Source organism: Cebidichthys violaceus, unplaced genomic scaffold (genome assembly GCF_023349555.1).
Source record: "Cebidichthys violaceus isolate CVI_PGR_0920_01 unplaced genomic scaffold, fCebVio1.0.p SCAF_20, whole genome shotgun sequence".
Lineage (NCBI taxonomy): Eukaryota > Metazoa > Chordata > Actinopteri > Perciformes > Stichaeidae > Cebidichthys > Cebidichthys violaceus.
The window spans coordinates 9,572,357-9,634,172 of record NW_027176373.1 but is presented as its reverse complement, the minus strand read 5'-3'; the positions used below and the strand labels follow the sequence as shown (position 1 = coordinate 9,634,172).

Below are 61,816 nucleotides of genomic sequence, written 5' to 3'. Positions count from 1 at the left end.
TTCTGCTGTCTTCAAATCACATGGCTGCCAAATTGGAGGTTGTTACATTAAATCTCTGTGTAATTCTCCGGGAAGAAATTAGGGTAAGGTAAATAGGTAATACAGTTGCTTCTGGCAAAAACAGCTGACAAGCTTGATCCTGAGCAGCAAAGTCCGCCAAATCCCCAAACTTTCATCGGCCAGCAGCTGAAGACTGTTGTACTGGAAAGATTCCAAGTTATGACTGAGTTGAAATGTATGAAAGCGAAGCAGCGAGAGAGCATGATGAGAAGTCAGCAGTATTTCCTTGGATAAATAAAGATATGAAAAAACCCATCCTTGTTCCCTTTAAACCTTCCAACATTTCACAGCAATGAGTGGAATATAAACCCCAGTTTTTGATCAGTTGTTATTGGAAGTAATGGGGAACTGGTGCTGTTACACTCCAGCTAGCTTAGCATAAAGACAGGAAACAGCTAGCCTGGATCTGTTAAAAATCTACCTATTACACTAATTAACACTTTATATCTGACACTGGTTCCAATTGGTTCCGGCCAAGATTTAACTTGGCATATAATCCCCTATAAACCAATGCATTGTGCTTTTTACATGTTATTTACTGAGTTTTAGAGTTGCCAACATTCTTTTTGCTTTCGGCCAGAAACAGGCTAGCTGTTTCCCCCTGTTTCCAGTCTTTATGCTAAGCTAAGCTAACCCGCTGCTAGCTCCAACTATAGAGTGGTATTGATCTTCTAATCCAACTCTCGTCAAGAAAGCAAATAAGTACATGTCCCAAAATGTTTTACTATTTCTTTTATCCTTCTTTCGTACTACAAAACACAGCTGAAATGAAAAAAACAACTGACAAAAGACATGAAACTATGTGTTTTGGGTGCTTCACATGCAGGGAAATTAAGAGAAATTAAATACATTATGCATAGTCTAACTATAGTCTGGAGCTCTGTTCAGCTATGTAAACCTGCTTTGCCTTTCCTAGTCTGGGTTGTAGACATTTTTTTGTATAATCGGCTCATCAGTCTGACTCATAAATCTTAATTGTCTGACACAACCTTTCACCTCTCAGTCCAAACCCTCTCCTTCTCAAATCTGTTACTCCACATTCTAAATTTCCTTGGGGACACACTAACGTTTCCCCTGTCCTCCCCCTCCATCTTTTCTTTTCTGTTCTCCTTTATTTTTCTCTTCTCTCCTCTTAATGTCTGTTGGCATTGCCCGTGTTGCTTCTGGCTGTAACAGTTTTTTTCTCACAAGCCTGTCTTTCATAGCTTTATTTGTCCTAACAATGTGACTTGCATAGCTGTTCCTCTCCATTTTGGTTCCTTTGGAGTGTTACTTGGCCTCTGTGTCTGTGTTTCTGTCTGTCTGACTCTTTCCATATGTGTCTTTCTCATGTTGTCTCCTCCATTGCCTTCCCTTCTCACTCATTCACTTTCACAGTTCTGTTTTTCTCTGCCACACACACATTTTGTCTCTCAGCCAGTGAAAGTTGTTCTGGTACTGTGTTTCAATACAATAGGAAATATTTCCAAGCAGGAAATGTCTGACGTGCTAGGATCATTCTCTTCTCATGCACACATCCACCCACACACCTATAAATGTACACACACTCTATATAAAAATACTTTTTTGTTTGAAAACCCAACACAAAATGAAATCCATCGTAATAAAAACAAGACGTTTTAAGAGGAGGAGTATATTTAATTTAATTTAATCTAGCATGCCGACGCTGCAGGGGTAGCCAGGCTACAGACAGGAATGGCACCATAGAAGAAGGGGTCTGTCAGCATGAAGAGAAGCACCAGAAAGAGCAGCAGCCCCATCAGATACGAGAAAAGTAGAGCAGACCGCTGAGGGTGTTGCAGGGCCGAGCTGATGTCAGGCAGCCCTTGACTGTTACAGAACGAATGGCACAAAACTGGACCCACAACATGACCTTCAGAAAGAGATTACAGATTTACTGTGATGAGGTGTGTACTGTACGTGAGCATGCTAGCAGGTTAATGTGCTGTTCGTCTCTCACCAGTTCTCATGAATATAAAGGAAGTGAAGGCACCGAACACAGTTGTGTACAAGAACTGACTCCCTACAACAGAACAGCACAGAATTATTTCCCCCATGAAATGTGTCAAATTTAAAGTTAAATCATTCATGTACGAAAATCCCCAAATGACACAAATAATGTGACAATATACTAACTTCATTTTAATTAATTTGCTTTGAGGAGAGTTTTGTGAGCCAACTGACCTGACACCAAGAGGATGACACTCATACTGTCTTTCTGGAGGCGCCGTTGTTCTATGATATGGTGGAAGTGGGCTAGAATGACGAGTAAAGTAGCCATGAATTGAGGCAAAAATCTATGTAAAATAAAATTAAAATAAAGCCCTTGCTAACATGTAAATATCAGCCTGAAAATCTGGTTGCCATACCAACACCGAAGAACAGAGGGGCTATGAAGATGGCAGCTGTGGGTCCTGTGCAGGGCACCAGCATGGGCAGCATGGCCCCTCTGAACACCAGGTCCTCCATCACCGATGCCACCAACTGGTTCCTGAGCCACACTGCATCTCCCACACACAACATCCACGATTGAACATCTGGGAAAACAAAGTCTTGAGTTACACATCAAATGCACGCAGGCACACATGTAAAACTCCCCAACCGGGACATAACATACAATTCACTTAGTGCAGACTGCAGTTCCCCTGTGAAGCCGTCGGGGTTGTCCATCGCAGAATGAACCAGATAAAATACCTGATGTTTAAAGTAAAATCAATTGTTTATTACATCCAGTAGAGGTATATGAAAAAAGATTAAAGGAGAGGATATTGAGGCTACAGGGCACATTTTTTTAGACATGTGGTTTAAACATGCACATGGGAATATAATGGAGGTTGTAAAGTCATGCTGTATCGTATTGGGAATGGAAATTTAATCTCTAAAACGTCCAAACTGCTTTAGTGCAGCATAAATAAAACATTCTAAGAGGCAAACGGAATCTACAAGGTAAGAGGTTCTCTGGTTGACTTTACATCTAACAGGTTAAGAAAAATATGGCAGTAAAAGCAATTTTAGAAAAGTGAATGTTGTTTCATGGGAACTCTGGATATTAAGCTTTAAATCTGGTCCTTTTTTTCTCAGACACTGAATTGGATCTAAGACTTCTCGATGTAATCAGCGCTCTTAGCCAAGCCCTGTGATACCTTCCTGAAATCAACTGTGACAAGCAGGTGCTCAAGTTGCATATCGTTGAATTAATGTACATCTAACAGATAAGCTATTCTCTATAAAAGATTGGTAAAGACAGAAAGAAGTTTTCCATTAAGGTTTAATCTGGGTTGAGACTCTCACTCTCACTTTGAGAAAGACCTAAATCCCTTGCAGCTTGACTGACCTCCTCCTGCTAGTGCTGTATTGTTTTGGTATAAATTTAGCACAGATAATAAGCGCACACTAAGTTGTCAGTTTATTAGGTACACCTAGATACAACTAATGCAGTCTAATACAGCAGTCCTGCAATAATTACCTCCGTAAAGGCCATAATGTTTATTTTGTTTAACGTTTTAAAGAGGTGTTTCATTTTGGAGGATTTAGTTTGTGAGTAGATCTGAGCCTAGCCTTATTGTTATAAATGGGCCAAACAAAATAATAATTCAGTATAACACAATAGAGTGAGTGCATATCACCTGCTGTGCTCTGTAATGTTCACTGGACGAAGCCTGTCAAAGATCGAAATGTTGCTCTGCTAAATTTATTCTCATAATCAGTACAGGGGGCACATTTTCTTGTGGGATTTCTGTTTATAGATCAGCAATGCAAAACTCCATATAAGTAAAAGTCTTTAATTTAAAATGTCACACGGTGTACCTCAAAGATGAAGTTTGTGGTGATTCCATTTGCTAGGATTGCAGTAAACTGCTGCCGACTGGAGAATTGAAGAGAAGAGAGATGCAGATAATGGCATGTTTTTGTTCACGTACTCACCTTGACATCAGCCCAGTGCATCCATGCCTTCACCACTGCAGGTGACAGTGCAGAGACCAGCAGCACACTGGCACAGCTACGCTTTATCAAACTGGGATGATCCCTGCCCACAAACACACATAGAAACAGTTTAACAGTCTAGTCTAACAGCACCGTCACAGCTCTGCTGGTGAGTTGTATACCTGGGTAAGCTGCTTCTCCAGACGTACAAGCTGCCAACATACAGGCAGGCAAGCAGAAGGCAGCTCAGCACACACACCCAACACCTTGTATGGGTGTGCTCCACCTGCATCATAGGGCCATGTTCTGGTTCGAGCATGACTGAGGGTTTGCTATCAGAGCTTCAGGAGGTTCCTTCTGAGCTACAGCTAACGCATTGGTTCTGTCATTTAAGATTAGCATATCTCTATACAGTGGAGATCTGTGCTGCAGAGTCAAGCTGATTAGCTGTAATACTCTGGGAGGGGACAGACCACAGGTGTGCGTGTATACACACACACACACACACACACACACACACACACACACACACACACACACACACACACACACACACACACACACACACACACACACACTGTAATGATTCACTTTACAGATAAATGCGACAGTAAAATGAGCGGACACAAGACTTTCTGTAAACTACATCCTATCTAACACCATAGCTTACATGAGCCTATTCAAATGTTTCCACTGGGTAAGTTTAACCTGAGCTGGTAACCTGCCTTCACTTTTTTACTGTTCAAAAACATTGGTAATTTAATTAAAACAAATATTTAGTGTGTGTAACTTGTGCCATAATAACAGGAACGTTTCACTTTATACTGAAATTCAGTGCAAGACAAAAAAGCACAGGCTGTATTTATGGCCAAGGAGTTGTCCCAAATTGTATTATATTTCACAGCTTCATGTTGTGTCCAAAAAAGATCATTCAAAATCGTAATGCAAGCAAGCAAACAATATTTATGTTTCTTGAACGTATTTATCAATATCATTCAACATCATATCTTCAACTCATAAATATGGACAGCATCCGGTATACAGTGTGTGATAGGTATACAGTAGTAATGTGAAGCAGAGAATCACTTTATCAGTGCACCTCAAACAGCATGCATACAGTAGTACAGGACACAGAAGTGAGGAAACGGGTTCATTTCTGTGATTCAAGCAGGCATGAACATCACATCCCTACACGTTATTTAAGGCATTCAGGGTTTGTGCGCACACAACTTGTTGTTGCAATATTGCAACAAGTGGAAATGCTTTTTGGGTTTATAAAAATGTCATGTTGGAGATCATCCTTAAGTTTAAAACGTGTACCCTGTACTCTCAATATTGTGAGTCCAGCTCATGACTTGTCACCTTTTATTTTTATATCTAATATGTTTTGGCATATTACAAAAGGACAAGGCACATTTTGGTTTTAGTCCAGCAGCTTCTGACAACCTCTAGTTGTGTCAAGATGGGTAACCTATTCTTTGTAATAAAAAAAAAGAAAAGGAAAAGCCAGTGTTTAAATACTGAACAAACTCACACATGAATACACACAAAACACATGTACAATAGATGTACAACAACCTGACACATCATTTGAATAAATAAGAATATGTGAACTGAACTCAAAATAATCCTTAAGACAGATGGAAACTTTGACAAAACAACAGTTATTCATTTTCAAGAAAACACTTTCATAGAAGACACAGTTTGTGGCCCGTATCTTGTCTTTCTTCTTACAATGGGTTTTAACAGTTCTTTGGGAAAATAAAGGCACTCAAAAAACAGTGAAATATGGAGCCCCGAAAGTCCTGAAAGATCATATTTTCGCTAATAAAAGCTGTGTGTGTATTTGTGTGTGACCTATCATCTCACTGTAGAACACATTTGTCTTTGTTGTTATATTTTTGCCTCCTCATCTCCAGACCGCGCTCTAGACGCTCATCCTCCTCCATTGCCCTGCAAACATAAACACACATATCAATACGGCACATAAGACATTAACTCTTAGCCATCTATACCAAAGCTCAATTAATTGCTTGTAAATATGGAATAAAAATAATTCAAATCATTGAACTAACTACATTTTATGTTTTGCAGGTCAGTATCACAAGCATTAACCTTCAATTTTTTTTTACTCTTCAATGCTTTCTCTTTCTTTTGCTGTCTCCCTGTGACTTGTTTTGTCTTTTTCCACGCAACCATACAGCCACACCCACTCACCCTCTCTCCTTGGCGTCAATGTCTCTGATGATCTCGTCCCGCTGGTTGACTAAAGACACCAGCTCTTGGAGGAGCAGCTGCTCCCTCTGCTGCTGTGTGGACGACTTCTGCCAGTCTGCAGGATAAACGGCAGAACTTTACGTAACGGTTCCAATGATCATGTGCAGTTCACCCTTTTCTGTTTTTTTCTTGTATTAAACGAGGGTTTACCTCCTCATTCACCTTTACTGAATAAAAAAGTGCTGTTGAGCAAGAGGCTTAACATCCAGCTGTTTTACTGCTGCTGGTGGCGAACAGCAGATAGGATGGCTAATTGGTTCCCAGTGGTGGAATGTAATGAAATACATTTATTTTAGTTATCAGCATGCCAGTCATCTGTACATCCCTTTGAATTACTACTTTTACTTAAGTTAATAATCTGAATACTTCCTCCACCTCTGTTGGTTACTAACCTTCTATAGCCATCATCACCCGAAGTTCCCTGTTCAGGAGCTCAAACCTCCTCTCCAGATCTTGCTCCTCTTGTCTGTAGACACAGTTGATAATCAGCAAAGGTAAAGTATTGTGTATACCGTATGTGTGCGTACATGTGTGTGTATTGTTTGTGCGTAGAGAGGTCTTACAGTAGCTCCAGATTGTCCTGTCTGCGTATCAAAGCGTTCTTCTTGTTCACCAGAGTGAACCACTCCTGGATCAGTCTTTCTTCTTCATTACGGTCGCTTCCTGTATGAACAGAAAAACAAAAGGCAGTTTAGTTTGTATATGAGAAAACCTACTCCGTTCACTGACGCTCCCTGAGTCCTTCCAGTTTATTACTTATTGATTATATATATATTTTTCATGTGTGTGTGTGTGTGTGTGTGTGTGTGACTCACCTGTTTCCATGAGGCTTCGCAGTCGTCTCTCCACCACAGCGGCTCTGCTGTCAATGTGCTTCTGCTCCGACTCCAACGCTGCCAGCTCACTCAGCACATACTGACTGGTGTCCTGCAGACACTGACCACAAGCCACATCGCACACACACATACATACATGCAAACACGCACACAATCACACATGAACATACACAAGAGAGGAAAAAGGGGAAAGGAGAGCGAAGGAAAGAGGGAGTTGCGGGAAAGAGGAAAACAAGTAGAAGAAGATGGTCAAAAGATTAGAGAGCGGCCAAAAGGATGGAATTGATGTGAACAAATTTGTACAAAGTAAAAACAAATATGATTTGTTCTTTCTGGCAGCCATCAGTCACGTTAATGATGTTCATTTGATTTGATGTGAGAAGGAGAGTCAAAGATAATAGAAAAGGGTAAGTAGAGAAGAGAAAGGGTTAACTGAGGAATAACTGACCATGGTTTCCTCTTCTTGTTTGGGAGGCTGGGTCTCAGCTGTGCTCTGCAACTCTGCACACAGGGACACACACAGGACAAATCAAAAGTGTAAAAAAAAAAGAAGAGAAATAAATCTGAATGGGAAGTTGAATAAATATTCAAGTCTTTGAAAGGCTTGGGCTTTAGGTACTCACCTGTATTATTAGTGATTCCTGTCTTTGTGTCTTCATCCTGAACAAGAAAAACATGAAACTGTCACATACAGTAACTATTACAAGGCTGACACATACAGTAAATGAAGAAAATAGAATTTAAAGTGTTTTTTTAAATCCTGTTTTAGAAAATGACATTACAGTTTAAACATGAAAGTCAGTTCCAGTTAAAAGAAAAAGACAGAAAGTGTCACCTGAGTCAGTCCAGATTTGACTGCTTTGATACCCGACCTTGGTGGTGGGACTGGGGTTATTGACTCGTCCACTAAAAACAGATATAAACAACTATTAGAAGTTGGATTCTTGAACCTAATAATTCAACCCAATTTCCTGAGTAAGCTTTAAACAATTTCCTCTTTTGTTTTTTTTCCTGACATTTGTCTTTGTCAAATCGTTCAACTGAAACCATCATGACTCCAGCAAAAAATACCTTTCAATATGGACGGGACTCTTAAGTGAGTTCGACTGCACGATTTGTTATGATGAACCCACTAAAAAAGGTCCATGAAAATAAATGAATGTATCATGGTAAAAGTAATAGTGACAGTATAAGAGAGTACACATGTTTAAAGGTGGCAGAGGCTACCTTTAATCAGTCGTTTGGTCCTCGGTGGTGGGACGACCAACGTGCTGCCCCTTCCTTCGTCCAAGCTCACTCCTTCGTTCAGTCTGGCCATGCAGAAAGCAGCGGCATCGACGTTAGTGGGACCGGGACCAGAGAGGGCGAGGCCGTAGCTGGACTGGCTGCTGTTGTGCTCTATCTGCAGCACGCTCAGCTCCTGGTTGGTGAAGTGTGAGCGGATCTGGCTGAGGTAGGTCATGACTATGAGCCTGTCGGGGACAGACAGAAGAACCATGTCGGACGGCTCCAACAGGCGAGAGATGCCCAGCGCCTCGAAACCATCAAACGCCTGAAGTTTTCAGAAGACAAACACAGAAACAAAAGAGAAATATCTGTTAATAAGTAAACTATCAACACATCTGATGGCACTTACGAGATCAACATGAGCCTTTACCTTCTTGTTGTTCAGCTTGATGTCATGAGAGACCAACTGGTCAAAATCTCTAATGGGACAAAACATGGGAAGAATATAATAATAATTTAAGAACATACAGGTTAACATTTAAATTCATGTAGGGCTGACACTAACAATTACTTTCATTATTGATTAATCTGCTTGTTATTTTCTTGATAAATCAATGTATTGTTTGGTCTATAAAATGCCAGAAAATAGTGAAAAATGCCCATTACAATTTCCCAGAACACATGACAAATATAATAATTTTGTCCAAACAACACCGCCAAACCAAAAGACGAAAAAATGAAGCAGATATTCACAGTTGCAAATTTAATTGACAATCGATTGTTTCAGCTCTAAAATATAAAAAAAAAATGCAAATCCAAGATAAAACTAGAAAGAGGCATGAAGATGAAAAGCAGGTTATGTTTCTTGCAAGTCGTACATTTTGTCTGGATGGAAATGATGTAGGATGGAACAGAAGGCCAGACCATTTCTCCAGGAAGTGCTGAAGTTGGTGACCTTTACCCCCTGGTACCCGTTGGTGATGTCCTGACACCACTGGAGCAACGACTGGCTGGAGTTCACCAAGCCCTGCAGGAGGAGGACGAGAGTGGAAGAAGTTCAGTTTTGGTTGTGTGTGATTTAAAAAGCATGTCAAGGTTTATGTGCACATCAGTATTGTGCATATTTACCTCAGCTGCATCGTCCTTCCCGTCAGCCTCCTCTCTGACCATTGGAGAAGGCTTAAGGTCAAAGGTTTCTTCCTCTGGTAACGTAGGAAGCCAAGATGTGGTCATCTCACAGTGATGGGGAGAAGTGACGTGTGCATCAGTGCGCTGATCACTGGTGTGTCTGCTGGAGGTGTCTCCAAGCTGTGATGGCGGTTTCTTCTCTCCACCATCAGGAAGGTCAGCACATTGGCCTTTTAGCCTACGAGGAGACAGGACATAAACAACAGAGAAAGACGGGTCATGAACGTAAAGACACTTTGTTTTTGGAACAAAGGAGATCATTCAAACAGCGATGAGTGAGAGACATGCAAGCTTGCTGACACGGCAGATGGCAGCACAGCCTTGATGTTACAAGACATGACAGGGAACATACAGCACAACTTTCTGCATAGTTCCCTCGACATAGGTCTATGCTGTTCGGCCAATTTCAATCACCTCAGAACAAAGCAGATTCACCAAATACTTGTCTATGTTGTGTATTTTTCCATGCTTTGGGTATTCGGTTGAAAAACATATCATACACAGCAGTTCTTCAAACTACGCATGCGGCCCGGTGGCAACACACACATGTTGCCAGAGCTGTTTTAAGTCTTTTGAGAGTCCAAAAGAAACACATTTGCTTGCTAAGCTGTGTGGCTAGTGTTTCTAGAAGCATGGCTTTATGGATGCCGGTCTGATGATCTGTCCACCACCACAGTCCAGACTGACATGATGAAAATTAAAAATATATCCATGGCCAAGAGGATGAATCCGCATTACTTTGGATTGGAGAGTCTCTGACTTTACCTCTAGTGCCTCCATAAGGTTGACATTTCGTGGTATTGAGTGAAATATCTAAACAACCACTGGATGGATTTTCGTTTGGGACACACCTCAAGCCCGTACCAACACTTTGGTTAATGACCAAATAAACATTCCCATCAGCCTCAGCTGTACTTAGTAAGACACTATATATTAGAATGTTAGTATCGTCATTTAGCATGCTGATGTAAGCTTAATGCACTGCCTCAGCCTCACAAAACCGCTAAAGATTTTTCATAGTATGGTTTTCATAGGTAGTGGAAAAGAAGGCTGTATTTTTATTAATGGCAATTAATAATACAAATATTATTATTTGTATTACAAATATATATTACAAGATTTGACTTCAAGTCAAATTTAACTTTAGTGAGTGTCACGCTCATTTTTGTGACTTAATTCCGACTAGAGTCTGCATTTCTGCATTTCACATACCCAAACATACACAAGGCTTCGGTGTCATGTCATTCTCTGGAGCAGCAAGACTGACTTACACATCCTCCTCTCCTTCTTGATTTTGCTCCAGCTCATTGGCCGGTGGCTCTTCTGCCTCAGTTAGTGATATTTCCTGCAGGGTGTCACAGCAATCCTGACTGTGATCAACAAGCTCTGTGGTGTCACAGTCAATATCACAGGGGTCGGGGATGAGGAGCTTCATACTGCGAGGGCCAGAGACAGGTAATGAGTCACCTGTCATCAGATTGATTTTAGCCAACAACAGCCTCTCCTCCTCTTGAAGCTGTTGGTCTTTGGTTTGTTGGTTGAGATCAGGGGTGTGTGTTTGTGTGCGGGGGCTGTTGATTTGTGGACTGTCACTCTTTGTGGCGTGTGTGTCCTTGTTTTCTTTATCATCCCTCATTTCAAGATTCTTGTGTGCCTCTGTAGCTGTTTTGGCCATTTTTGTGTCATTGTCGATCTTACTGACGTTTGTTCCTGTGTGCATCTTGTTGTGTGACTGCATGCTGGCAGTGTTTGTGCTCAGAGGAAGTGGCCAAGGCACCACAGACGATTGGAGAAGTTCTCCCTCCTCGATGGCTGCTACCTCCAGGCTGTGGCCAGTGTTTGTGACATCATCATCCCTCTGTCCTTTCATTGGCTGTTTTTGTGCTCCACTATATTGGGGAGCAGATTTGGCTCTAGTTTTCTGACTGTTTCCTTCCTCTTGATTAGATCTCAAAAGAGGTTTGAGATGAGGATGGTCTGCCAGACTGGTTAGAGATTGTACAGGTTTATTCGGGTGACTGGCAGCAGAGCTGTGGTAAAAGGTTTGTCCACTGGAAGAGAGTAAGGGGGGCATCTGGGTAACAGCAAGGGATTGGTGGCCTGAGCTGAAGACAGAAAAGAAGATTTCAGAGCTGAACCTGAAGGCTGAGGTACTTTTGAAAACACTGACCAGCAACAGATCCTTCGCATGCTCCATTCCCCTCGGCAACATACAACCATTTATCTTAAGCAGCCAGAGATCCATATTGTTAATCTCACAGAGGTCGGAGGAAATTCAAGTAAAAAAGGCACAGTTGGTTGTTGCAATACTTAAAACCAATGAACAGTAAATTGAGGGTAGACCAAGGTGTTGTTAAAGAAGGACTCTCCAGCAAAATCTCCCGACTGTCCCAAGATTTCCAATGGTCTTTATATCCCCATTTTTTGGAAAAGATTTTCCCCCAGACTTCCACAAGCGAGATTATACCAAACTGAACAACGAAAGCAAAACACCAATTTAAAACATGCTCCAGCTTCCACTGTATTGCAATATCCAATGACCAAACCAATCCACTTATCCATGCTACTTGACGTGCTACAGCAGCAATGAGTACAAATGAGACAATTTGCGAGGAACCTGGCAGTATTCATTGATGACAGCTGTGTAGACAGCAACATTCGTGGACAGGAACATACAGTAGATGCAGATACATCCATTATACAGCTTCCCCTTTTTCATGCACGCTGCACTACTGCTGCATCTTTGACCAAATCCTTCTTTCTCAAGTACAAATGACTCCAGGACTGACTATGAGTTCATCTACACTGGAAAAACTAGTAAAGTTTGGTAAATTGGCACCATTAAAAGCATGCCAAATTAGCTATTGGCAGTTCCTGTTTGCAGTTTATCCATGGATAGGCGGACAGCTATCTCTGGATTACTTGGATACTGAAGAAAACTTAAAAATGTGATGATTCTCAGGCAAGGTCTGGAGTTTAAAGGAGTGAGTTTTTCTATTTCTAAGGAGATTTATTTAGATGATGTCTTCGGAAAGTGTTAGTTACACTGAATATAAAAATATGTGTATCATGACGGTGTGTTCAGATTGAGTCATGACTCTGAGACGGAGTGAGATATTGCAAACAAGTTGTGCACTAAGGGTATTAAAGTACCTTAACTGTGTTAATAAGCAGGCTTCCCGTTGTTGCTATATTACCAGAAACCATCCTTCTTTCACATGACGCAGTATCTTTGCCATCCGCCCTGCCCCCATGCAATCTCTATCTCTCAGTTTGAAAACCTCTGCTTTAAGTCCTAACTAGGACAAGATGTGGAGAGGAAATTCCAGTTACCTTCACAAACAACATGGTCATTATGTTGGGTTTTTTTTTTTAGGGGGGGGGGGGGGGGGGGGGCATACAGTACATGACTCACATCAACATGCCAACACACAACTTTCTTGAAAAAGACCTGCAGGAAAAGGCCAAACCCCCGAGTAAATGAAGGATAGAAGTGCTTAGTTTTTATTATTTCCCTGCAGATATAGCGAGTGACAGCCTTGATTATTAAAGGAGGCATACACCACAAATGTACAGGCAGAGTTCTCTGATCCACAAGACGCAACAAGCAGATCTCTTTAACATTGAGAACTCTATCCTGGTTACTCATTGCTCTCTCCCTGCAGCTATCTGTCTCTCTCACCCACCCTTACTCACCCTGCTTCCCTTTCCATGTACAGCTCAGCCAGCCAGATGGAGCCAAGTTCTTCCCGTCCTCTCTCATACTCCACCTCCTCATCCTCCTCCTCTCTCAACCACACTGGGATGGCGCCAGATTTCAGGTTGGATTTGCCCTTTTTAACTGATCTCAGAACAGTATTATCCAGGGCTTTCTTAACAGCAGTTACAGTGTCCTCGGGTTTAACTGATTGGGAGTCAACTTTGCTTGTTGGTCTGGGTACAGGGACAGAATCAGCAGGTCCGGTTGAAACCAGTTGGACAGTATTTGTTGTCACTAATTTGAGATCAGACTTGTTTTCTGGTTGCGCTTCATCAACCTGTAACCTCTCATCATACGCAAGATCATCCAACTCCAGTTCCCTCAGAGGAGGCCAGTTTTTTGACTGGTTGTTCATGACTTCCTGCAGTGATGTAGACCCAGAATTGATCTGTTTCTGTTGTGGTTTCTCTCCTTTGCTATCCTCTTCCCTTCGCCTCACACCATCCTCCTCTTCCCTTCTCTTATTTTCCCTTTCCATCTCTCTCTTCCTCTTCTTATTTTCATCCTCAATGTGCTGCTTCCTTTCCCTCTCTTCCCTTTGATTGTTCTCTAGCGCTTCCTTCTCTTTTTCCAGCCTCTTTCTCTCCTCCTCCCTTCCCCTCTCCATCTCTTCTCTCTCCTTTTCCAACCTCTCTGCCTCTTCTCTCTCCTCCCTCTTCATATTTTCTACCCTCTCCTTCTCTCTTCTCTCGCTCTCCTGCTCTCTCTCCTTCTCCTGCTCACTAGCTGCCAGTCTCAGACTTGCCACCAGACTTAGCCCATGTGAAAGTTTCTGAGTCAATCCAGTCTGTTTACTAATGGTCTGGTTTTCTGTTGTGTCAGAGAAGAGTGTGGGTGAAGAAATGTCCACGCCAACGGGAATCAGTGGGTCGTCATCTGGCTCAGCGGACTGCAGAATCTGTGCATCTCCTTCATGTAAAGGTGGCTGATCTTCATTACTTATAAGGATGCATGGTTGGCCTGCAGAGTGGTGGGCATGACTTGCATCAGCAGGTCCAGCAGTCTGCAGGATGGAGGTCACTGTCTCATAGCTAAAGGGGGAGGGACAGGAAATCTCTGAGACAGTTCTCACCCTAAAATGACCTCAGCAGGCTCTGAACAGTTGGACAGAAAGCCAGTCAGCATGCTTGATTAAGTAGTTCCGTTTTCTCAGACTTTGTTTTGGTGCTTGTCCAAAACATACAGAGGAAACATGTATTGTTGGTTGCACTGAGAACCACCCCACACTTTATTTCTACTTAGTGCACAACACCAAAGCCCTCAGGCATGATTAAGAAAACGTGACCAGAAGACATGAAAACGCTTTCTAGTGCCATGCAGCTCAGAGAAAGATAACACAACTAGCCCACATATATGCACAAGACAAATTCTCTACTACACACTGAAAAGATGAGCACATTGTGTTCAACAGCTCACTGAATGGATTATAACCAAGAAATAAAACAATGGTAGCTCAACCACTTGGACCAACAGCATGGTGTATCGTTGTAAGTGGTACTTTGAGTACAGTTTTTCTCAGAGGAGCAGAGTTATTAAACTGTTTCTGGTTTTCCACAGCATTAAGCACTCATATACACTAAATGTGTTATGGTAAATGTAGCCATCCCATACCAGCATTACTCCCATAGAGATAAATGAAAATGTAATAAAATGTCTCTTTAAATTGATTAATAAAATGTATGATAAATAGGCTAAATTGTGTAAACCTACTGCTATACTTGCTGGCCATTATTAGAAAAGGCGTGCTTTTAACTTTAAAACACTTTTTATAACCTCTGATATAATGATTATTTGTTAAAAACTTAATTATAGTTTTGAAGTCTTAACTCTTAATTACTATACTACCTCAGTCAATTATGTAAAATATTATCCCTATTGTGTTTGAAGTTATAATGCTATGTTTTTACTACACCTGTTTTGAGAAACATATAGAAAGATATTTTATTGCATTTGACAAGTTATTGAATTATCCAAAAGTTGTCTAATTATTAGCAGTTATTGGCAATATGTTCTGACTGTATTTAAGCTTGGTCTACAACATTTCTTTAGCATAATGCCTCACTCTTAAACAATTAATTTAACTAAATCAGATAGGCAATAGGCAGGCAGAGAGACTCACCCTTTATACAACACCCTAACTACTGCTGACATGAAGCCAGTAGGCGGCTCCAACTGCTGCTCTGTAACACACACGTCTGCCTCTGTGTGTGCACATTTCTGGGCACTAACACACACACACGCACACAAAATGTAGTCTTGTGAAAAGCTCTTATCATATAATGTCCATTTAAACAGCCAGTCTAACAGCATCATAGACAGTGGATGAGATGAAGAGAACAGCATCAGATGAGGCTAATTGCAACAAAACACTGGTTAGGCTGCAGCACCATAGATGAATATTAGTCAGTACATATACAGGTGTGTATGTGTGTGTGTGTGTGTTTGTGGTGGTTTGCAAGCAAAAGCAGACATATGCAATGCTGCAAAGGAACCGTCACTGACTCACCCCCCTGTTACACCACCCTCCTCATTCTTCTCATCCTTTTCTTCGGGGCTCTCACTACTTTCCATCCGTCTTTCCGCTCCTGTCTCCGGTGTGGTCTCCTCTACCGTCGCCCACAGCTGCTTTTCTGCCTCGCACACTGGCTCCTTATTGTTGGTGAAACTCTCCTGACCACCAGTCAAGACCTCGGCTGGTTTCTCCTCATCTGCTCCCTCCTGTTGTGGTTTTCCTGATGGCTGGAGAACTTTTTCCGACCGCAGTCCTGGTTCTGGTTTTGCGGGAAGCAGCGGCTCTAGTGCCAAAGCTGTTCCTTCGACGGTCGGTTTTGGGGAAACTTTGGGTAAGGTTTCTGGTTCAATGCTGGGTCCCTCTGGCTCTTTGGGCTCCTCTTTAACTGGTGGTGTGCCGGGTTCAGCAGGAGATGGGAATATGTGATGTGTTTCTGAGTCATTTACTGTTATTGGTTGGGGCTCCTGTCTGACAGGGGTGTCCACCTCAGCAGCATCTTCTCTTTGTGAGCTGGAAGAAAGGGATAAAAGCACATGGAGTTTTAGTTTTACATTTTTTACCTACTACATCATTGAGAAGCCAGAACAGCAAAGCAGACAGACATGCAGATACACAGAAAGAAAGACAAAGCAGACAGACAGACATCCCCTCATCCATTCTTACCCTCTGCACAAAGGTTTTGCACCCTCCATTGCAGAGATTTTTTCAGATGTATCTTTCCCACTTCTCCCTTCTAGCGCTTTCCATAGAGGAACCTCTTCATCAGACAGCCTCTGTGGAGGTGGCACCAGGGTCAAGACCTCTAATGTGAATGGTTTATCCTGAACATTGGGGCCTGAACAGGTGCTATGTGGAGAATATGTGGCCAATATTTTCTTTTCTGGGATAACAATGTTTGCCAATGAACCTTCCTTTAACAGAGAGGGTTGCCCAAGACTGGAATAAGGAGAGAGAAAGAGGGAAAAATATAAGGGGGGCATGTTGAAGAATTTCAAAAAGAGTTCAGCAGAAATAGGAAAGGGAGAGGAGGAAAGCCACACAACAACGACAACACACAAAAATAAAATTAGGGGTGGGTTATGCCACAAAATTTGATACCAAGTAATACCACGGCCATGACCACTGATAAATACTTTATAATTATTAGAAGCAGCTGGAAAATGTGTCATTATTAATGAGGTAAATGCATCAATGGTTACTTCTGAATACATTTGCATGTTAAAATGCAACACAGATTTCAATGGTAAACAATGCATTTTTATTGTGTGAATTTTCTTAAACTATCACGAGCACACAAAACAGCAGTGGAGAAGCAAAGAGTGCTCGTAAGCACGATCTAGTAGTATTGATATTTACGACAAGGCATCAATACTTTGGGGATTGATCTGCCCTCCTCTACAACATAGATAATCAAAAAAATCTTACAAGAGCAGAGAATCAAAAAAGAATCATCACAGAAGAACAGAGAAATTAGGATTCAGCCCAACTTGATACCACTTTAGGACAAAGTTACAGAACAAAGTCTGATGTTTGAATCAGTAGAAAGTGAATTTAAAGTGACTTTTGGTAAATTGATTGTATTTGCTGATTAAGAAAGCAGATGCAAAAATAATCACATCAACGCCTACAGTGAAATAATTACTTTTTATTTCAGTGGTGTAACTCACCGCTCATTGGTGGCAGAGCTTGGTTTATCAACTGTTTGAAGGGTCATCTTTCTGTTTTGTGATTGGCTGAGAATTTGTGAAGGCAGCTGCTCGGATGTCACACTGGTTTTGTCCGGGGGAGGGAAGTGGGAAGCAGGAAGTGGAGTTTGTGTTACATCTTTAAGAGTCGCAGGCGAGTGTGTGAAAGTGTGAGGAGGGGCGTCGGTATGTTTGTTTAGCTGAGGAACTGGCAAAGAAGAAGGAGAAACTAAAGTTTTCATCTTTTGCTTATCCTCATCTGACTTGTTGGCCTCCAGACTGCAGATCGGAGCAGCTCGATCCTCCTTGCTCCTCTTGTTTTCCTCCTCTTTCTTTCGTCTTTCCATCTCTTCCTTCTCTTGCAGAAGCTTCTTCTTCTGTTCATCCTCTTTCTTTTTGTTGTCCTCTTCCTGCTTCATTTTTCGTTCTGCTTTCTCTTTCTCCTCTAAATGTCTCTTCTCCTCCTCGTCCCTCTTTTTCTTTTCCTCCTCCTCTTTTTTCTTCTTCTCTGCCTCCTGCCTTATTTGCTCCTCTTGCAGTTGTCTCTCCTTTTCTTTCTGCTCCTTCAAGAGTGTCTCTTTCCTCCTCTTCTCCTCCTCCTCTTCACGCCTTTTCTCCTCTGCTTTTTTCCTCCTCTCCATCCTTTCCTTCTCCTTCTTTATGAGTCTCTCCTTCTCTTTCTCCTCTCTCCATCTTTCCTCCTCCCGCTCCTTTTCCTCTTTGAGTACTCTTTCCTTTTCTTCCCTCTTTCTCCTCTCCTCTGCTTCTTTGACCCTCTTCTTCTCCTCCTCCTCCCTCCTCTTCCTCTCCACTTCTTCCTCCCTTTTCTTTCTCTCTTCCTCATTCCTTCTCTGCTCCTCCTCTCTCTTCATCTTCTCCTTCTCTGCCGCATTTTTCTTTCTCTCTGCCTCCTCCCTCTTTCTTCTCTCTTCCTCCTCTTTAATTTTCTGTTGCTTCATCTCTTTTTCCTCCTTCAAGCATTTATCCTCCATCTTCTTCTGCTCTTCCACTTCAAGGAGCCTCTTTTTCTCTTCCTCCCTCCTTCTCCTTTTCTCCTCAAACAATCTCACCTCCTCCATCCCTTTTTGCTCCTCATCTTTCATTTTCCTCAAGAATCTGTCTCTCTCAAGTCTCCTCTCTTCCTCCCTCCTAAATTTTTCCTTTTCCTCCTCCACCAGCAGTCTCCTCTGTTGCTCTCTTTTCCTTCTCTCCTCTTCATTCCGCTTCCTCTTCTCCTCCTCTTCTCTCAGCTTCTCCTGTTTTTCTATTCTCTCCTTCAGAAGTTTCTCCTCCTCACTTTTCTTCCTCTCCTTCTCTTTCTTGACCTTCTCCTCCTCCTGTAAGAGCCTCTTCTTCTCCTCCTCCTCTAACAGTCTCTTCTTCTCTTCCTCATATTTTCTGCTCTCTTCCTGCTTCTGGAGCATTACTCTTTGCTCTTCCTCTTTCCTCCTCCTTTCCTCCTCTTGTTGTTTCTCCCACTGCTTCTCCTGCTCTGCCTTGATCTTCACCTCCTTCTTCATTGCTGCTCCCTCTAACTGCTCCGTCAGTGATGGCTTTTCTCCAACCACCTTTTCATTGTTTTTCTGCAGACTGCAGAACAGATAAACAATATTACTTAATCCTCAATCTGTGTGTGTGTGTGTGTGTGTGTGTGTGTGTGTATGTGTTTATTATCAGCACCATCAGTTCACATTTTGCAAACTTATTTTTTAATGCTCTGGACCTTGATTTTATCTGCGAATATAAATACTCACCCCGGAGGACACCTTTTGATAGTATCTCGCTTAGAGTCATCCTCCTCCAGAAACAAGCCCCCTGATTGTTGTCGCTGTGACTCAAACGACTCAAAGATGATGTCGTCAAAGTCAGGCTCTGGCTCAGGCTTTGCCAGTGGCGGCTTTTCGGCCTTAAAGACGCTAATAACACCCATCTCATTAGTTGGTGTTTTCAAATCAGTTTCCCCCACAGCATTAGGCTGTTTAGGAGTGATAAATGCTGCCACAACATTGGTGGAGGGCTGCTGAGGGGTGGAGCTCTCACAGCAGGAGAAGGGCCATGGAGGGGGCGGGGCTATTATCAGCTCTGAACGTGACTGGGCCGGACTGGGGACAGAAATATTGGAGGTCAGGCTCGAGAGATGAGTGGGTGAGACTTCACAAGGCTGACCGTGCAGGAGGTGATTATGGGTGGTAACAAGCAGGCCACAGAGCAGACTACAGACCTGATCATTACTCCACTGCTGTGTACAGGAAGGTCAGTGCAACAGGAGGCAGGGTACAAAACACTCAACTGTTAGCACATGTTAGCATCAAGCAACCATGAGGCCTTGAGCAATAGTTTCACAAATCTCTTGATCAACACACAAGGTAAAACTGTTATTCAACCACACACGCAAGCTGAAGCAGGTTTGCCTCAGTTAGCACTGAGGTGGGTTAGCTTGGGATCATTTAGACCAAAATGAGTTTGCCATGATGCTGATCGATACATATGATTGGATTGGAGGAATAACTCCCATTCCCAACTCCCATTTCCCAAAAATGTTTATCCCAATGATGCACTCTGAAGTTGCTACAAAGATCGATAAGCCATATCGGCAACAGTATGGAGACTGCTGAATTAGCTGTACATCTGTGCACCTAAGAGGAATAGTTTGACATTATGGGAAAGCTTATTTCCTTTTAATGCTGTGAGTTAGAAGATCCATGTTAGAAGATTGATACCTCATGTCTGTGTGGTAAATATGAAGCTACCTTCTTATATGGTTAGCTTATTTTTGCATTACGAGTGGGAAACTGCTAGTCTTGCTCTGTCCAATAGGTAACACAATTTGCCTACCAGCATCTGTGAAGCTCACCAATTAACATGTTAAATTTTGTTCCTATAATTCGTACAAAAAGTGTAAAAATTACGTCACAGGGTTATTTACGTGATTATTTGCGTGATTATTTTTTTGTACAGATGAAACAAACAAGATATGATATGCTAATTAGTGAACTTTAAAGGTACAGGTAGGTGGATTTTGTTACCTTTGGATGGAGACAGGATTACTGCTTTCCCCATTTCCAGTGTTTATGTTATGCAATGCCAACTTTCTCCTAGTTGTAGCTTCGTATTTGAAAGACAGGCATGAGAACGTTATTGATATTCTCATCAAAAAAGCTAATAAGAGTATTCGCCAAAGAAGTATTCTTTGAAGCATCCATGCAATTTCAAGCAGGTAGCCCATCTCAAAGTGTACCGATGTGCTCTGTACGCTTGCTTTCGTGAGTCTGTGTGTCTATGTTTCTCCCAAGCTGTGCTGGAGCGGCTACAGTCGTCAAGGCGCCTTTTCAGCTCTGTGGTCTGCTGACACATTCTCTCCACACACAGCTTGTGGCCAAACACAGGATCCAAAACAAGCAATCTAAATTGAATTACTCATATGATATCATCCCATGACCTCACCTGATACTTGCTGGTTCATCTTTGATGGCCACCTTTGAATCCTGGGCTGGTGTTTTTGGCTGGTTGGATACTCCGATGTTGGCCACTGCTTGGTTATTTTGAGGAGAACCCTTGTTCCGGCTCAGAGGGCTCTGAGTTGTTTCCTCATCTACTTGAGCGAGGGGGAAGGTTGAACCTTGAAAGAGCAAAAGTGATTTATGAAATCTGCTTCCAAATGAGACATTTTCACACGTGACACAGCATGAGGTAATTGTCTTGGCTGTAATAAAGACTGACAGGAGATTATTTGATGAGCTGGCTGATATACCTGACTGACAGGAGCTGATTGGAGCGGAAGGAGCAGGAGACACAGCGAGCTGAGGGTGAGGAGAGGAGAATAAAACTGAGGTGGAAAGAGACGAGGAGCGAGGGGGTGAGGAGAATGGAAGGGAGGCAGTAAGGGCCGGAGCGGCCGGGTCACAGAGGGCATCAAGGTCCGGACTACTCAGCAGGGGGACAGGAGTGATGTCACTACCAGATGTCAACCACGTCCCCTTAGCACCTGAGGGAAGCAGAGAGGAAGGAGAGGGAAGAGGAGGCGGAGAGGGAAACAAAGGAGACTAGATGAAGCAGGTTTATAAAGAGTGAAATGATGGGGGAAGAAGTCAGAGGAGAATAAAACACGACATTGACATCGGTTACCTGACTCTAAGATACTGGGGTGAGTTTTGGGAAGTGGAGTGGACTCAAGAGGAGGTGCATCAGCGGAAAAGGGAGATGGAGATGAGGGGCGGGCGATTGGTTTGACAACCTGAGGTCTGAAAATGTGAGCACGGCCTAGTTGAGAGGACAGACAATGAAAGATATTAAAAGCAAAACATAGGAGGACAGAAGAGAAGAAACGTTTTTTAAGATTTGAAAAGAATATTAGTAGTGGAGTATCTTTTTATTCTAGACAGTCACAGCAGAGACAGACCAGAGACTGAAGTAAGATCATCAGGAGTTTGATCCTCCGGGGGGCGCCGTTGATGTGAAATAGGAACTGAGGAGAGGAGAGGGACAAAGAGGAGTGATGAACGAAAGAGGAATAAAGACAAACCAATGTATAGCTAGCAAGAGGCAAAGACTGAAAGAGGAACAGCACAGCTAATTTCATATTATGCATTTTACTAATTGTATTCCACCATCACAGAAGTGATCTCTATCTCAAAGGAACAAACACAGGTTTGCTGAAGTCTCGACAATGATTAGTGGTTTTAAAAAAAATGCTATAAATACACAATATAATTAAGTTTTAGAGTTTTATATATATTTTGAATAGTGAATTATTGCTAGACTAAGCTACTACAAGTTATATTTAGATATGCCATTACATGACAGTGTAAGTGATAGTATCCCGGGGATTTTTAATGTGCATTTGTAAAGAATTTTAGGAATAATAAGGTGCTAGTAAAATGTAGAGGAGTCTGTAAGCATGGATTGAAACGGACCAAACTTTTGGACAAGATTCACCTCCTTGATGGTGTGATTCAAATCTTCAAAAAAAACTTCATTTTATGTTTTCCCTGCATCCTGAACTTCTGAGTACACTGGTTTATATTCATATAAAGTTGGATTTAATTAACACGAGTCAAAACTGAGGCAAAATATATAGAAACAACTAACACAAAAACAAGTAGATACCAAATTAGCACATCTAAAACGGCCACAAAACTTTCCTTTGTTCTTGCCTGAGGTACTGCAGCCATGTCAAAACGGTCAGATGTTTAACTCTGATATCATGACAAATTGATCTTCCTCACACATACTGTAGCATACTTTTGACTTGTAAAGTAACATGAGCATGACTCTAAATCATGTGGAAGACAAGGTCAGACCAGACCAGCACACATAAGGAATCAATTATTGGAAAGCATGCAGCATGCCTGTCTGCCAGCCAGCCACATTGATACCTTTTCCTGAGCATGCCTGGAAGATTCTGGGCAGAGAGGGAGGCTGAGAGAGGGTCCGGGTGAGTGGAGGGTGAGCGGATGGAGGCTCAGAGGACAGGTCGGGCTTACAGGGAGAGGAGGATTTAGGTGGGAGAGAATGGGAGACAGTAGAGGTGGTCTGATGGGTCATAGTAGTGGATGCAGTGAAAGAAGACATTTGGGGAGCCGTAGAGGAAGAAGTTATGATGGTCTTGGGTGATGACAATGCAGGGGAGGGAAGTTTGGGAGTTAATAAGGTAATGCCAGCTTCGGAGGTGCTGGGCGGCTTAAAAGGCAGTTTAGAGGGGGTATTTGAAGAAGAATTTAGGGGAACAGACAGCACTGCTAAAGAAGGCTTCACTGACACAGATCCAGAGCATTTGGGAGATGGAGGATGAGTGGAAGAGGAAATGTTTTGGGTTGAAGGTGTGATTATGGTTGCTTTGGGGGATGGAGGATTTGCAGGAGACACATCAGAGAGAGGCAGGACAGAGGAGGCACTTTGGATTGAGGGAGTAGCCGCTGTGAGCTGTGAGCTTGGAGGATTAGGTAGTGGGTCAGAAGAAGCAAGAGCCTCAAGGAAAAGAGGGTTTGATGAGTTTTTATGCTTGGATCTGGGTGAGGGCTGAGGGGAGGGGCCAGGGGAAGGTTGGATCTCTGACTGAACAGGGGTGGTGGTGAAGGGGTGTCGGCTGCGACGGGGCGATGGGCGAGGAGCAATAGGTAGAGGAGGGCGGGAGTGGACGGCAGGACTGGGAGGGCCGCCATCACGCCTACATGCTGGATGAGTAGATGGAAGGATGGATGGATGGATGGATCAAGGAAAGTAGATTTTTGCAGAAAGAGAAATGATGAAAACGACAGGAAGGAAAAGGTTATGAATTGAGAATGAAAATGAAATGAACTGGGAGTCAATGACAGTTGAGAATTTGACTAAAGGTGACCACATCAGTGGTGGAAACTAACTTAGTACATTTACTTCAATGCAGTTTTGAGGTACTTTACTAAAGTATTTCCATTTCCTACTTCTTTATACTTTTACTCCACCACATTTCAGAGGGAAATATTGTACTTTTTACTTCACTTAATTTATCTGACAGTTATAGTTATTGGTTACATAACCAATAACTATAACATATTGTGCAAATTATCTTATTTCATTTTCCTTTCTCATAACACATGGAAGATAGTTCAATCTCTTTTAATGCAAATTAACTAATTTCACAATATTCTAAACTCAATTTTAATCATTCTAGTGCAGCAACCGGCTTTGTAAAATAATAATTAGTATTATTGTTTTATTAAAAAATTTATTTTACATTTAGAAATATCTTTATAAGAGTGGCGTTTTTTTGCAGATTAAACTGCCCACATTTTATATTAAGAATTCAAAATCACCTCGACCAATGACAACAAAAATGCTGCTCGCATATTCATACATAAGTGATAATTATCATATCGTATATTTAACAAGGGGCCTGAAAGGGGCCACTCTGCATAATGAGTATTTTTGGTACTTTAATTTTATTTGGTAATTAATACTGCTGTACTATTACTGAAGTAAGGTTTCAAATGAATGCAGCAGTTTTACTTTTACTAGTATGTTTTCACTGATGCATTACCACTTTTACTTAAGTACATGATGTACATACTTTTTCCACCACTGGTGCCTATTCGGAAAACAACGTACGCTTTAAAGCCATGAAACTAGATTGGTGGTTTGACAGTAATGCCTCTCTGGACACATTCACCTTTAAATGCCATGTTGCATGAAGCTTTTCACGCCTCCAAACAAACTTCCAAAACATCTGTGGCATTGGTCATCACATGATTCTCAATAATGTCTGGATGAGAAATATGTGGTATGCAGAGCAAATGGCATGAGTGTGTGAATTACTGTTATATAAACTGAGCCTCTCAATAACAGACAGGTGGAGAGAGAGAGTTCACACCTCCTCCTCCTCTCTGGCTACAGAAACAAACAGCAGGAGCAGGTGAAAAAAATGGCAAGAGGAAGCTACCTGAGGCTGGATAAGTGGGTCCAGTGGAGTCTCGCTTGTCAGGTGGAGGGGGAGCAGGGCGATTTGGGCGAGTTAAAGTGTGTGGAACAACAGCAGCTACCAGAAAAGAGTAGAGCAAAAGAAGTGACAGGAGGATAAAGAAGGTAGAGGAGGAGGAAATGTCAGAAGAAAATGCTCACAGCGAGAAGAAGCAGTGTTTGTGTAAGTCTGCCCACCTGTAGCAGTGACAGACTTCTTGTCCTCCTCTTCATCGCTCTCATTGAAGTCGTCCATGTTGCCGATATCTGTGGGTTTGACGCTCATCAGGCTGGCCAGACTCTGCATGTCTTCATCACTGAGGAACAAGAACATGAGAGCAAACATGCATCACATAGTCATTACTTAGTGAGGAAGAAAATCCCTTTGATAAATAAACCAGTCGGTACATTAAATGTGGTTGAGGCTTCATTTCTCAACCTCCAAAGTGGAATTGTATTACTCACAACAAGTACTCTATACATTAACACATATAAAAACTCTTCTTGTTTTAAGTATTCTGTGTCAATTTTTAAGTATGTATTGTTGAAGCTCTACTCTCTGAGATAAAACTACTACTCACGTGGCTTTCCCCTCACGAACAAAGACGCATGACAGCGACAGCTTGAGCGTGGCCTCCACCACTTTGACAGACAGCGGCTTCAGCTTCAGTGTCAGGTCAGTCTGGGTCGGCGTCTGACTGGCAAACCGCTTCAGGTTGATGTCTGCTGATGCCAGCACCTTACGATGTCCCTTGTTCTCCTTTACATGGCCAACAAAAACAGCCATGATCCATAAAGGATTTTGAATCATATCAATTTAAAGAATCATAAGTGGAGTAGTTAAGAGATACTTACACCCTCAATTACAAAGGTCCACTCTTTGTCCTCAAATTCATCCGCATTGACCTCCTGAAGAGGTGAGAACAACAATAAAATTTGCAGTCGAACATCCTGCCCGACCACTACACTGTTTCACACACATGTTCTTGTAAATGTTGCCATTTAATGAATACATAAATATATTTTTCTGGTTGTATAATAGATTCTATATGCAACAGGTGTAAATGTGACACATATTATTATTATTATTATATAACTGTGAATTTTTCTCTATTTTTACTATCTTTATCGAATATCTAACTTAAATGTTAACCGTATACATTCACGTACACTATATTCTTCTACATACATTCCTATTTCTGTTTAAACTGTATACCTGTGTGTATACATATATATATATATATATATATATATATATATATATATATATATATATATATATATATATATATATACATATATATATATATATATATGTACATAGAGTCGGTGTATATTATTATTATTATGTTACTTCCAATATTCATCTATGCAATTCAAATGAAGTATTTTGCCTTATATATACATACATACTGTAAGTAATAAGACAGTATTACATTACATTACAGTCATTTAGCAGAAGCTTTTATCCAAAGCAATCCAATATACAGCATAGTACATTGTAACTTGTTTTTTAGATTCTTGTTAAGTTTTTGTTTTTATTATTTTAGCTTTTTTTGTTGTTTTGTGATTGATATGTGACTTGGCTTCTGTAGCACTGCAATTTGCTTTTGGGATTAAAAAAGTACTCTGAACTCTACCGGACCCCTCGTGCTCTTTATGGAAGCATCTGCATTGGTTATATTTCGTCACTCTCCCGTTTTCCCTCGAATTTCTCCCGTTTGTATGTGTGTAGAGTAAACAGTGTACTCTGTTGTTTTGGTACCTTGAAGAGTGTAACAGAGATGTCGATGTTCTCTGGGACAGGCCACACCACCATGCCCCTGTAGGGGTTTTTGATTCCAGGCTGCCAACTGTGGAGCTGCACAACAAACAACATTGGTGAGACTGTCAGACATGGAAGAAGTACTCTGAACTGTTACATTAGTAAAAATAGCAATACTTAGTGTATAAATACTCTGTAACAAGTACAGGGCCTGCATTCAAAATGTAATTTGAGTAAAAGTATGGGCATCAAATAATTTAAAGTACTACAAGTAACACTACTCATTATGCAAAACAACTTCTGTCTAATTTCAGAATAATATATATTTTATAATTGATGAATCAACGTGTACATCCGTTTAATGTTGCACCTGGTAAAGGTGGAGTTCATTTTAAACTTTACATACTACCAGGTAGTTTAATTTATATATATGTTTTAATACTCTGAATCTGCAAAGTAAGTGGTAACTAAATCTTTAAAATAAAAGCAGTGCAGTTAAACGTACATTTCCTTCTGAATGTAGTGGAATAGAAATATAAAGTATCAAATTGTACTGAAGTACAGTACTTGAGTAAATGTACTTAGTTACTTTCCACCTCTGGAGACTGTGTGCACGCTTCTGTGTGTGTATGTTTGTGGTGGTTTAGTGGTTTCACCTTGGAGCACATGCGTCTGTTCCTCCTGGTCCAAACCACCCTCAGCTTGTCTGGTTGCCTACAGAAACAAAAAAAAACACATCAACACACAGAAATGACGTCTTGCCTCATGTTGTTACTTGATATTATTGAGGACATAATCTGCTCTTCTCCAAAAAGGACACAGCTTTTTAAAAAAGTCAAAACAACAATTTGATCAAAATTAGTAACTTTACAAAAACCCTCAGTGAAAGGATGTTCGAACTTCATTAAATCATGTCTCCAAACAAAGTGGATATTATACATAAAAGAGAACACAAGTTGTAATAGAAAGTCTTGTGAATCACTGGAGGATAAAAAAGTCAAATACAAGGCACTGATATGAGTATGCAGATGGCTGTGATCTCATTGGTAAAATTTTGAATGTGTGTACAGCATATGTGTGTATTTCATACAGCTGTTTATCTGTAATTAGGCTACACAATGTATAATGTGTGTGTGTGTGTGTGTGCCTGTCATTGTGTATATGCGTGTTGGTAACACTTTCCATTGTATTTTCTCAGTCCACTGTGGCACAGGAAGTTAAACTGGAGTCATGTGATCTGAGTCTGAGTATGTGAATGTGAGGCGTGCATCTTGACAGGAAGTAGGAAGAGAACACACACACACACACACACACACACACACACACACACACACACACACACACACACACACACACACACCAAATATTACCAGTACATAATAATAATTCCTAATACCTTTCAAATCTCAGAGCCAACTTTAAATATGTTATCTTTACAACTCTGTTTCAACACCTACACATGCTCTTTAGAATGTTAGTTCATAGAATGGATGACTATTGTCTCATGTTACAGTGTATCAATGCTCAAGTATAAAGAGGGCATGTGTGTGTGTAAATGTGTTTATGTGGTACAGTATGTGTGTTGGGGGACAGGAGTGGCATTAGAAATAGCCTGACCAGCACAGTGGGGATAATGGAGGAGAGAAAGAAGGAACAGCACCAACAGGAGACTAGAAAATATGATCCGAAACACAAAGACACAAAAACATCTTCTGAACCAGTGAGCTTAGTAGTTATGGGTTTTACACGGGCGAACATGAGGGAGTAATGCCGTTGTGTAACATGTAACTACTGTAATTGTAGTTGGTGTTTTGTCATTCAGCAGACAATGGTTTAGTCCTCAGCTGACTAGAGCAGGGACACACATTACCCACATCCATGTAGAAATGTTTTGTTTTAAACAGCATGTGGTGTTTGTGATTGTGTTTGCGATATCACTGTAAAAACATAACATATACACATTTACAGACAGTAAAATAAATCAACTTACTCACTAAGCCCATCTCATGTTTTAGTCACATAAAGCACTCCTTGTGTTACTGTAAAAATAGCCTGTTGCTCAGTCTTTAATTATATCTATGCCACTAGACTGTCTCTGTCAACATCATGACTGTTGTCATGTATAAACTTCCAGGCCTGCTTATCTTTGGCCCCTCTGTTTTTGATTCCTCTATCCAACAGAGCTTGTAATGGTGAATATCTTGTCCTTCCAGTCATGGTATCGCGTAATTGTTCTTTCCGCTTAGAGGCAGTAGAAACAGGTTGTGAAGACAACATTGCAAATATTATAGAAATTAAAGTTGATGTGGCGCACTACTTGCATATTTACTGGGCACACAGAATACTCCACACAGAATATTCTGAACGCACCGCATGTAACATTAGGTCAAGCTAAACGAAGACTAATTTGATTGACCTGTGTACACATCCGACAGTTACAGAGCAACACTATAATACATTTAAAGTCGTTTGTGGAAACCTGATGAATGTAGTTCAATATTCCCTCTTTCAGCTCTGTTTTTGGTCTCTAAAAACTCCTGAGGAAAACATCTGGCTCTATAGGTGTGCAATGCTCCCTATGGTCACTATCCACGTTTACACTATGACAGCTGTAAGAGTGAACCATAACAGTAAAGTTGTGGAAAGCTAAACAATGAAACTCACTGATGTGTAAAGCTCTGTTTAAAACCAAATTACTTTGTTTAATTCAAACTGTTTGAGGGAACCGACAGCCTTAAACCATTTAAGTTTATTAACTCAAACAATTTACCTTTTTATTTCCGTTTTATTGAAGCGTTTTATTCCCACAAAAAAAAAAGGTTTAAATTCTAGTTGTGAAAACTTCAAACTCTGTTGTGGCTACTCTGTTAATTTGAGGAAACTTTTAAGTTGCATTAACACAACATTAACACAAGCGTCTGACACAACTTAAACAATATATTTAGTTGTATGCCGAACACTCATGACTGATTACATAACATTTACATTTTAAAACTTTTCAATGTTCACAGCTCTCAAAAGAGCGAAACATGTACTCCGTTATTCCAGTGCTGAGTGCACACAGCCATGACGAAAAGTCACGTCCTCTCTGACAACGAGGTGAACGGGCAGGTTCACTGTTGACATATGTGTTACTGCACTAATTAAGATGTTAACAATACTTTTTTTTTTTTTACATCTAACATCAAATCATTACACTTTGGGGGATCATTAAGAATTATTTGTTTAAACTTTAAAAAAATGAGTCTCAACAGTCTCAAGTTAATACTGGTGCCTCTATTTGACCTAGTAAACGAGACTGTCAGTGAAAAGATTGGCTCTTTCTACCAGCCCACTGCTGACCGACCCAGATCCGGCTTTGCTGCCGCGTTTGACCTGCAGTCCCAAGGCGAAGCAGTGAAAACACATACTGCTGAGACCCAGGCTGTATTGATGGGACCACTGGAGGGAACGGAGGCACAGGAGAACCAGAACCAAGACTGCATGGATCAGACTGTATGACTGTATGCAGTAAAATGAGAGGTTTTCTGGAGGGATTCTGATGCTCTGAAACACTAATGCTTTCAGCCACAGGAACCGCCAAAATGTACATTAAATGTAACAAGTGCGTCTAGGGGCGACAGTTTCTAAGAAAACCAATGGTTTCAAATTATAGCACTGAATTAGAACAACCCTGCCAAACACACACACACAAACATGTGACTTGTGAGACACTTTCAATCCCCCTTGTGACCAAGGATTCATTTCCCGCCTCTGATGTTTGAGGTGATCTTTAAGTATCAGTAACTCTGACCACTATATTTAATCACAAGAACTTCGGGTTGATTTCCTTTAAAAAAATAACCTTATGCCGAATAGGACTTTGGATTACTCTCCAGTCTTCCACCTGTCTTCTCTTCTCCTTCTCTCTGTTGTTTCTGACACTGGCAAAGGCTTATCAACTCTGATTTCATCATGTGTGGGAGTTGTCACTCTTTCTAAATCACTCTATCCCTTCCCGTCTGTTTGCACACACACAACAGCTCTCTGCCGCTGATCAAACTCTGACACTTTATTGACAAGAGCCTTCAATCATTTCAGGATTTAAAAAAACAAAACTGTTTGTTATCGTGCTGACAACAAGCCGCTTACACAATTAGTGTATACTTCAGAGAAATTTGGACAGATAAGAAGGTGGCTCCAGAAAAAGGTGGTGATATTATTCCCAGTTTTTGCTTTTCAACGTGACCCTAGCACCCTTTACTGACGATTGTTGACAGTATGATGTAAGTATGTTTTCTGTCCGATGCTGTGTCAGTGTATGTCAGAGTAGAATAATGCCTCATGCTGCATCACCTGGCCACCTCCCAAATGTTTAGTACAACAGGAAATTGCACAAGAGGGGGAAGCCCTACAGAGCTTAAGCGCTACACAGTCATTGGATTGCAGCTTTGAAATGAAATGTGAGTGAGACTATTGATTTTGCTTAATTACAATGGTACATGATTGAATGTTGATGTTGAATGTAAAACTAAATCTTGCTTACAATGTATCACAGACACTTGGCCTTTGTTGCCTGAACTTGTATACATTTTCAAAATAAATAGGGGATGACAGGGATATTAAAACATTAGCAAGTAACAAACAGACTATGCTATTCATTGTCATATTGGTTACATGATAGATAATGTCTCTGCACAAATATTTATCATATAATTAGTATTTAAAGGACAACGATCCTTTAGAATGAACTGTGTCCTGATAACTGTCTAAAGATTAACACAAACCTTGTCAATAGGCGCGGTCGGGAATCGAACCCACTATCACCGTGGAACCGCTTATCACATGGAGACTACATGGACAGAGGGACGCCCTCATCCGCGTCAATGTAGCGGAAACCCTCACAACATGAGCATTGTCATAATAGAGTCTTATTATAGCTAATAACATACTAAACCTGTCAGGGGAGTTATGTAGATGTCAAACAGGAAGAAACGTTCACATGTGTCATGGCAGAAAAACTCTTAAAGTAATTGTAAAGATCCAAACTCACCATTTCTTTGTGCACTCCAACACGAGTTCCTGGTAAGAGGCGACAAACTGAAACTTTGAAGCTTTTTTACCAACGCGCTGCAGTCTTTTCCATACCGAAGTCATAACTTCCTCTGGTAAGATATACAACTTAACAAACAGGAAAAAGAAAGAAAGACTCGCGCTCCTCCGCGCAACAATAATCCAAATTCCTTAAAAGGACCTCTTCTTCTTCTTCTTCTTCTTCTGCTGCTGCTGCTGCTGCTGCTGATGATGATAATGGGCTTCACACAAGCTGCGACTTGCGCTCATTGGCAATAAGTGGAGTCACGCTCAGAAATGTCGCGGTGTAGTGAACAGAAAGAAGCCGGACAGAACTGGCAATTAAGCCAGAAGCAAAGAGGAACCGATTCCGCCCTGCTCGCTGTCATTCAAACAGCCGGTAAAACGCCTGATGTGAAGCTAACGTTTCAACCTAACAACTGCAGCAGCTCTCATTGACAACTCTCTCTCTCTCTCTTTCTTGGCAATAATCCACTCGGAGCCACGCTTAGTCAAGCCCTCCTCCTTCACTGACAGCAGCCTGTAACAGACAGACAGGCAGAGGGAGAGAGCGACAGACAGGATATGCAAAGACTGTGTGGTGATGCAGCATTATGCAAAAAGGGTTTTTATCTTTGCTGCTTTACTGTATGTGTGAAAGCCCCGAGGAGACAGTCTGCAGTCATACCTGTAGACTTTGATCCTGACTGTCTGTGTCACTGGAACAGGCTTATCTGACTATTTCACATAATCAGCTCTGCACACTCAGATCTCCTGCAGGTGTATAACCCTGAAAGCTGTCATGCAACTCACTTAACTTAACTTAAGCATAAAATGCATAAAGCCCATTGCTTTTCTAAAAAAATAATAATTGAGCTCATACTCAAGGCACTTCCTGAGTTTCTGTTGGTCATTCAGTGCTTTCAAGAAACGTGTGTTTCATCCAGTTAAATACAGAGGAATAATTTCCATGTAGAGGGCCAGTCAGTGTGTGTGTGTGTGTGTGTGTGTGTGTGTGTGTGTGTGTGTGTTCAAGCTAGGTCAGAGCACAGGGATTTTCCTCAGTGAGAGCAGGAGTGTATTTTTAGGTGGGGGGGAACAGGGATGGATGGATGGACAGAGGCAGCTGGGGTGGAGGACAGCAGCAGCAGCGGGAACAACTCTCTCATGACTCAGAGTTGCTCTAATGTTACACCGTGGGTCGATTATTCAGAGGGAGCATTATTGCTCTCAGTACCAACAACTTGTACGACTTCCTGTTTTCAACATACCTCCTAGTAAACAGACCCAACCACCGTGCTTCCACATATTTTCCGCTTTTCATGTAACATAGATCTTCGTATTGTAATGCCGTAACACATTAAAGTCCTTTCCAGCACTCCCGACTGACAGCCACTATACACTGACCTCCAGCCTGGTGTCTATTTATTCAAATGATCACTCACTATAGTGCACGAACAGCACTTGCAGTAACTATGTGGAATGATAATGACAGCAATTGCTAATAGATGGACAACAAAAAAAGACAAAGAGAGGCAAAGAAAGAAAGGGGGAAAAATTGAAGAGAGACAAACAGGTGAGAAGACACGCTTTGTGACGAAGAGACAGACCCACAGTTAAACGTCAGAGAGACAGACAGGCAGATAGTTTCTAACAATAACCACAACATATGTTGATTATAAATAGAGAACAGCATGAGGCTGTCTACTCCAAACGTCACTCCCCCTTCATTCCTGCTCTCCACACAGCAAATGGTTTTCCGCACTCTGCTGCATTCAACATGACCGTCAGAGGAGGGAGGCCTGCAGGAGGGAAGGACTAGTGACAGTGTGTCCCCCTGTTGGTCATATTTTGCAATATCATCCTCTGATTACCTTTAATTCAAATACAGAAATGCTGTGCATGCCTGTGATGTACACTGTAGTTTTATTTTATGATTTAGAAAACAAAACAAGTCATTTACTGGCACATTTTCTGAAGCATTAGCAAGACTATGTAACTGTTTCCACCAGTGCCACTTTACTTCATAAAACAAAGTTGAATAGGCTTTGTACAGTTCTAACAGTTTGAGCTTAAAAACATGCTGCTTTCATTTGAACACTACCTACAGATAATACTGAAAAAAGCTGATTATTTATGAGAATTTAATTACAGTTAATTACTTCATCCAAGTAGAATCTCCCCAGAATTATCCTTTAGTTTAATAATTTCCTAAAATTAGCCTTGTTTTTATTAAGGCTTGTTATGAGTTTGGACCGATGAAGTCCAAGCAAAATGTATTTCAATAAACACACATAACTGTATTTAACCAAGAGAGGTGTCCAGATAAAAATCAGCACATACAATGTAAAACTTCAATATTTTTTAACATTTCATAGGCAGCCAACATACTTTTGAAGAAGTAATGTGCAAGTAATGTTTTTTGTAGCTCTTTTGTAGACAGGAAATGTCAGGGTCAGGAGACTTATAAATGTCTAATTTTATAAAATGACGAGCTAGACATTATTTTCAAAATGATTCCTCACATTTGGGTCAGAAAAATGTGTATACTGTCTCAAATGCTCATAGAATTGAAGAGAATGCAGATAATTGATTGACGACACTTCTGTACTTCAGTCAAGATACTAAATGGCAGAAAATACTGTGTGATGGGAAACATTGTCCCGCTTGTTTTACAAAACAGGGTCTTAAAAAAGTCTGAAATGATCAGGAAACCACAAACAGGCATGTATCCAAAGTGGAATCAGACCTACAGCAATTCTTATAAATATTTCACACATGCTTAATTTCACTGACAAGCCAGCAGCATGTAGTAGCATGAATAGTATGCAATGAAGAGCAAAAGGCGGATAACATTGAGTCTCACTTGTCTATCTTGATTATTTTCTCTTTTAGTTGGTCTTAATTTCTGCTGAGATATACAATCGATGGGACATTTAACACCCACGTAATATTAGAATAAACAGCCAGTCAACATCCAGAGCTATGGATTTGCTGTCATTTGATTGGCCCACGGCCAGAAAAACAAACCGGACAGAAGATTTATGGTATACAAACTAGTGTAAGTGTTGCCCAAAGGTACATGAACTTTAATAAAACAACACAGTGCATGGTGCATGTGCGTGTGTGTGGATCTACATCAGGGAATATGAAAGGAGTCTTTGATCCACTGGTCCCTGGAGTTGCTGCTGGGTGGAGGCAGAGGCAAGGACGAGGAAGACAGAGGCTGCGAGGGGATTCCTGTCTCCTCTTCATCTTCATCCTCCTCTTCAGAGGATCCATTATCAGCACTGAGCGAGGCTCCGGACAGAAGCGAGTAGCCCTTGTATTCCTGGATGGCCTCGTGGAGAGACCACAGCTGGCAGAGCAGAGACATGTCGAGCTGACGCAGGCCGACCTGTTACACAAAAAAACACAAAATATGTTCTGGACACCAAATATTATTCACATATGTGGAACTTTCATTTTCACTGTTTACCACATAAATAGTATGGAAAAAGAATCCTCTTCTTTATCCCCATTACTTTTTATTGTCTTAAATTATTGGGAAAAGCCAGCGAGTGAAGCTTGAGTGAAGATGATTTTCTCAATTTTATTTATAATCATAAGTGCAGATTTGTGTGAAGCAAAACAGGCCATTTGCGCAGGTTTTCTTTGCATATAACGTTGAATGTGTGCGCTATTCACACACACAAAGACAGGATACTCGCACCACCTTACCATCTCTTTCCGTAGCAGAGCCAAAGCGGCGTCCAGTCCCCCCGTTTTGCCGTGACCGCGCGGCGCGTCTCCGCCGCCCCGGCTGATGTCGGCCTGGATGCGCGCTCTCTTGCTGTGCACCTTCTCGATGTCCCGCCACGACCCGCCGCTGGAGTTCAGGATCCCGCTCAGGCCTTTGGGCAGCGGCGGCAGCCCGTCTACGGAGAAGACGCCGCTCACCGGACAGTCCGCCGCGCTGCACCGACTCCCGTTCATCGCCACACCGCACAGCTGACTCTGCAGGAGACTCACAGCTTCTGCATTCAGGAGAGACCCCGCACACAGTCGCTGTCTTACCGTCACCCAAAGGTGCTGTCTTCCCCTCTCCAATGTGTCGGAAAACAGGTTCTGTAAGGCAAATCAAGTCAAATGCACCGCTGTCTTCTGCGGTAGAGGCACTGAATTAGAAGTTAATGTCACGGTTCCAGTTCCTGGCTTTGTTTTGTTTCCTCTCTCCTTTGTGTGGGGAGAGTTCACCGACAGACAACCCCCCCCCCGGCTCCTCCCGGCAGCGCCACGCCCCGCTACAGTGTGTTTTTTTGGGGGAAAGGGAGACTGTCTGTCGGTGTATTGTTTTGATTGAACAAATACACTCATTCTGTCCAACACGTCAGTCCTAAACAACACCATGATTGGTAAATGAAATAAATGTGTCAATGACTTCATTTCCAGTGCGATTGTGGCAACTTGTGTTGAAACAAAGACGCATGCCGTTAAATGTGGCTGCAGATAACACTGTAATTCACGGGACACATTGTAAACGGAAATTAAATGTACATGTTTATTGGTACTTGAAATACTACTTGTTTAAATACAGCGTTTTTTCAATTCAACTTTGCGGCAGTTTTTGCGTTTTTGGCGCCCTCATGTGGACAGAAGCAAACTGCAGAATTAGAACTCTTGAACAACACTGAAGCTGGCTTTTTTTAATCTAATATGAAGTGCTGTCTATTGATGTACAGTGCAGTTTATTTTGCTCGAGATGGTTTTAATGAATGAAGAATTATGACTTTGACTCCAGAATGTCGCCCATTTCATCTGAGCATCACATTACCATCACCACCATCATGTATCAAATATATTTACAATAAAAACCTCAGAACTGCCCGCACACATTCACAATCTTTGCGTCACCAGCGACTCAGAGACAAGGGTATCCATCTGAATCCAGACTGAACAGTAAATAGAAAAATGCATCTCGTATCAGAGGACTGGTGTTTTCAACAACACTCACAGACTTTACATTTTAATTGATGACTTTCAGTGTAGTTGTATGTCAGCATAGACACTGTTGTGTGCGCAGACACAATTATACAGACATTTGGGCACTAGAGTTTTAGCTTTTGTTTGAATTTGCAAACCAACCTTTTTATATACGACTGAACAACTCAGAAAACCGATATCATCATTTACCCTGATATCAATTTGGTGGCCTTTTTAGGGTTAATCAAAGCCAGTCAACTGTAGAATTACATTTGCAGTCTTTTACTGTAGATGATAGATTAAGTCTTATTTTAAAATGTTTTAATGGCCAGACGGTTTTTAAATTCATATCAATGACGAATGAGCATTTAGACATGTTCAGTTCTTGTCATTACATCATAACTTACATATTGACAAAAACAGTCAAATGTTCAAACAGGTGTACTTAAACATTTAAGGAAACAATGTAACACTATATTTCTGCCAGCCATATAGGGTATGCTAAGTCATGAGCAACTTGTGAACATTTTAATCTTATTTCAAGTGCATTTGCTGACCAATTTTAAATTCAGTTCTATGCAGGGAGTCAGTCAAAGGGAGATGCCGCGAAGCAGCTAACCAGAGTCAGTATTCCAGAACAGAGGCAAGAAGAAACAGCGCTCCAGGGTTTCAACCTTTCCCGTGGTTGTTACTGGCTGAGCTCCTTGAGGCTGCGCAGCGAATTGGCACAGCTGGTGATCAGGCTGCAGAGCTGGATACTCGATTCCAGGGAGGCCGAACTCTGTAGCTGGTTAGTGGCCCACCGAAGTTTGACTAGAACAGCCTCCTCAGCTTCTTGCAACATGGGTGAGAGGGCAGGGGTGGGTGGACTTACTGGGGGGCGAGGAGGTGCCAGGGCAGGGGTGGGTGCAGGAGTTGAAGGAGAAGGGACAGCAGGCGGAGGCAGGAGAGCTCTTCCCCCTGCTGCAGCCCCCTCACAGTGCTCTGGTCTGGGCAGAGGAACGGACACACTTGCCTGACTGCTGCTGGGGCCTCCATTGAGTTCTGGGGCCTGGGACGGTGCAGCGGACTGGGCTGCGAGCTGTCTCTCTCTCACCTGGGACAACGCTGCCTGTGCATTCAGAGCTGAGGGGAGCAGAGAAAAGGGAGATGGGAAGAGGCACAACTAGTATTTACAAACAGGCCCAAAGCAAGAAGAGCAGCCATGACTGAAAGGAGACAGCAGGTTTATCTAATACTCATGTGCATTAAATACGAGTGTGTGTGTGTGTGTGTGTGTGTGTGTGTGTGTGTGTACCAGGATTGTCCTTGTCAACATCAGAGTCCAGCTCCTGACATGAGACACAGTAGTTTTTGTGCTGTTTGTCCTGGAGAAGAATTGTCTGGAGACACAAACCAAACATATTTCAACACTCGCAATAGAACGACTCCATCTTTTCTACATTATTGAGGCTACCAAAATCCCCTGCGTAAAAGTCCACTTGACTCACCCCACACACATCACAGCACTCTCCCAGCATCCTGTATCCTTTGAGCAGGTAGTCTCCCATCAGCTTGCTGATTTTGTCTTGTCGCTCCCTGCGAGCTTGGATCACCTTCATCTCTGCCTCTGTTGGAGGCTCCCACTCGAAGTCCTTGTCATCTGTGGTCAGTGACAAAGTGTTGATTTTATTGAACTGTACTCACAAAATGCAGAGCTTTTTGCTGTAATAACACCCTTTGCACTTCTGTAGTGTGTATATGTTGTCTGTCTGTTAGCCCTTTATCAAATGTATTAGCTTGACTTCACTAGACTTTTGCACTCATTAGAACATTTAGATGTTTCCTTGTGTTGTTATAAAACGTGATTAGCATTGCCGCAGTGCTCTGCTGGAAAATGATGATAAGCTAGCTAGCAAACCAGCCCGGCTAACGTCGGCTAACGTAATCTGACGAACACTTTTAGTAAAAATAAAACTCTACACGGTAATCAACGACTACACGCGCGAAAAAATACGTATTTGTCAATAGCACGGGTAAACGAGATATATGTCAAAGTTCGCTTGCTTAAAAGATCATAACTTCACAAACCTCCATTCAGAGCCATGTTGCTTCAGTGCTGCACGTTCTACGTGATGACGTCAGAGTCGATGAGTTTCTTCTTCTTCTTCTTTTTTGAGGTTTGGGACAGTTAGCCTCCTTAACGTCACACTACCGCCACCTCCTGGAGTCTCCTACAGTGGACATTTAAAAAACAAACAAACTGGCCTCTAATTGCCTCTACTTAAATTAATCTCTTTACTAAATATTTATAATGTCTGAGCCGAAGTGACTCTAAATTCAATCCCAGCTTTTATTACTATTATGACAAATACATGTATGATTAAAAAAACACATGAATATAAATATCGCAAATTAACTACGTATGGTATATATATATGAAATATATTTGTTTTGGTTTTCAGGGAGTTGGACCACATTGTTTCCTTTCCAAATGTATTTTTTTATTTCAAAATATTACCTTTAAACTCATGGCTCATATAGCTGACAATGAAGTCTGGGTTCATTAATGAAACATCATTTCTGACCACATTTGTCTCATTATGGATGTTTTTGATTATGAGTAATTTATAGAGGACCATTTTTTAATACGTCTTATTTCTGTACTTAAAAAAAACATCTGATATGGCAGAAGATTTATACACTACAATATATTGGTTATGAAATAGTAGTTTTACAGTACTGTATTTTTTAACTTTATGAATTTAAAATTGCACAATGAAAGCAGAAATTGTAGTTATTCTATTAAAATATTATAAAAGCCCTTATAGGACTAATGTCATTTGATAAATATTTGATTACATACGGACACACTGAGGAAATTGAATATCATATTTCTACTGCTATATAAATAGTGCACCTTAATTCTAAGGCTTGTGATTTGTATTGTGCGGCAACTCAGGGGACGTGGCAGCGAGATCCACAATAAAACAGGAGACTCAAAGGCAGTTGGTATGAAACAAATAGCGTCCTTTAATAAAGAGGTTGAGGTAAAAGGGATGGGGTCAAACTTAATTAAAGATTGAGGGCTTTCAGGTAATGATGCATGCACTTGCCATAAATCATGACCCTCCAAGCAAGAAACAGAATAAGATAATAATAGAAGTATACAGTAGGCTAATATTCCTTGCCCAGGGAGCGCACCAAGTCCCTACTACCAATAGCCTTTACACAAATACAAAGAATAATAAAAGAGCTTAATTTTATAATATGCCATATCTATATGAAGGGTAAGCACCAACAAATATACTGTGACAATTTACAGTCTGTAATGTGAAAAACTATATGTAGTGTATAGATGATTGTGTGTGTGTCTGTGAGAGAATTACTGTACCCAATAATTTATGTATAAGATCCTCAAATTGCCTATGCTTCCTATTTTGTGTCCCCATACCAACTTAAGTGTAACATATGATAACAAATTGCATCATAATTACAAAATGCTACACTGCATTTTGTGGGTCAAGTGAATGAGCACAGGGTTGACGCTGACATCCCACTGAATAAAACAAACACCAGTTGAGTGCAGCAATATGTTATAATCTGAAATCAGCAGAGACAGAAACATAAACAAAACTTGTACCACAACAATTCAGTTTTTACAATCATTTTATTGTATTATGGGTAATTTAACCTCACATTAAAATCAAAATCTGATACATTTTTATGGAAAGAGAAAAGTGCCATTCAAAATAACAGGTGACCACTGTAGTCCAAAGCACAGTGGCTTGTTCAGGCTTCAAACTGAGTTCCCATTTTAATCCACTCGTACTCTGAAGTAATTGAAAATAATTTTAATTTTGTATGTGTGGTTCTACACAAGTCTTTGGTCTCTAAATGTTGGATACTATTTTACAGAATACATTTTTTACAGCTAATTGACAATAATTAAACAACAAAAACAAGAACAACAGAATCTGTGAGGGGACTGTTACATCTGTACGTTTGGTGTGTCAAAAAGGACATTCTCTCCAGTTGCTTGATTATTGTTGTATGGATTTATTTCACCAGTCACATCTTTCTTCTTCTTTGTTTTGCTTCACTTCCCCTCGCTGTCTTCCTGTCTTTCTGCGGGTTTCTTCTCAACCTCCAGGGTAACATCCTCTCTGGGAAGAAGAAAACACAAAGGGAAGTTCAAAACACATATACTATATGGACACACACAATCAATACCTGAGATTGTTTCAATATTATAACACTTCCCATCACATACAACGCTACGCATTGCCATTACCATATGGATGATCACTGAACTGCATTTATTGTTGCCTACCATAATAGGAAAATTACTTTTTAAAGAACATAAAATAATCCTCAATAATTCACTTTGAATGCCGTGGGAGTCTATAATAGTTACTTTTTATCGTGATAGTTTGACAGATGATAAGCGATCATAAAGACTGATCCTAATGTACAAACACACATGTGCACACACAGAAAACAAAGCAGAGACAAATACTGTATATCTTGTGTACATATCCACTTAAACTGAACTCTACTGTAGATGAACCTCACCTTGACTATGGGGGAGATTTCTTTCAAAACACTGTAATAGAAAAAAACATGAAAAGAACCATTTAATACAATAATTCCTGAAAACAATTTCAAAATGTCACCTAAATTGTTCTCCTTGCTTAACAACTTGTACAATAAATCTCAACAGTACGATAGGTGATATCACCAAAAAATATGATTGAAACGGGATCTGGTACTTACGCTGATGTTCAACCTTTACTCTGCTCAGTTTGGAAGGCAGGTTGATGTGAGAGAAAGAAAATTGTAGGATGAGAAGATGAAAAAAGAAAAGTCAGTTGATGCACTGGTATCAGCAAGATAATGTTAGTCTGTGTGAGTTATTAAAAAAAATACCTTCAGGTTTGGGGTGCATGAGCTGCAATGGCAGCTCCACTGTGACATCACTGCAGAGAAAACCAACCAATCAGAACAATACAGGTGATTCATGATCCCTGGCTGCTCATGGGCTTTGATATGACTGTCAATAAACCTTACTCACCTGGAAGTGAGGCCACCCAGCAGGCTACATGAAGACAAGAGAGAGTTTGTTTTAGTTCATTTCATTCTTTTCTTTTCTTCAAAAGTTTCTATGCACCAAAAAATATTTAAACAGGATTAGACACTCACCCTCCTCCGGCCACCATAAGGTTAATTTTAATCTTATAGGAAACCAGGATCCCCAACACATCTTTTTCAACACCCTGCCGCAGCCTACGAAGAATTACAACAAGGATTTGTGGGATTAGAAGGTTTAATTCAATTAAGTGTCTTTTTAAAAACTATTATAAGACAGGGCACGAAGTGACATGCCAGAAAAGTTCCATGAAGTACATGTAAGTCCTGCTGTCGTCCTGTCTGCTCCATTTGTGCACTTACATAGTGGTGGAGGCCAGGTTGGTGTCCTCATCCTTCAGTCGTCCATCCAGTGCCAGCCCCCTTTTCTCCTTGTTATCAGCCAGAATGGGGGTGATGCTCAGAGTGTTCTCGTAGGTGCTGTTGGACTCCACGGTCTCTCTGCGGAGGATTAAACACAAACAAACCCATACATAAACACACCAAACTGCACGCTGGTGTTTTGCTTCTGCTACTTGATGTTTGCTGTGGTTCTCAGTTTTGTGTCCACCTACCCAAACTCTTGGTTATAAACAGACTTGCTGTATTTGTCTGCAGAGTAGAGGACAATGTCTGTGGTTTGTTCCACTGAAGGAGGAAGAAGGCAATGGATTATTATGTTGTGCTCTCAGTAACAGTCCTATTAAATCTGTATAAGGAGCGTTTCTGTCAGCAGAGGTACTCACCGGTGACACTGAATTTCTTAACTGTTTTGTTAGTCTCGTTGTTGATTTTGATTTTGATTGGGATTGGTTCACCATGGAAGTAGAGCTGTGGTCAAAACCGGGAAACAACCAGTTAATGGTGGGGAATAGTGGTAGAGTTGGGAAAACATAGTCCGCATTCAAACTCACTCTGAAAGCATTAACAAACATCTAGAAGAGCCGAAACACAACACTTTAAAACAATTAAGTTTTGCTACTGTACATCTTTCTCCAATGAAGCTTCGAGGTGAACAGGTTTGTCGGACATCATGAAGCCCTTGCAGATATCAGCCTTGGGCCCGGCGCCCACCTGAGAGGGGGCGTACTGGATTTTACGAATGATAAGGCGAGCAGTGTCCCTGTGGAGAAGAATAAGACAGAGGAGAGAAAATGTTAATCAGGCAGAATAGTACGGCTAAAATTTGGAAAATTAATGAATATAAAGAGATGGTGACAGAATAAAAGCATACTCACTTCTTGTCAATCGTCTCATCGACGTTGCACTTGTCATTGGCAAGGTACGCTTTGACCTCAAAGTCGACACCACAAGCCTGCAAAGCAAATATGAAACGTTAGCAACCATAACAGCAGGCATGGCTACTTACACACTGGACAACTACGTATGGAGAGGTGGACGGTGTTTACAGATTAGCATGAGGTTTACCTTTCCCTTGTCATCTGGTCCAGGCTGCAGAGAGACGGAGCATGGCAGGTTGTTGGGAATCTAGAGAGACAAAGAAGAAGAGTTACTTTGAATATACAAAGAATTGAGAATATTTTCAGAGATCGCAAATTAATAGAACTCAGTTATGGGAGTTCAGACACATTCATCAACCTTTTCTGGCCATGAAATTTTGTGTCCATGAATCATTTAGTAAAATAAACATTTGATTTCAACCTGAACACAAAAGGCAGAATGTGTGGTCCAACAGGCTGCAATCACACTTGTATCTGGACTCGATGTCATACCTCAAACGTGAAAGGGTATGTGTTGTCTCCAAGTTTCTTAATCAGGGTGTTATGCATTTCGGACAGAGAGGGCTTGTGGTTCTCTGGGTAGATCTGGACATGCGTGATCCAGATATCCTTCCTGAAGCACAGGCCCATCACATCCAGATCGTCACTACCATACCGGAAGGCACATGCCAGCTGCACAAACACTGTCGACACATAATTCATTGTTTCATTACCATCACTTGCATCTCCATGAGTCGATTTGGTAAGTGATTGATCTTTAAGGACTTTGAAATGTTACTGATGAGGTTACCTTTCCTGCTTCCAAATTCTGCTGTGTCCAGCTTTACGACACCATCTGTAAATGTAAGTGCAGACGATATTATATTTATTAGCCTCTCTATGCAGCTGTGCGCGCACACGCACATGCGCACACACGCACACACACACACACACACACACACACACACACACACACACACACACACACGTGCATTGAAGGAGGAACGTACCAAGTTGGTCCACTTTGTCCATGTGGTCCACATAGTCTCTCTTCCCCAGGCACAGGGTCAGCTGTCAGACCGAAGGAAAGGAAACAGTTGAGTGTTTCATTTTCCATTCATGAAAAATATTTCAAAACCACGACATAATTAAAAACGAGAGAAGAACTCAAGAACAAACTTAACAACTGTAACTTACCCCTCCACTTTTGCTGGTCTTCTTGAAAACCCTATGAAAAAAATTAAGAGAAACACCACTTTAATGTATTGTTCGTCTGCCATTAGGATTGTTGTTATTATTATTTGACTATTTCTTATTCATGAAGAGTTGAATGTAGTTGCAGAACTATAGACTTGTAATAGAATAGTCAACATAGTAAGAAGCTTGGGGTTGTAACTGAGTTACTGTCTGGCTTGATCAGATAATGTATTGATTAGTTTGAGACTGTGAAGGTAATGTATGTTCCTCTGAAAGCAGCAGAAGGGCCAGTAATCCCTTATTCCCTTTTATCCAGTTAGGAACAGCTAAGTGTGGAGCAGCTTTACCTCATCGCGCCCGGATTGAGAGGTTGGCCCAGGTGAGGGAGCTACAAATGGTGTGGCAGGGTTCCTAAATAGCTGATTACCTGTGACCAAATTTGAACCGACGCATCAACCGACTAAGCTTTTACGAACCTTAGATAAATACGTTAAAACTATTTGACAATTCTATAGGTTGTCTGACCCAGGTGTTAATGTCAGTGTTTCAGTTCCTTTTAGCAAAAGGAAACCCTCTCTCAAAAAATAATTACTTTTAAGTATTGTTTTTTGGAATTTACAATGTGAATATCTAGTACAACATTATGAGGATTTTTTGTTTCTTTAAGCAGGTAAAGTTGAAGTAAGAGAACTACCTTTGGGGAACGGAAAGCAAATAACAAAAAGAAAACAATACTTACTTTGCCATCTCTGCAAGTGTTCTGTTCGAAGGAAAGAAAAATAAATTATTAGTTATTAGGAGGTCATAGTATGAGTAAGAGGTCAGATGATAATGTCATTAAGATATTGATCCTTCATCAACTGTCTGTACTGACTGGATTAATGTTTTGTTTTCGAGGGTACATAAGGTTAATCCTTTGCGATAAGATTACACAATCCGTGTAAGGGCTACACGGCACGCGATCATGTCACAAAGTGTTCCCCTCAAAAGAACCAGCGGTGCCAAAGCTGTTGCTTGTTTGGACTATTCAAGGACAGTTAAAAGGTTAAAACCCCTTCAGTAATTTGCTGTAGAATTCCTGGACTTATTTGGACACTAACTTTAGCTCTCTATAGCCTTGTAATAAGGATTATTACAGAAAGGTCAAGAGAGCTGTAAGCATTTGATTAATTGTTGCTCATTAATGATAAAGGTTTGCTAACTTCTCAAATTCCTTTCTGGCATCATCTACTGTATTGAGACTGTTTGGTCTTATTCCCTTGCAAGTTTTACTTAATATTATGAAAAAATTGGAACTTAGTAAGTAAAAACTTAATTGGTTATTTTCCAGCACATTTACTTGTCCTGCCTCAACGCAAAGCTTAAAAGACTTTTAAAACAGTGCAGGAAAAACACAGATTGCTGCTTTACGTACATTCATTGTATGGAGACTGAAGAGACTGTACGGAGTAATTTCCAATCCAAACCAACTATGTGGATTCAGGAACAAGGGCTGCGTGTGCATTTCAGCAACACGGAGAGGTACAGCAAAGGTGCATCCCTCAAGTCTAACTGTTATGAAATATCCAGAAAATGCTCACCTGTGATCTCTGTAGCCAGTACTAATGAACTAAATCATTACTTTGTTAAAACTATCAAACACTATAGTATTTAACATTTTATACCAGTTATATTAGTTTAGTACTCTTAAAACTTAACCTTTATTTCAATGGTCATATACATGCAGGTACATGCAATTTGACTTCTGCATTTAACCCATCTTAAGCATTTAGGAGCAGTGGGCTGCTGCTAAGTGCCCGGGTAGTAACTTGTGGTTCAGTGTTTCGCTCAAAGACACTTCCACATGCAGACAGTAAGAAGCAGGATCGCTTGCTGATCTTCTGATTACTTGACGGCCTCTGTAACACTGAGCTACAGCTGCCTTACATCTGGTGGTTGACTAGAGATAATCTAAGCGACTTGATCTCACCCCTGAGCTGAGGATCTGTCTCTCGTATCGGTATTTCACACAGGGAAATTTTATGATCAACATTTTTATATCACTACGACTGACATCAGAAGGTACTTGTGGCTCAGCCTCAGGGTTGCAATGCTGTGCTGTGCAGTGCAGAAGAATTCTGGGAAATCAGCACATTAACCCGCAAACTAACCATCAACCATTAAGGCTGCATTAATACTCCATTTGCCATACTTTGAAGCCTTAGAGCAGCCTGCTATGTTGATACAAGCATTTAGAAAAACTACATATCTTTCTCATTTACATTTATTTATTGTAGAAACGCTTCCCAACTCCCATTTAGGAAACCGTACGCTGTAAAATGGCCTGTGAAAGACTGCACAGTGGGATTCAATTAGGATGAGTAAAACCAAATCTAAGTCTTAAACAAAAGGGTTTAATAAAACTCAGATTTTCAGCTTTCAGTAAGTTTCTTGTGCAACCCCACGTTATCTTTCAAGAATGAGTCCATGTAATTTTTTCTTATCACTGTATTCTATTCAAAGATGAAAATCATGCTCCAAATTAACAGGCAACAGCTGTACGTCAACATTAGTATCACCGCTATATTCATCCATCAATCCATTGAGTTGAAGTCTTACCTCTTCTCAGTTGTCTGGGAGCTTGGTGAAGTGTGTCAGGGTAAGTGGATAGTGCGGTCTGCAACAGTTGATCTGCCTTTTTATACGTGCAGCCTCTCACTGAGCATCATTTGGGCTTAACTTGTCCATTATTGCTGTCGATGCCTGCTGCATAATCCAGTTAAGCAATCAGCGGATAGCTTTTTTTGGACTACAAAGGGTTTGATAATACCAGCCAGCTAAATCACAGGGACAAACATACAACGACATAGTCGCCACATGGCTGCGGTAGTAGTTAGGCTGATAATCCCATTTGCACCTCCACAAACAAAGCAATCGGGGCTCCTTTAATTTGGAAAAAAATCGGGGTCATGAAGTTTAAGGCCTGTTCGAATCAGGGTTAACTTATCTCAGGGATTCTGAATGTGTCAGGACATGAGGTTTGCTGCTAGATATGTATGTTGGTTGACTTGTATTTGAAAGAAACTGCACTTACTGCTTTTTGCTTATTATATTTTTTCAGTGCTGCTTATGAAAGCTCACAGACACAAAGGTTAAGAAAGCTTACAACACAATTCTCCATCCAATAGATGAGAATAGGATGTGTATTTGACCAAAAAAGACAATAGTAAACAAAAGCATTTGATCTTCAGTTCGCAATACATTTTTCTCACGGAACCAACAAATCAGATAGAAAATTTAAAATGAATTGTTTTACATTGTAAAACAAAGAGTAAACAGTACAAATAAAAGGTGTATAATATTTGTAGGTCTTTGTGGAGCAGTGTGGAGATTATCAGTATTCCAGTCTGATCTCAGCAGATTAAGGGCTCCTAGTCTTTTTATGGTGTGGTTGATGGAAGCATCGACGGCAATGCAACAGTAAGCCGTGTTATTCAACAGTGTCTCATGAACGTGTCGGAGATTATCCAGAATCACCAGAAAGATTCCCCCTTAAACTTTGTAGCTCCGCGAATTCTTCGACGGATCCATTATAGCAAGCTGATGTTCAAAGTTCAAAGTTTATTTTACATCCCACTCAAGATATCAAAGTTTTCTGTTTTCCAACTGATACATTAATACTGTCATAGCAAAGGTGTCTCGTAAAGGGCTGAAACAAGCACATACAAAATACCGTATTCAACTTTGACGATGTGAAAAATGAGGGCCAGTTTAAGAGGCTTGTTGACAATATAATTGTTCTGATTGATGAATACTTTTATAACACCGACTCATACTGACTGATTGATATGTGCGGGAATCCCTGATTGAATCCTTGTTTTGGTTGCAGTTTTGGTAAAATTACTCTAAATTATGATTCTAAGCACAGCACCAGCAATGTATCCTTTCTTTACTGTGTTATTCAATATGCGACAAGAATGAATGACGGGTAAACACATCTTTACTACCATCATTTGGAGGCTTGTGAGCTCAACGAGGACCACTAAACGATATTTAAAAAAAGATTGTTTAATTAAAATGTTGCATTTATTATTAAGATACGAGTGATGTGGGACAATGGGACAAAAGTTCTTAGTTGGAATCCAGCCAGCAGAGCGACCTCCTGGACGCCCACAAGACAAGAGTCACTGTGTTGTAATGAACTCAGGTGTGAGTTTGCGCAAATCAAAATATAGAAGTTGAGCAGAATAAGTGTTAGGTGGCTTTATATATATATATATGGCTATTTTTTGCCTGAGGCAACATCGTGCATCACCACACATATTCGTGATCTGGCCCAGTTAAAACAAAACATGTATAGCAGGCTCAGGTATTATTAGAACAGGTCACATGTCTCTATACTTATCATTGTTTTGTCTGTAGTGCAATTAGTTTCCTGGAAATAGCGTGGCTTCTCTCGCTCTCACCAAGCCAAACACATTGTGACAGTGTGATTCCCTCTGGGCAGGCTCTCCCCGATGAACACATGACAACAATCACACACAAATTAAAAGAGACAAAGATTGCAAATATTTTGGACTTTTGAATCACTGACATCAAGCATTGATTGTGCTTGAAAATATTGTTGTGGTATCTACATCTTATTCAAAGCATTTGTTACAGATATACAGAATGAAATCAAAATAGTGGAAATATTCAAAACTTGCTGTATTAGTTTGGATTGACTGAAACTGATATTAGGGGAGAGAAGATGACCGAGACAAAGAAGTGAATTGAAGGAGTATAACTAATTTGTGCCTAATGCAGGCAGAAACAGGCAGAGAGTTAGAGTGGGAGACTCTACTTACTTAAAGTCTACTTAATGCAACTTACTTCATTCTTACTTTATAAGAGACAATTCCTGCATAGTAGGCCATTAACACGATGATAAAGTCCCACATTGGTTCAGTAACGGTTATTTCAGGTTTATTAGACAGGTTTTGTGTTTATGCAGACCCAATTAAACCCAGAGTTACTTGTGTTTTTCGTGTACTAGTGTGTCATATTAATTGTTATATAGAGAAAAAATATTTTAATGTATCAATTTTAACCAAAACAAAGCATTATCAATGCAAAATGACACCCTTTTTTAACAGAATTTGATGACAATAGATAAGGAGTAGAGACACATATGCTACAGAGTGAAATAAACCTCATGTTAGCACATGGTTAGATAAGCCCAAGATGGCATTGCTCCCATGAGAGGTTTTATTTAGGACCAGCTGAGTGAACGCACATTAGGAGGCTGAGCTTTTTTTAAGACCAAACACTAATATGTGGATTGTCTCATGAGGTGCGTCAGCCAAAGGGCACAACCAGCAAAAACTATTATTTAGGACAGAAAGAGATGAAAAGATGCACACCGATAAGATGAGGTATATTACATGAAGCTATAGTATAATATGAGATAATGTACAGGCGAAATGAGCCCATGCAATCAGCTGATGAACAGAAACAACAAGTCTTCAGCCACTCTGGCGGCTCTGTGAAGCTATACTTGAGCTAAATGGTTCGAACATACTCACTGCTGGATAGGAATGCACTGGCCTTTACTTAATGGATGTGAGCATAGGATGATCAGCAGTCAGCAGGTCCACTCATGCACAGCAGTTCATTTTCAAAGGATAATTTCTTATTAGTTCATTTGTTGCCTCTGTCTCTGTGTGTGGTTTGAGATCTGCAAAGGGAAAGCAGACTCATTATTTATAAACAAAAACATATTGTGTGATAATAAGGTAAATCAAGCAGAAGTAAAGCACTCACAGGACTCTCACATTGTGTGTGATGTCAAAGAATGGAGAACCAATGCAGGAAGACAGCATGTATAGCCTCTTATTAAGTGGATGTGATTGAACCTGAGGGGGTTGGTTTATTTTATTCTCCCTGCCTCAGGTTTGGTCATGTGACTTCTTTCTGAGGACTTTTAACCCTCTCAATGACAATGCTAAAATGTTGATGCTATAGGAAGGTAAATATCTTACCATATCCACCATCTTTTAACACGTTAGCACACAAACATTTCTAATCAGCACTAAACACAAAGTACAGGTGAGGCTGATGGTTATATCATTAGTTTAGCAGGTATTTGGTCATAAACCAAGTGGTAGAAGAAGAGTCAGGGAATCATCAAAATCTAAATCTATTTAACAGTTCAGTCTGTGCACTTTTATGCATTAATTTTAAATAAGCTAGAAAACAGTTTCAGCCCTTGTCAAATGTTTTTGAGTAATTTCATTATTGCAATTGCATTTGTTGCAAATTGTACACCGCTTAATTACAATGCCAATAAAGGTGGGTGCTGTATTATTGACTTATCTTGTCTTGGTCTTGTAGAGGGACCCTTAATCATTTCAGCATGTTCATATTCCCAAAGTTGTTCTTAAAGGCCCTAAACACTTATTTTCTCAGTCTGCATCAGAATCTGACGTTGTTGTTGTCCAGCATATCTTATCAAACCCACAGAGTCCTGATCAAGCAGATTTGTTAAGTTTTTGACTGTTACATTCTTAATAAATAAACTCTAAATGATGATTTTGAAGTTGATCTTAATGTGATTGTTGCTTATATAATAATGTTTATTTAACGTTATACATGGTTTGGAACAACGTTTTCAGGGGCTTTGGCCTTGGAGTTATTCTGGTGTTTTACACTCTGCTGGGTCTGTATTTGATGGGAAGCTGGAGGTGACAGGTTATATACTTAGTGCACAGATAGTGGGAGGAGGACGGGGGCTTGTCAATGGGGGAGCGACTGTAAATCTTTGCTCCGAGGCCCCCTAACTGCACCATGATTGCCGTTTATGTCAAAAGGTGATCCAGAGGTGGTTTACAATCTAATGAGTTACGAGCGCCATCTAGCGGATCCAGTGAAATGAACCAATAGCTACTATCTCTCTTTCTCTTCTGGTCCGGCCAGTGCTTCATAGCGAGTGTCTCTCTGTTTAACAATTACAAATAACAGGCAAAAAGTCATCTTCACGTTGGGAAACGGTAAGACAACTTATCCTAGTAGTGTGAGGCAGGGCAGTTAAATACTCCTTAAATATCAATATTACGAAATCATAATGAAAATCAAATTAAATCATCGTTTATAGGCCTGTTGAAGTGTCGCTAATAACAATATGGACATTTGTGCAGCTGTGGAGCGACAAACTTATTTTGGCTTTGACGTCAGGTAGGTGAAACACATCCCACCTCTCCTGGTCCAGAGGAGAATTGCGTCTGCTGAGGTGCGCACTCAGCGCGCTGCTCGGCCCGCCCGGACACTGCAGTGTGGGTTACCTTGCCATCGCTGAGGCTGCTCGCTCCCGACACCACGTCCCGCTGCAGACTTCCCGGGCCCGGGGAGATCAGGGGAACAGGGAAGCGCCGGAAGCCATGGCCGAGTCCAACCCGCTGCGGGGGTTCCCCCGTCTGCGCCGAGCCGCGGTAAGCTCCGCTCGGGAGGTGGGGAGGCTTCAAACGGGGCGGCGAGGACACTGCAGCAGAGAGAGAAGAGCAGGGAGATAGACGAGCTGCTCTTAAGACAGTTCAGTACTGCGACACAGAGGTTGGGGATGTGCTCTTAGTACAGCGCAAACTGCATCAGATATTTAAAATGCTTCTCGGCGAAGAGACCGGTCAGATTCAGATGACAGTTAAATGTTAAGAGGCTGTGTGCAGGACAGGGCAATGACAAACGTGTTCTGAGTGTGTGTGTGTGTGTGTGTGTGTGTGTGTGTGTGTGTGAGTGTCTGATACAGGACAGCATGTGTCTCTATCAGCTTTGGCACTGCAGTCTGTAGCCTACAGTTACTGTGGAGTGTTTTCAAGTTATGCACCCTTATGTAACATATTTGCGAAATATGTGTGAAATACTTGATGCCCACAATCTGAATGCAGTTGTGGAATGCATTCATCCAATAACATCTAGCATGGCTGCCTCAGGAGTAGGTTCATATTGATCACTTGGATGACTTTGGCACAAAAGGCTACTGTCTAATGGTAGGCCGAAGTGAGTTGGAGAGAAAGCTGTGTGTATTTGTTGTAAGAAGTTTCCAGTAAGTGTGATTATTCCAACACACATTAAGGCAGATACAGTGCACTTTCCCTGCCAGGTCTATACAGTTGACTATAGAATGGAAGAGTCTTGTATGAAGGGTAAAAGTCCTCCTTGTGATTAATAATTCCTCAGGCTATTGGATCTGTGCTAACTGTGGAAAGTAAATGTGAGGTGGACAGCAGGTATTTTGGGGGAGAGGAGCGGAGAGGAGAGGAGCGGAGAGGAGAGGAGAGGAGAGGAGAGGAGAGGAGAGGAGAGGAGATGGGGCGGAAAGACGGCAAGCAGGTGAGAAAAAAGTCATCACAATTGGTACACTTGATTGCTGCTCTGCTCAGTGGTCATCAAGCTTGTGGAACTTTCAACTGGACACAACTGGAAGTAATAAGACAACTGCCCCTCTTTTGGTCCTTGTGCCACTGTGCTCAATACAAAGATATATATGTCTATATAAAGAGAATAATAATAACAATAATAATACAATGTTTGTATAGAGACGGAAAAGGGAGGGCATGCAAGGCACTTTATAATGAAGAAGAGTGATGAAGAAGCAGAGTCAGTCGGAGGAGGAGCTGACTGTCAGAGAGCTGCTCCCTGATTGACACAGAGAGATGCTGATGCTGTGTTGAGCTTTGCTCGACAGCACGACTGTCAACACTCCTGACTGACTGTCCGACTCCTCTCATCCTGTGCTCCTCTGCCCAAATCCGGGGATGTGGTGGAGGATAAAGCCACAGAAGTCCATTTTGCACATTGCTTGGTTGATATGAAGACATTTCCCCTAAATATATTCATTGTATACAACATTGGTCCTCTGTCCTCAATCTTCTAAAAGCGATTGTGAATTGTCACTTAATGCATTTTTAATTACCACTACCTTTCATTCTTTGTCCTCTTTTCTAGTCCACTATTAACCTACATCTAATCATCTAATAATACGTAGCTGAATACCATAATACACTTCCCTTTTCAGACCTCATTTCCAGGAAATCTGCATTTGGTGTTGGTGCTCCGCCCCACTGGCTTGTTTAGCTCTGCCCCGAGTCCGTCTTCAAGCACCGACCTGGGCTTCCGCTTCAGCCAGGATGACTTCCTGTTAAAGATGCCGGTGAGAAAGGGTTAAAACTGAGAATTGAGGGATGGGATAAAATTATTTATTTTTTTCATGTAAACATATTTATTTGATTTATCCGACGCAGCACAATCCTGTCTCTGCTCGACTCCACGCTACACACACTCTTCCTGTCCATTTTGAGAAACAGTAGATGCTCTTCTCTTATTTCCTCTAACTACATGCTGCCAAACGCACAAGTTGAAACATGATGTTGTCTTACTGGATGCCTTGTGGTTCTGTGCTTTTAGGTTGTGATGCTGCGTTCAGTCGGTGACCTGCTGCGATACATCGACGAAAACCACCTGACAACAGACTTCACTGCAAAAGTGGAGTACTGCCAAAGTGACTGGATCGTCCTCCGCACGGTATACCCTTCTGATACCAGTCAATTCACCAGAGCGCATGCTGCTGTTGAATATAAACAAGTTCAAGATAAATTAAAGCCATGTTTGCATAAGTTGCAAACTTCCCTAATGGGGTTTGCAACAAAAAATACATAAATCAGATGAGCCCTTACTTCTGTTTTTGTATTTGTGCTTGTATAATTTGGCGAAAACTACTCAATTTGAAAAACCCATTTTAATTAGAAATGTGTGTGTGTGTGTGTGTGTGTGTGTGTGTGTGTGTGTGTGTGTGTGTGTGTGTCTGCAGGCCATTGAGACCTTTGCGGTGACTGTGAAGGAGATCGCCCAGCTGCTGCAGGGCTTTGGATCAGAGCTATCTGAGACCGAACTTCCGGATGAAGCCAATGCCGTCGAGTTCCTGCTGCACTCCCACACACACCGATACAGACAGATGAAGGTTTCCCCTGGCTCTTCTCTTTTACCTCTCTCACTCTGTATCTGTCTGGCGTTTTTAAATTTTTTTTATTTCATTTGTCTTGTCTTTTCTTGTTGTTTGCCATGTTATTTTCAGGATGATATCCGGAGCGTGACGAAAGAAGGTAGGCTGCTGCTGTCGAACCTGGAGACTGTCAAAGCCTCTAAGAGAGATGTAGAGGAGGAGCGGGACCTAAAATCAGACATGGACACAGTTCAAAGGTACAGACATCTTCTTTAGAGAAAGGGCTTTTGCACAAGACAAGTTTAAAAAAAAGTAGAGATAGTAGTGAGAGAAGGAGGAATAGATGAGAGGATTTAGAAGACACACCCTTGCTTGACACTAACATCCTATTAAACCAGACAGCTTGTGTGAACGTCTGTGTGTTTCAGACTCCTGGCTCAGCTCAGAGACATGGAGGAGGCGTTTGATGGCTTCTTTGAGAAACACCACCTGAAGATGCAGCAGTACCTCCAGCTGCTGCACTATGAAATGAGTTTTCAGCAGGTGTGATGATTGGTGTCTGTCATATTAGCTGTATGTCTGTATGTTGCACAGCTGTAACGATTGACTCTATGTGTGTGTGTGTGTGTGTGCTTGTATAGATGGAGGAGGCACTAGAGAGGATCAGTGACCAGGAGACGGAGATTGCCTCTGTGGGAACAACGGTGGTTCAGACAGAACAGCTACTGATGGACCTGGAGATGCTGGACACGCGCGCTCAGGTCACAAACAAAGTCACACAACAAACGCACAATTACAACTTGAGGTGTTGTTTAAAGGAAAGAGCCGAACAGAGCAAAATGCTCGATTAACATGTCTCTGATGTCAGACGGTCTGATAGTGTCGTACCAGTACGATGCTAACTTCTGGGTTGGTCATTTCTGCAGCACTCCTGTTACAGACAACCATGATTGTCTCCTTGCATTAGCAAACTTTTAAAATCTGTTTAAACCTTTATGTGTGTGTTTGTGGCTCAGGAGGAGATGGCCCATGCCCAGGTGCTGATCCTGCACGGCCACCAGTTGGCCGCTAACCACCATTACGCCCTGGCGCTCATCGTCCAGCGCTGCAACGAGCTGCGACATCACTGTGACATCATCACCACTGCCGTACGCACCAAGCGGGCCTCACTTACCCGAGCACGGGACCTGCTGCTCCGCCTTGAGGGGGTAAAAATGCTGCCACGACACACAAACATGCAAACTCAGAATTATTGATGCAAAACAAAAACATTAAAGAATAATTAATTGTTGACCGTGCATGCTCTGTTTCAGCAAAAACAACATAATTCTCACAAATGTAGGTATGCAATGTTACTAAATCTGTATCCATCCGTCCTCCATCTTAGATTTCATGCTCCTGAAAGACAGCTAATGTTTTGTTTGAGTGTCATGTATGACATTAAGATGGCAAAAGTCTTAAAAGGACAATTGTTCAATATCCTCATGTGAACCTTTTCTTTGTTCTTTGTTTCAATCACATTGAAAAATGTGCCTCGGTTAAAACGTGTTTTCTTGCGTTGTGTCATGTGTTTGTGTGTGTGCAGGCCCTTCGGTGGTGTGATGATGGCGCCTATCTCCTGGCCAGTCAGATGGTGGACAAGTTCCAAACCAGAGAGGGAGCTCAGGAGGCACTGCAGTACCTGAGCTCTCACCAGGAGAGGGCGCCATCTGCACTGAAAAACAGCCAGGACATTCTGAGCCTGGAGTTTGAAGCCATACTCACCCCACAGCTGCAGGTAACCCACCGCTACTGAACACCAACACTCCAGATGATCCGCTTCTCCGCTCAACTTACACCTCTTTTCTCTCTAGTCACAAATTTCCATGGTAACAGAGAAGCTGAATGCGGTGCAGTCCATGATCAGAAACAGAGAGCAGTGTCTGAGGAAGCTGGCGGACGTACAAGTCAGACCAATTCAGCTGGTGGCCCCCAGGCCTGAACCTGAGCAGCGCTGCAAGTCACCCCTCTTCTCCCCCAAACATGGTATGACCCCCCTCAACTGCTCCTTTTCTCATCCCATAGCTGTTTTACTACACTTATTTTTGTAGTGTGGATTTGTTTTCATGGTTTAGAATCTGTCTACTATCTGCCGTTGACTAGGATGATATTATGATACAATTATCTTAACTTCACTCCTTATAAGCCCCACTTCCCTGACCTGCACTGCATTTGACATTTAGCACCACTTTTTGTTTTCTATTGTATATCTCATGTGCAGTATTTAGTTTGCAATTCCTCTTCGCTCCATTATCACGAGTTGAATTTGTGTGCATCTGTGATTCTCCCCACAGGTGTAGACTTTAACGTCCTGAACTCCAAGTTCTCTTTTGACTTGCTACCTGGCAAAAGAGCCGCGAGGAGGAGCAACAGCCAACGCAAGGTGTGTGTGTGTGTGTGTGTGTGTGTGTGTGTGTGTGTGTGTGTGTGTGTGTGAGTGAGAGTATTTTAAACCGACTGTAAGATGGATTGCCATTTAATTTTGTACACACATTCATGATCCTCAGAGGATAAATTGTAATGACTTTGGTGATCCACTGATGTTTCCTGTAGCACCAATATGAGGTTCGCATTTGTGTTTTAGAGTGAAACGTCTCAACAACTATTGGATAGGTTGTTTTGAATTTTGGTACACACATGGATGCACACTTCAGGATGAATTGTAATAACGTTAGCTATTCCTTGTCATCAGGCGCTATCATCACGTCAAAACTTAAATTTGTCCATTAATGTGGTACTTTGGTTCATGACTAATGATACTCCCTCCTGTGTGTAGTGTTATCAAATGTTAGCAGCATAATGTTATTGATTAAAATATGCCCATGTTACAAATGTGTCCATGGCTTCAAGCTTAAAAAAAATTGTTGAGTGTGTGTTTTGTCAGATCGAGGTAATGCATGACTTCCAAGGCAACCGCAGCTGTCTGTATGGCTCCACCCCTGAAACAGATTCAGAGGCAGAAGAAAATCCAGAGCAGGTCACACGGTACGCAGTCATTCACCTTCACCTAAAGCTTGACCTTTTACTCTAATTTTCCACTGTATTTGTATTACTTCTTTTGTTGCCAATGTCACAGTGTGCATAGTGCTTTTGCAAAGTTTTTTTGTTCAGTTTTTGTCAATTTTTCTCTCATTCCCACTTTTACCAGCCATATTATGAAGGAACTGATAGCTACAGAGAGGATCTATGTGGACGAGCTGCTCTCTGTACTTCTGGTGAGTTGATTTTAGATTGTGTTTATGACATTTTGTGTTTCCTGTTTTCAAGTTCTCTGGTCCTGATCGGTGTTATCTCCTCTCCTATCCTCTCCTCAGGGCTACAGGGCAGAAATGGAGGACCCATCCATGTCTAATCTTCTTCCTCCAGCTCTACGCAGCCAGAAGGATGTTCTCTTTGGCAACATGCCAGAGATTTACCAGTTCCACAGCAGGCAACTCACGCACACACACACACACACACACACACACACACGCTGTCACAGAGTTGTCCTTGTCTCCCCGTCTTTTCATGCAAATCCAATTTCCTTTCATTTTCCTCTCCATTTAGGATCTTCCTCCAAGATTTGCAGGGTTGCTTGGAGACACCAGAGAGGGTGGGGACTTGTTTCCTGCAACGGGTAAAGAAAAAATGAGGAGCAACATTGGAACTTTATGTGAAGTGATATGACATTACATATCTAATAATATGTGTGTGTGTGTGTGTGTGTGTGTGTGTGTGTGTGTGTGTGTGAGCAGAAAGAGAAGTTCCAGGTGTATGAGCGTTACTGCCAGAACAAGCCTTGCTCAGAGTTGCTATGGAGACAGTGCTCTGATTCGCCCTTCTTCAAGGTAGTTACATATCATATATGTATGATTCATCGTTTCACTCATTGTCACATGTTGATGGTATGAAAGTCATGAGGATTAGTGTTGATAGCAGACTTAATCTTGAGATTGTTTGCCTGTAAAGCTGTTTCTTATTTTCAGAACCCAATAATGTTTTCCAGTTATGCCTTGTTCATTCAGCAGAATCTCTCTGTCTCACTCTGCAGGAGTGCCAGAAGAAGCTGGACCACAAGCTGGGTCTGGACTCTTACCTCTTAAAACCAGTCCAACGCCTCACCAAGTACCAGCTGCTCCTCAAGGTTTGGTACATCTGAGTCAGCCAGTGATGGAGCGTCACACAACGGCATGCATGTTAAAGAGATTAGTTTTTAGGTGCCATCAAGAAGGAAAATTGTTTTGAGTTTACATGTGCATCATTTCTGAAAATCTTTTTTTAGCAATATGATAAAGATTTTGCTGCCCTGATGCAAAATCGTACCACGCGTTGAGTGACTCTTGATCAGCAGCTTTGGTCATAATGACACAAAGTGTAAATTTGGCCCAGCTACTCGTCTTTGCTGGTTTATTTGCATGGCAAAATTCTGGTATATAGATTTAATAAACGCAATCATATCGACTCATGCTAGCTAAATGCTAACATCAGCGTGCTAACATGTTCACCATGTTCACCATCTAAGTTTATGGAAAAGTTAAGGGATAACAGAAGTTATTGCAGTTCATCTTGGCGGGAACATAAATGTCTGAACCAAATAAATCCAATAGTTGAGATATTTCACTCTGGATCAAATTGGTGGACTGCAGTCAGCTGGACAAAGGGCCGATGGCACAGAGAGCCAAGCAATCAAGACATTTATACCAACAGTAAAGCAAACACACTGCTAAAGACAGATGAGAAAACTTGTCTTAAACGGGCAAAGAGACATATTGGTAACATCCATACCTGTAGACTAGATTAGTTAAACTGAAAAAAACACTGACCTGTCATCCTGTGTCTCTGTCCTGGGTCAGGAGTTGTTGAAGCACTGTACGGAGGAGCGATACCGCTGTGAACTCCAGCAGGCTCTGGACTCCATGCTGGAGCTGCTGAAGTCTGTCAACGACTCCATGCATCAGATAGCCATCACTGGATACCAGGTACCAACCAGCTAAATTAAAAGATAAGATAGAGCGGACAATTTATGAAATCCTCATTTAGATTGCGTTATTTTATTTCCCATTGCCTTTTATTCTCTTCTACCTCAGGCATTAATTAAATGTAACTATTAAATGAAAGTAAAAAGTTTCATGTTCTTGGAAAATTGCAAGGGACTGGCTTTGTGTGCTGACATTGCACTGTTTTGTGTTTCAGTCTGCTTAGAAAATAAATATATATATAACTATAAGCACAAGTTAAAATTATACTCTATTACTTTTTTACCCAGTTTGGAGATAGTTGCCAAATTCTTCTTTTGTATCATTATGGCCTCTGTTTGTTTGTTAATTTATACCAGAACTGCAGCGCAGAGTTCAAAACTAATTTTGTGTTTTGTGTGATGAATTTCTTACATGTTGGTTCAGTTCATCTGTCTTTTCTGTTCACCTGTCTGTCCCAGGGGGACCTCAGCCAGCTGGGCCGAGTGGTGATGCAGGGAGGCTTCAGTGTGTGGATCAGCCATAAGAGGGCAGCGGTGCGAATGAAGGAGCTGGCCAGGTTCAAACCCATGCAGCGGCATCTCTTCCTCTATGACCTAGCCCTGCTCTTCTGCAAGCGCAGAGGCGAGGACACTCACGAGAGGACACCCTTCTACAGCTTCAAATCCTGCCTCAGAGTAACAATATATAATAAACTCACTTTATTTGGTACACCTAGCTACAGCCAATGCAATCTAATTCAACAGCCCTCCAATAAATCCTCCTTTTATGAAGCTTACCGTGTCTTTTTGTTGAATTGTACTGCATATTATTGGTGAACATGGTGTAATAAATGTAGAGTCATTAAGGATGACAGCTGATCGGGAAATGTATCTAAATCTATATAAATCTATCTTTCTGTAGATGAGTGCAGTGGGAATCACAGAAAATGTGAAAGGAGATGTGAAGAAATTTGAAATCTGGTACAGTGGCAGAGAAGTAGTGTACATAGTTCAGGTATTTGATCTTTTGATTTTTATTTTCTATCTCTTTTTTGTGTTTCAGTGTGTGTACCTTTAGCTTATTCACTCAAACCTCTCTTGTGGTTATGGTCTCTATGTGTGTGTGTGTGTGTGTGTGTTTGTCTAGGCTCCCACACTGGAGGTCAAAGTTTCCTGGCTGACAGAGATTCGAAAAATTCTCACCAACCAGCAGAAAATGTGTCAAGGTTTCTATTACTGCTATAATTCATTCACTGACATGTTTTGTTCTTTCTTTAAAATGCCTGATTTTATTTTAGTTTCAACTTGTATTTGGCTCTGGCAATATATCTGCCATTATGTCTGTGTCCTCTGTCCCTTCTCCTTTTCTCAGATGAGACTCCTTCTCTTCAACTTTCGGACAACCCCCTCTCTGACAGGTGATTCTCTCTGCATGGCCTCCCGTTCGTCCTCTGTGTCAGTTTATGACCTCCTGATGTGTGGTGGTGGGGAAGGGTCAACTCACTTTTAATCCAGTTTCAATTCAGATTTAAAACTTGATACATTAAGGAAAAGACTTCTCTCACCTATAGTATTAATAACCCCTCAATTTCACCAACCCTATCTTGTTATTTTAGCTTAACAAGCAATGATGCTTTGTTGTTATTTTACAACAAAGCATCATTATCATATGTATGCAGTGTGTTAAAGTTATTGAATGAGTTTGTATGTGTGCAGCGTGTGTCTGTGATGTATTAGGATCTTTTTCCATTACCCTTGAGAACTGGTTTTCATGACTACATCGCCAAGTCCTTCAGATGGCTTTAACAGTGTCCGTGGTGCTGAAATGCCACGTGGCTGAATTTCAGCACCATGGAGAGCGCTATACACTGTATCAACTTCAAAGACCGAAATTCTACACAAGTGCAATCAACACCTTTCCAGGCTGCTTCAACAGCTCTTTAGTGTGTGACATGTTAAATGCTTAAGAGAAAACTGTCAAAGTTTAAGTCAGAGAAAATTGTTGGAACACTATCCAAGGTTTTAACCAAGATGTTGCTCTGATGCTTGTTAGTCATTGAAAGTACTGGTTCTCAAGGAAAGTATCAAAATGGATGTGTGTTTGTGTTTTTGTAGGAGAAACTAATGTTCTGTTTACTGATAGCATGCTAGCATGTCATCAATTTGATGAATGGTGGAGTCTTCTGAGCTTCACAATTATCATTGTGTAGGGAAATTATTGAGTCAAATGAAAATGAGAAGATCAAAACCAACACTCTACTGATCCTTCTAACAACTATTGTTTGTGTAGCCAAAGCCTGATGTAGCTCATTCCTTTGTGCCATATATCTTCATTGTCCAAAAACAATTAAAAATACATCAATAAGTTGCACTGTTGCACTTGCTGACTTGTTCCTCTATCACCATGAACAAGGGCACAAACTAGCGCATCAATTGTGAATTAATCCACGGCTGAAAATAGTCGCGAACGTCACTCTTACTTACCAATTGAGAAACTTTTGTCAAGAACTACAGGGCCCAGCTGTTTTAGGGAATTACAGAGCCTCTTAGAGTATTAAACTGTATCTTTGTGACCCATTTTAAAGATTTGCATCTTCAGTAGCTTGGGACATTGGAAGTCAGAAAGCACGGAGAGATATACTAGCACATGTTGGTTTTGGTCTTTTCCTGAGGTCTGTTGACAATAT

The 61,816-nt window shown here is 41.3% G+C and overlaps 6 protein-coding genes across 10 annotated transcripts in view; 1 reads left to right on the top strand and 5 right to left on the bottom strand.

Moving 5' to 3' along the window:
• Positions 1 to 1,712: 1,712 nt before the first annotated feature.
• LOC137876812 (CAAX prenyl protease 2-like) lies at positions 1,713 to 4,303 on the bottom strand. Its single transcript, XM_068716612.1, has 7 exons — positions 4,167 to 4,303; positions 3,985 to 4,087; positions 2,685 to 2,754; positions 2,430 to 2,597; positions 2,245 to 2,316; positions 2,021 to 2,083; positions 1,713 to 1,933 (listed from the first exon to the last, which is right to left on the bottom strand). Exons 1-7 carry the CDS (start codon positions 4,301 to 4,303, stop codon positions 1,713 to 1,715), a joined length of 834 nt encoding a protein of 277 aa, XP_068572713.1.
• Positions 4,304 to 4,946: 643 nt separating this feature from the next.
• Positions 4,947 to 32,217, bottom strand: ehbp1l1b (EH domain binding protein 1-like 1b). Of its 4 annotated transcripts, none has more exons than XM_068716163.1 (29): positions 31,698 to 32,217; positions 27,322 to 27,379; positions 26,666 to 26,761; positions 25,756 to 25,809; positions 25,482 to 25,660; positions 25,099 to 25,217; positions 24,884 to 24,979; positions 21,869 to 21,934; positions 21,595 to 21,729; positions 21,221 to 21,454; positions 20,914 to 21,088; positions 19,224 to 19,571; positions 17,452 to 19,059; positions 16,448 to 16,720; positions 15,779 to 16,294; positions 13,209 to 14,303; positions 10,784 to 11,617; positions 9,453 to 9,690; positions 9,203 to 9,351; positions 8,755 to 8,803; positions 8,325 to 8,649; positions 7,933 to 8,003; positions 7,721 to 7,757; positions 7,546 to 7,598; positions 7,077 to 7,197; positions 6,825 to 6,924; positions 6,654 to 6,727; positions 6,202 to 6,316; positions 4,947 to 5,937 (listed from the first exon to the last, which is right to left on the bottom strand). In XM_068716163.1, the coding sequence occupies exons 1-29, from the start codon at positions 31,799 to 31,801 to the stop codon at positions 5,850 to 5,852; spliced, it is 7,410 nt and encodes a 2,469-aa protein (XP_068572264.1). In that variant the 5' UTR covers positions 31,802 to 32,217; the 3' UTR covers positions 4,947 to 5,849. The 4 variants fall into 4 exon arrangements, with proteins under 4 accessions (XP_068572264.1, XP_068572265.1, XP_068572266.1 ...); XM_068716164.1 differs by having other exon boundaries at positions 7,077 to 7,188; positions 31,698 to 32,216; XM_068716165.1 differs by lacking the exon at positions 13,209 to 14,303 and having other exon boundaries at positions 31,698 to 32,213.
• A 1,409-nt stretch (positions 32,218 to 33,626) lies between these two features.
• fam89b (family with sequence similarity 89 member B) lies at positions 33,627 to 36,024 on the bottom strand. Its single transcript, XM_068716162.1, has 2 exons — positions 35,438 to 36,024; positions 33,627 to 35,114 (listed from the first exon to the last, which is right to left on the bottom strand). Exons 1-2 carry the CDS (start codon positions 35,690 to 35,692, stop codon positions 34,857 to 34,859), a joined length of 513 nt encoding a protein of 170 aa, XP_068572263.1. The 5' UTR covers positions 35,693 to 36,024; the 3' UTR covers positions 33,627 to 34,856.
• A 219-nt stretch (positions 36,025 to 36,243) lies between these two features.
• On the bottom strand, positions 36,244 to 38,819 carry znrd2 (zinc ribbon domain containing 2). The gene is made up of 4 exons (XM_068716161.1): positions 38,750 to 38,819; positions 38,170 to 38,321; positions 37,977 to 38,061; positions 36,244 to 37,804 (listed from the first exon to the last, which is right to left on the bottom strand). Exons 1-4 carry the CDS (start codon positions 38,763 to 38,765, stop codon positions 37,368 to 37,370), a joined length of 690 nt encoding a protein of 229 aa, XP_068572262.1. The 5' UTR covers positions 38,766 to 38,819; the 3' UTR covers positions 36,244 to 37,367.
• Positions 38,820 to 40,309: 1,490 nt separating this feature from the next.
• Positions 40,310 to 46,908, bottom strand: arr3a (arrestin 3a, retinal (X-arrestin)). Its single transcript, XM_068716160.1, has 18 exons — positions 46,801 to 46,908; positions 44,942 to 44,962; positions 44,203 to 44,233; positions 44,016 to 44,076; positions 43,817 to 43,861; positions 43,519 to 43,709; positions 43,214 to 43,273; positions 43,024 to 43,100; positions 42,773 to 42,908; positions 42,532 to 42,616; positions 42,361 to 42,433; positions 42,110 to 42,247; positions 41,861 to 41,944; positions 41,733 to 41,756; positions 41,588 to 41,637; positions 41,435 to 41,454; positions 41,234 to 41,264; positions 40,310 to 40,824 (listed from the first exon to the last, which is right to left on the bottom strand). The coding sequence occupies exons 2-16, from the start codon at positions 44,947 to 44,949 to the stop codon at positions 41,450 to 41,452; spliced, it is 1,068 nt and encodes a 355-aa protein (XP_068572261.1). The 5' UTR covers positions 44,950 to 44,962; positions 46,801 to 46,908; the 3' UTR covers positions 40,310 to 40,824; positions 41,234 to 41,264; positions 41,435 to 41,449.
• A 4,645-nt stretch (positions 46,909 to 51,553) lies between these two features.
• LOC137876519 (proto-oncogene DBL) overlaps positions 51,554 to 61,816 on the top strand; it is a 14,731-nt gene continuing 4,468 nt past the window's right edge. For both annotated transcript variants that reach the window (XM_068716155.1, XM_068716154.1), the window contains exons 1-22: positions 51,554 to 51,647; positions 53,231 to 53,365; positions 53,620 to 53,736; positions 54,023 to 54,172; positions 54,287 to 54,411; positions 54,583 to 54,697; positions 54,796 to 54,915; positions 55,171 to 55,362; positions 55,740 to 55,931; positions 56,008 to 56,179; positions 56,488 to 56,576; positions 57,078 to 57,178; positions 57,342 to 57,408; positions 57,508 to 57,623; positions 57,740 to 57,809; positions 57,928 to 58,020; positions 58,224 to 58,316; positions 59,026 to 59,151; positions 59,610 to 59,825; positions 60,052 to 60,144; positions 60,277 to 60,355; positions 60,502 to 60,547. In XM_068716155.1, the coding sequence (XP_068572256.1) occupies positions 51,597 to 51,647; positions 53,231 to 53,365; positions 53,620 to 53,736; positions 54,023 to 54,172; positions 54,287 to 54,411; positions 54,583 to 54,697; positions 54,796 to 54,915; positions 55,171 to 55,362; positions 55,740 to 55,931; positions 56,008 to 56,179; positions 56,488 to 56,576; positions 57,078 to 57,178; positions 57,342 to 57,408; positions 57,508 to 57,623; positions 57,740 to 57,809; positions 57,928 to 58,020; positions 58,224 to 58,316; positions 59,026 to 59,151; positions 59,610 to 59,825; positions 60,052 to 60,144; positions 60,277 to 60,355; positions 60,502 to 60,547 (2,558 nt within the window). In that variant the 5' untranslated portion in view covers positions 51,554 to 51,596. The remainder of the gene's footprint in view (positions 51,648 to 53,230; positions 53,366 to 53,619; positions 53,737 to 54,022; positions 54,173 to 54,286; positions 54,412 to 54,582; positions 54,698 to 54,795; positions 54,916 to 55,170; positions 55,363 to 55,739; positions 55,932 to 56,007; positions 56,180 to 56,487; positions 56,577 to 57,077; positions 57,179 to 57,341; positions 57,409 to 57,507; positions 57,624 to 57,739; positions 57,810 to 57,927; positions 58,021 to 58,223; positions 58,317 to 59,025; positions 59,152 to 59,609; positions 59,826 to 60,051; positions 60,145 to 60,276; positions 60,356 to 60,501; positions 60,548 to 61,816) is intronic.

What these genes read in the sequence shown, in the direction of transcription:
- LOC137876812 (XM_068716612.1), bottom strand. Translation starts at nt 4,303, where the DNA reads ATGCTCGAACCAGAACATGGCCCTATGATGCAGGTGGAGCACACCCAT. An exon ending in CCCTCTGTTCTTCGGTGTTG is followed by an intron (nt 2,317 to 2,429) that starts GTATGGCAACCA and finishes TCGTCATTCTAG; the next exon opens with CCCACTTCCACCATATCATA. An exon ending in TGTCATCCTCTTGGTGTCAG is followed by an intron (nt 2,084 to 2,244) that starts GTCAGTTGGCTC and finishes GTTCTGTTGTAG; the next exon opens with GGAGTCAGTTCTTGTACACA.
- ehbp1l1b (XM_068716163.1), bottom strand. Translation starts at nt 31,801, where the DNA reads ATGACTTCGGTATGGAAAAGACTGCAGCGCGTTGGTAAAAAAGCTTCA. An exon ending in GATGAACCAGCAAGTATCAG is followed by an intron (nt 19,572 to 20,913) that starts GTGAGGTCATGG and finishes TTCTGTCCCCAG; the next exon opens with TCCGGCCCAGTCACGTTCAG. An exon ending in CATTTCCATCCAGACAAAAT is followed by an intron (nt 8,804 to 9,202) that starts GTACGACTTGCA and finishes TTGTCCCATTAG; the next exon opens with AGATTTTGACCAGTTGGTCT.
- fam89b (XM_068716162.1), bottom strand. Translation starts at nt 35,692, where the DNA reads ATGAACGGGAGTCGGTGCAGCGCGGCGGACTGTCCGGTGAGCGGCGTC. An exon ending in CTCTGCTACGGAAAGAGATG is followed by an intron (nt 35,115 to 35,437) that starts GTAAGGTGGTGC and finishes TTTGTGTAACAG; the next exon opens with GTCGGCCTGCGTCAGCTCGA.
- znrd2 (XM_068716161.1), bottom strand. An exon ending in AGTGCTGTGATGTGTGTGGG is followed by an intron (nt 38,062 to 38,169) that starts GTGAGTCAAGTG and finishes TTGTGTCTCCAG; the next exon opens with ACAATTCTTCTCCAGGACAA. An exon ending in TGTTGACAAGGACAATCCTG is followed by an intron (nt 37,805 to 37,976) that starts GTACACACACAC and finishes TGCTCCCCTCAG; the next exon opens with CTCTGAATGCACAGGCAGCG.
- arr3a (XM_068716160.1), bottom strand. An exon ending in GGACAAAGTGGACCAACTTG is followed by an intron (nt 43,862 to 44,015) that starts GTACGTTCCTCC and finishes TTACATTTACAG; the next exon opens with ATGGTGTCGTAAAGCTGGAC. An exon ending in CTGGGTGGCCTCACTTCCAG is followed by an intron (nt 41,638 to 41,732) that starts GTGAGTAAGGTT and finishes TTTTCTCTGCAG; the next exon opens with TGATGTCACAGTGGAGCTGC.